A 60,948-nucleotide genomic window follows, 5' to 3' on the forward strand; every position below is an offset into this window, starting at 1 on the left:
TCACCTTAACTGCTAGATAGATGGGTTCGTTGGTGGGACCGCCAATTTCGGTGGGACTTTAATATTTAACTCCAGATAATGAATTTAACTGGAAGCTAGCCAGATTTGGAGGAGGAAATTGTGGAAAGATTGACAGAAGTCATAACTAAGGCAATTTTCGACCAAAAGAGAAGGAGAAAGATGTTAGGGGACCATTTTTGGAGTATTCTGGACTCATTGGAGAAGGTTTCAGAAGCATTTGAGCATTGTAAACACATCTTTTTACACTTTTGAGCATAATAGAGAGGCCCAAGCCATTGGAAGCTGGACCAAGGAGATGTAGCCTAGGAGGGGTGAACTCCTTTATCATGTTCCTGTTGTAATGTGTTTTTTATGATGTTCTATACATGTTTATGTTGTTGTTCAGTCTCTTATTTGTGTTAAATTGCTTATAAAATTAACATAAAAACTCATCACTTCAGTTTGCAAAAATTCATGAATCCTTAAGCATAATGAAAGCATTTTGTTTCTAATCTGAGGAGGATCTTAAAACAACAATCTAATATTCTAAATCAGATCATGTAGTCATGGTATCATGACATATACATTCATTGTGTTGCACTCTAGACATGTATTTGTGTTGTGTTGTACGCCACTTGTAGGTGCATGTATTGTGTTGCACACCAGATGTAGGAGTATGTATTGTGTTGTGTTGTACATCGGGTATAGGTGTATGAGTTGTGTTGTATACCGAGTGTATGTGTATGCAATTTGTGCTGTCACACATTGTGTGTAGATGAATGTCTTCTGATGTACATTATGCACATATACCTACGTACACTGGGTGTAGGTGTATGTGTTGTATGTCAATTATAGGCGCATGTGTTGCATCGTGTTGTATGTCAATTATAGGCGCATGTGTTGCATGGTATTGTATGTCGTGTGTGGTTGTATGTGTGTGATGCACACTATTGTATGTGGACTTGGTGGAGGAGCAGACACTGGGTGTTTGCTGGGTGTGGCAACTAATCCGATGTGCGTACAAAAGAACAAAGGAAGAAGTAAGGATCGATGAAGGATAAGTATCAGTATTGTATTCCAATTTTGCTATGCATATGATTTATGATTTTGGTCTATGATGATTACATGTGATCTATGATTCTGGTTTATGATGGTTACGTGTGATTTATGATTTTGATCTATGATGGTTATGTTTTGAGCTAACCTAATGTGATGTGTTTATACATGATGATTTGGTCAAATATACTAGTTTGAATTGTTGTGACATGAATTGAACAGAATTGCAAATGTATCGTATTGACGAGCCACCAATGAGGTGTGATTTGAAGTTATTTCAATTTATTTTGAATCTAATGGAAATTATGTGCTTGGAACAGGAATGCATGAACATGCTTGATTGAGTGGCCAAAATCGACTGCAAGAATTAGCAGCAGCAACAAAAGAATTGAAACAAGCAGTAGTATGTTGATAAAGCCTTCAGGAGCAGGGCCATTATGGGACACTGGTGCCCAATAGTGTCCATTGATTGCCATGATCATGCTATGACTGGTATGATGGCTTTGAGGCAGGGATATGCCTTGGTTTTTGTATCTTCCGATGCGAGGAATCCTTGCCAAGGGATGGACTGCTCGGGATGGGGGTGCCAACGAAACTTGGAAGGTGAGTGACTACACGGAAGGGGTGGCCGGAGTGCCTGAGGCACTATGTAGAAGAGAAGGGAAGGTCGGGGATTGATTTGTTTTGGTCATTAGTATTGCCAGATGGAATAAGATGCACATTGGGAGTGCGCCCTAGAACAATGAGCCGGTAACTGTTCACTGAGAGGACAAGTGGCGCGGGATTATAGCACTGGACATTGGATGCATATTTGACTTTGCAGTGGATTATGGACTTCCTGGGAAGGTGGTGAATCCTGGTATTACTTTGAGGGTAGAGGTGTGAGCCTCTGGATTCCCTTATTGCGGATGCAGGCATCGTATCTTTTATTTGCTAGTTGAGCAAATGTTTTTATGCATAAATTATTGTAAATATTGTATCGACCTAGATTTATAAAGCTCCATAGACAGTATGGTTATTTGTTGGTTAAAGGAAATGTGTATGTGTATATGTGGTTATTGTAAATACCATAATGAGTTGTGTTATAAAGCTCCAGTAAACGGTATGTTTGTTATGTTTTAGCAGGTGGTCATTGTAAATACTGCAACGAGTTATGTTATAATGCTCCATGAGCAATATGTTTTGTTTTCAGTAGTCTTGTTGGTTATAGGTGCCATTGAACACCGAGGACAGTGTTCCCCCAAGGGGGGAGGGTTCTGTAACAGTCGTGGTGAAAATTCCATGTAAAAATATATAATACCACGGTGATGGGACGCTTATTTCAAGCTGAATAGTGGGGGAAATATCCTAGTGGGTGTTGATTCAGTTTATTATGGCTAAGGAAATTAGAAAAGGAAATGGCTAAGGCTTTGGAAAGGCACGAGGCATTTATTGGCATTTTATTTATGAAAATAATGGAAATTATGAGAAAAAAAAGGTGAAAGGTCACATGTTTCATGTGATGAGGAAAATGAAGGAAAATAATGGAAAATGAAGAAAATAAAGGCCTAATTAATATAAAGGCTTATGAGGATCAGTGGGCAAGACTTGATCAGTTTAGTTTTGGAGCTCTCTCATTATTCATTCTCTCTCCCGTACTCTTGGATACTTAGAGTTTTCTTGGAGCACTCTTGGAGGATGTGGCATACTTGGATTCTTGGAGATGGGAAGGCAAAGGAAGAGCAGGAAAGCGCAAGAGGGCATCGAGATCAACAACTACAATAGTTTTGCTTGCTGGTATCGAGTTGTAATTATGTTATCCTCACTATTTTTGGCATGCATGACACATGCATGTGGTTTCTTGGTTATGATGTGTCACTCATATGGAGGATTGCCTGGATTAACAGTGGATTTGCCTAGCCTTTCCATTTCCTGGATAGCCATGGTGATTGTGGGTTTATTCTCATTACTTGTTTTTGGTTGGTTCTCATGTTCCCTTAGATTGGGTTGAGTTATTAGTTCCTGGAATCCTCGGTTGGACAGATGATCTCGTGGATAAAAGATATGCTCAATTTCAAAGTTTTCAGAATGGCTCGAAACTAGAATGACCATGTAGATCTTGTCATCCTAAATTCGTCTCAATTTGTTTCACGAAAAATGGACGTCGTATGCTCCTAGAAACGCGTTTTGATCATTTTAGGAAATAACTAAAATTCCAAAAAGGTAGTTTGCAGGGTTATCAAGTCAGTAATTTGTACGGCTGACTGGGCTTGATGACATGGCATGTTGATTGGACTCCATCAGCCAATGGTGGATCTACATGTGGCAGTTGACTGTGTGCATGATTGACGCAATTTGATTGGCTGCGAGTTGGTCATTTTTCATTGGTTATGAGGTGGACCAACCAGAGGGTGGCCCAACCAGAGGCTACCACGTGGAATTCTAGTGGCCAATAAAATTATGTTAAGGGTCAAAATTGCACCTCCGTAGGATTCGAACTTATGACCTCGTTCAAACTTAACAACGGCCTGCACCATCGCACCTTATGTGTTTCTTGAGAAATCAAGTAAGGCAGTTTTATATAAACTTTAGCAAATGGCGCATTTGGGGGAGGGTTGAGCTAAGGCCTAGCACCTGGCCACCGCTACGCCACAAAACTGTGGGCGAGGAGCCAAGGGCTAGGCCCTAGGCCAGCCCACATGAAAAGCCACGGCCCGCAACAATACAACCACATGCCCAGTCCGTGAGAACCATGAGAAAAGGATGGAGGGCCAGCCCTAAGGGGCCAACCCCGGGCCCATGTGCCCACAAGCTATGACCACGCACAAATGGAGGTAAGGGGTCAACACTTAAGAGCCATCAGCTGGGTCACATGACCGGTAATATGACTAGCGCATGAGAAAAGGTGCTAGTGGGAGGAGGCCAGCCTGAGCAGCCAGCCCACGGTCTTGTGTGGGCCCATGTGACCACCAGCGCATGCTTGAAGGGAGCCAGGAATTAGACCCCATAATTTCGGCACCTAAGATGCTCATATGCAACCACGTGACCGAATTTTTTGGGACTGGGGGCTTAAAGACACCCTTATCCATACTACAAATTTGCTCGTCGAGGGGGAATCGTGCCATGTTTAACGTGCAGTTTCCGCATTCAAGGCGCACGAGCCAAGTTTCGGCCGAATTGTGGGGAGATTAGCTACAGAATTGGGGAAAAGAGAGAAAGAGGCATAAATTTCTCAGTTTTTGGTCTTTTTGGGAGCAGAAAGAGGCTAGACAGGGGTTTTTGATAGCTCTGAAGCCATTGGAGCTGTTATTGAAGCCATTTGAGCATTGTAACTTGATGTAATCATTTTTTTATGAGCATAATGATATAGGCCCAAGCATTGGAAGTTGGACCAGGAGATGTAGCCCAGGAGGGGTGAACTCCTTCATCACTTGTTGTTTTGTGTTTACTGTTATGGTGGTATTGTCTGCAATATTCTGTAATTTCTAAAGTTTAAATTCATGTTTATGTGTTTATGAATTTGACATAAGAGCCTTAAAAACTCAAATTTAATCACTTGCAATTTATCACAAATCTCAAGCAGTTTGATAGACAGATCAAGTTTGGTATCAAAGCATAGGCTCTTTGTTGCTATGAGGATTTAATTGTTTGCAAGTGTTTCTAATGCTTACAAGGTTGAAGCTCAAGAGAGGAGAAGGAAAGCTTGTGGTTGCAAGTCCTCAAGTTGGAACAAGGACAAGGAGAGCACATTTGCCACAATCTCCACCACAAATTTCACCTCAAGTTGTACCTGAAGCTTCACTAAGCATGTCACATGAAGGAGGACCTGATAATATGTCATAGGATGAGAAGGCTTTTAGAAAATCATTCTTTGACATGACCCATATGGTGAAATTTCTCTATGAAGAGAGAAACACAAGATTACAGGGAGAGAGCTCCAAGCCTTCAAAAGGAGAGGGTTCTTCAGGAGGAAAAGGAGGAGATGAGGACAAGCCTCCAAAAGGGAATGGTGACAAACCACATTTGACACCACCATTCTCTTCACCTCCATCCTCACCACCATCTTCACCATCTTCATCTTCCACAACAACCCCTTCACAAACACCTCCACATTCTCCAAAGGGACATGGTAAAACTCCATTTTTGAAACTTGACATAAAGTTTGATTTTCCTATGTATGATGCAGACGTAAATGATGAAATACTAGATAATTGGGTACGTTAGCTTGAAGTGTATTGCAGGATACAAAGGATCAAGGATGATGACACCAAGATTCAGCTTGCCTCATTAAGGTTGGAAAGTGTAGCTCTTATTTGGTGGGAAGCCAAAACACAAGAGGACATGAAAAAACATGGTAAGGTCTTAACCTCTTGGAATAATTTTGTTGTTGCATTGAGAAGACAATTTTATCCTTTAGCATACATGTAAAAATCTATAATGGATTGGCAAAATTTTAGGCAAGGAAAAGGACAAAGTGTACAAAACTATACTCAAGAGTTTAGGAGAAGAGCACTAATATTGGGTGTAGATTTGACATCTCAAGAAACTTTGTTAAAATATATTGGAGGTTTACATAGTTACCTAAGACACACTATTCTCATGTTTAATCCCACAAATTTAGATGAAGTTTGTGTACAAGCCACACATCTAGAAGCAAGAGGGAAACATGTTTCAGATGAGAAAAGTGAGGATTCCTTTTAATCTATAGAAATGGGAAAAGGTAAGTTTAAGGGAAAAGGGAATAAGAATGCTTATATCAAAAGGGAAAAAGAAAAACTCACATAGAAACATTGCTTGAAATATGGCCATGACGAAGACCATTGTTGGAAACTTCATCCAGAGATGAGACCCAACAAACTTAAAAACAAAGAGAAGGAGAAAACAACTGCAATTATAGAACATGACTTAGGTTCTAATTCAGGAGATGAAACCAAGATTACAACAATGGGTTTGAAAGGTAAGAACATAGCAAGCACTAGTTCTTCAAGTTGTTCCAATGATACTCAAGATGATGAAACAAGAATTGAACTTTTCCACATTAGAGTTGTTTCAAAGCATACCAAAATTGACACACTATTTGATAGTGGTTCTCAAGCAAATTTGATTTCTGAAGACTTAGTCAAGAAGTTAAATCTAGAAACCATTCCACATTCAAGACCTTATCCTTTAGGCTGGATATGTAAGAATGCAAATTTGCAGGTGACAAGGAAGTGCATCCTTAGATTTGCAATCACTGCAAACTTTCTTGATGAAGTTGAACTTGATGTAGTTCCACTTGAGATTTCTGGTATTGTTTTGGGAAGCCCATATCTTTATGATAGGAGAGAAATATTTCATCACCATGAGAATAAGTATCACTTATTCAAGAATGGGATTGAGTACATAGTTAGAGTGCATCGTAAGAAGATGAGTTTGTCTCTTATGCATGCTAAACAAATGAAGAGAATTGTGAATGCAAGTCAAAATTTTGCTTTGTTAATGTTCAAACATCAAGATGTTGTGAATGAGGCCTTTCAAGGAAATGCATCAAATGAAAAATTTGATTTCATTAAAGTTGCTAATGGTTGTAATAAGTTGTTTCAGGGTTCTAACATGTTGCCTCCTAAAAGAGGTAAACAAGATGAGGAAGAATTGCAACATCAGACATCATTATTGAATAGTAATGGGAACAAGATGTTAGTGCTAAAAAGTGAAAATGCCAAAGAGAAAGCACCAAAGCAATTTGAAAAAGAGGGCATTGGTTCCACAAGTTCTTCATGGGGGTTTCAAAATGGTGCATGGCGATGGTGAACACACTTAGTCAAGAGTCAACCCAAGCACAAGGCAAGACAAGCTAAACATCGTCATGTCGATAGTGTTCAAGGTGAGAAGAATTTCAAGTTGTTTAAGTTTCCTTTGATTGACGACCGAGGAGGGAATATGTTTGTTCCTTCAAGGACAGTTTGTTGTTCTGCAAATTCTGGGAAATTGCAGCAAGATGGTATCTACAACAGCAAGACAGGGTCTCCAGAATCAAGGAAAAAGATCAGTTTTCATGAAAAGCTCAAATTGTTGAATTCAGGCAAATTCCAGTGGGTTGAGACTGGAAGGGTGAGGGGGTTGTACCCTCATCTAATTGTTCAGTAATAAAGAGATTTTGGGGTCCAAAAGCTTCCAGTGGGGAGGAGTGATCCAGTGGATCAAAAATATGCTCAAATTTCAAATTTGTCGGAATGTATTTAAACTTGAATGACCGCGTAGAGCTCGTCATTCTGAATCCAACGCAATTTGTTTCGCGAAAAACGGACACCGTATGCTCCCATAAACGCGTTCTAATCATTTTGGGAAACAACTAAAATTTCAAAAAGGGGTTGCCCAATCAACAGTCCATACAAATGACTGGGCCTCATGACATGGCATGCTAACTAGACTCCATCATCCAATGGTGGATCTACATGTGGCAGCTGACTGTGTGCATGGTTGGCGCAGTTTGATTGGCTGGTTATGAGGTGGACCAACCAGAGGTTGCCACATGGCATCCTAGTGGGAACTAAAATTATGTTAAGGGTCAAAATTGCACTTTCACAGGATTCAAACTTATGACCTTGTTCGAACTTAACAACGGCTTGCACCATCGCACCACATGTGTTTCTTGAGAAATCAAGTAAAACAATTTTATATAAACTTTGGTCAAATGGCACATTTGGGGGAGGGTTAGGCTAAGGCCTAACCCCTGGCCACCCCTGTGCCATAGAACCACAGGTGGGGAGCTAAGGGCTAGGCCCTAGGCTACCCCACGTGAAAATCCATGGCCAGCAGCGATACAACCACATGCCCAGTCCGCGAGAACTGTGAGCAAAGGATGGAGGGCCTACCCTGGGCCCATGTGCCCACAAGCTATGACCGCACACAAATGGAGGTAAGGGGCCATCCCCAAAGCGCCAGCCCCCGGGTCACATGACCCATAATATGACTAGCGCAGGAGAAAAGGTGGTAGCGGAAGGGGGCCAACCCACGGTCCTGTGCAGGCCAATTTGACCACCAGCACGTGCTTGAAGGGAGCCAAGAATTAGGCCCCAGAATTTCGGCACCCAAGACGGTCATATGCAGCCAAGTGACCGAATTTTTTGGGACTGGGGGCTTAAAGGTGCCCTTATCCATCCTACAAATTCGCTCGTTAAGCAAGAATCGTGCCAAGTTTAATAGGTGGTTTCTGCGTTCAGGGTGCATGAGCCAAGTTTCAACCGAATTGTGGGGAGATTAGCTACAGAATTGGGGAAAAGAGAGAAAGCGGCATAACATTCTCAGTTTTTTGTCTTTTTGGGAGCATAAAGAGGCTAGATAAGGGTTTTTGATAGCTCTTAAGCCATTAGAGTTGTTATTGAAGTCATTTGAGCATTGTAAATTGATGTGATCATTTTTTTATCATAATGATATAGGCCCAAGCATTGGAAGCTGGACCAAGAGACGTAGCCCAGGAGGGTGAACTCCTTCATCACTTATTTTGTATTTACTGTTATGGTCGTATTGTCTGCAATATTATGCAATTTCTGAAGTTTAAATTCATGTTTATGTGTTTATGAATTTGACATGAGAGCCTTAAAAACTCAAACTTAATCACTTGCAATTTATCACAAACCTCAAGCAATTTAATATACAAATCAACAAACACTCTGGAAGCCCTATAGCAGCTTGGGTTTTGTTACTAATCCTGGAGGCCTTGGTTGGACAAATGCTCTGGAAGCCCTTGGTGGGTTGAGTTACTAGTCCTGGAAGCCAGGTCGGAACAAACACTCTAGAGCCCTAAAAGGTTGGGATAAAGACCGATCAGATGATGGTTTTGTGATGTTCAACTGTGAGGTGGAATCACTGTTTGATGGGTTGGCGTGGATGGCCTCTGGAAGCCCTGGATCATCTTTTATTTATGTTTTCTATGAGATCCCCCATTCATGCCTGGAATATGGCACAGGGGTGAATGGCTGAAGAGAGATTTGGCTCAGTGATTCTACGGTCAGGTGGAACGTGGAAGTCCCATCTCGGGTTTGGATTCTTCATCATTAATGAAAGGTTATTTCTCCTTGTATCTCTATGAGCATTGTGATGGGTTATATGTGGTTTATATGGTTGTGATTTTATTGGTATTTCTGTCCCTATTATGCTGGTTATTTACTTGTTTTATGACAATGGTTATGAGTGGCTCTCAGCATGTTTTTACTTGTACATGAATGGATAATGTGTTTATGACCTAATAGACGATAATGAAACAAATGACATGAGGTAACAATGGTTCATATTGATTCTTAGATAAGTATGAGATCCCTACACTTAATTTTGTTGTTTACACCTGTAGGTTACATGTCGATGATATGTTTGACGAAATGCCTATCATGGCTAGTAGGGGTCTGGTTAAGGTCTTTTGGGGCTTATTGCTTTTGCTTCATTGTCTCCTTGTACTTTTCTTGGTTTCAAGCTATCATTCCATTCTAGGTAGTGGCCTGGGATCTAAGCCTGCAAAACTGGCTTAAATCCCGGGGTCACTGGCACAAAACTGGCAATTCTAGTCCACAGTCGCTGACAATTAGGACTGTGAGAGTGACTTTGGGTTTCTGGTCACTCCCTTTCCCATAGCATGAGAGAGACTGTGGCTAAGAGGTCTAGAAAAATAATGTGATCCAGGGACATGTTGTCACAATGACTAACTTGTCTCCTGAGGGTTGTATTGATGATGTTGGATGACTGTGTGTGATGTTTCGTCGATTCCATTTCCTTGAGGTTACCTAGGAGTTTGAATCATATCTTCGTGGCCTCTCGTTGCAAGTTTACCCCGGCTAGCTAGTTGTTTGGGTAGATGTGGGAGGAGGATGTTACATAAACCATCACTAATGCCAATATTTAGGTAATCTTTAATTTCCAACTTTTTTGAACGAAGAACAATCAATATGAAGAGCATCCTCCATGTTTTTTCTTGGTGGTTGTTGTTGGATTTCAAGTATCAAATGTTATCTCTCTCCACATGCCTCCAATGAGGGGAGCCACCCATACAGCAAGGCCCCATTCTACCTTTGCCCAGGGATTCTGCATTCATGGTGGTAGAAAACAAAATCTTTGTAGTTGAATTCAATGAATTTTATTTTTAAAAGATAACTTCCTCAAAGAAGTTCATCCTCAGTCTTACATAGATGACCTTTGCACCTTACAGGGATTTTCACCCTCCCAGGAAACGACCTTTCCAACCTTGTAGGGACTTTCACCCTCCCATATCCTAATTCTTCCAGTATGCAATGTGGTATATTAATTTGGAATGTGATGTTGTATGGTCGTCAGGCATCAACATCTATGATATACCCGTAGATACGAAATGCCACACGATGGTTAGGATATGCGATCCCAACAACAAGTGGCATCCATGAACATAAATCCCTTGAACGAGGAGTCTACATGATATGTTAAACTATCATCAGGTGGCAACCATTAACATAATCCTTGAGGAGTTCACACAAGTCAACATTTTTATTATAATTAGTTTATAACATAAATATCTAGCCATTATATCTATAAATATTTGCAGAGAGTGTGTTTAATTTATAGGTGGTTGACTTTTGTTAAAATATATGTCTACAAATCATTTAGTTCAGCAACAATACCATTTAAATTTTGTTGCGACAACAATACCATTTAAATATTATTGCAAATTCAAAACAATGGTACAAAGAAATTAATTTATATTTATTTATTTTGTCCCAAATAAGATGTATACGAAATAAACAAATGAAACAAGTTTTAACTCTCATTTTCTCCCTTCTCCCAATTGGTGATTTTGTTGTGATTTCAAAACATGTGGTACAAAGAAAACTATATTGGGTGAGTAAATTTATATTTTTTTATGCTTGTCCAAATAAGATGTGCATGCAATAAACAAATGAAACAAATTTTGACTCTCATTTTTTCCCTTCCCCTAATTGGACTTGCTATTTTTTATAAAGTTTTTTATTATGTATTATTTTTTTAAAATCTAAATAAGTAAAATAAAACTTAAATGAAAAGTCATAAGCACTATATGCAAAAAGAGGAAGGAATTTTATTAGTTAACCCTTAAAAAACAATTTGGTAGAAATGAATTTGATCCTTTTAGCATGGTAAATGAGATTTATTATTGTAAACAAATTGAGAACGTAATATATTGAAATAAGGAAATTGAGAACATATTGAATTAAAAGAACGAAAAGCATGTGGATGTTCTTGGAAAGGTGCTTCATGAAAAGCCTTTCGAACTATTCTTGCCAGTTTTCACGTTAGATATAAATTATATGTGACAAAAATGAAATGTTTGTTATCGATGTACTGAAACTGAACCCTACTATCTGCTATAACATAATAGAAATTGCTTAATAGGTGCAATCATGGGTTGCTTCTTTAAGAAATTCACCCATTAGATAAAGTATCGAGATAGAGCATTGAGAACTTATGTTTATAAAAGCTTTTAATGACACACTCCTATAACTAGTTAAGGATTTCAAACCTCGCAAACAATGTCGCTGCTTGCAACTCTTGTTAATGAAAGTGGTTTAATATGCCTTTAGTCACCTCTTAGACCCTATTAACTTCCACCACTTTGTAAATTTGCTTACTAAAGTAAATAAAAAACTAAAAGACTCTTTACTTATATTATAATTCCTTTACTAATTCGATGGATAGCGATGTTGAGTTTCTTTGTCACAAACCTAGTCTGGATATTGCGCCTCTTATTATCCATTTGACAATGAAATCCCAAAATTTCCCTTCCATTAGCCTAAACTATGTGAAGAATATTACCCTTAGGAAGAAACGAAGGGGGCGAATAAAGACGATCCCTCTGGGGGAACAATTCCCCTCTGATCGATCTTTAAATTTTTTGGAATGTTTGGAACTTCATGATGGATCTTTCATTCAAGAATTTGATTCATGGGCCTTTATAGATATACAACATGTCAATAATAATCCTCCATGAAGATCATGTCCCTTAAAACTTGGAGACTAGTGAATGCCCGTAAATGGAATTCCCTTAAAAAAAATATTGTGTTTGACACACCATTGGTAATTTTGATCCAGGAGACTATGGTTTTGGGGGCTAAAGCTCGGTCATATTTCTTGAAATTGTGTTCGGGGTGGAAAATTGTCTCGTTCGACACTCGCTGCCTCTCAGGGGGACTGATCTCTATGCGAGATTCTCCAATTGTTGACTTTTAGCTTTCATTTTTTTACAAGAATCTTAGTAACAAGGTTCTTAAGGGGATCTATGGTCATATTTCATATTCTAAATGTTTATGCTCCTTATGATTCCAGAAAGGATTTTTAAAACAAATTGGATGATAGTGGATAATTGAAGATTGGATCCTTAATTATCGTTGGGGATTTGAATTTTGCGGTCTTAGGGGATGAGGTTAGGGGATCTCATAGTAAATTGGATCCTATGTGGACTTTTTCAAGAAGCTTACTCAAAAGAATTTTTTGGTGAATATTCTCTCAAACCCGCTTTTACCTACTTGGACTAATGGGCATTCTGGTCTTGAGGGTATTGCAAAAAGATTGGATCAATATATGGTCCATGAGAACTTGGTGGAGCAATTTGGATTAATGCATTCATGGGTCTCCCTGGCAATATTATCTGATCATTATCCAATATTTCTGCGATGGAAGGGGGAATGTGTTTAGAAGGGTGTTCCTTTCAAATTTTGATAATTCTTGGTTAAGTGAACATGAATTTGTGCAAGTGGTTTGAGATACATGGTTTAGTATGGCATTTCCATATGAGACTTCTAGGATGGATGTTGTGTGTTTAAAATTAAAGAAATTAAAGAAGGTGGTGTGTAGATGGGAAAGAGATTAAAATAGGAAACATAAATTAGAACTTGTTGAAAATGAACAGGCTACGTCTTTGTTATCTGACCCAAAAGATCCTGATTTCTTCTTGACTGTTGAAAACCAAAATGTCATGGAGCTAGTTGCTCATAAAAGACATATTAAAATTGTAGGAGGAGAAATGGAAACTCAAGAACCATGCCATTTAGATCGTAGGTGGTGACAACAGCACAATTTATTTTCAGAATCTTGCTTTTTAGAGGAGGAGTTAAAATACTATTTGGGACCTGCTGGATGGCGAGGGTAGAGAAATTTATAAACTATAGGACCTCCACAAGGAGGTCTTCCAATATGTTTGGAGCCTTTTTCATGCAAGGAATGAGGTGGACATCAAAAAAAAACAGGGATCATTTAGGCATATCCTCAAATTTTATCTGTGGAAGATGATGGTTTTATAGGTGGGTCTATCACTATCAAAGAATTGACTTATGTTCTTCAATATTTTGCAAAGGACAAGGGTCACAGGCCATATGGGTGGAACGTGGAATTTTCCATATATTTTATGGATATCATGGAGTCAAATTTGCAATATTTAACTAATGAGTCGAGAACATTGCGTAAAATCTTTGGTGTTATAAATTCTACCTTCATTGCTTTAATTCCAAAGGTCTCAAAGGCGACTACTTTCCAAGATTACCGACCTATTTCTGTATGCAATATTGCTTACAAAATGGTCTGTAATATTATTGCAACTTGTATAAAAGATAAGCTCTCATATTATATCACCCCTAAAAAAAATTGGTTTTTTAAAACAATGGCAAATACACGATGTTGTGGCCATCACAAAAGAATGAATGCATTCCATAAAGGTCTGAAAGAAGGAGGCACTATTATTAAAACTGGATTTGCATAAAGTATATGACTATGCGGACTAGGATTTTCTTTGGATGATATTGCACAAAATTGGGCTTTGGTGGGAGTCGTTGATTGGATTATGGATTGCATCACATTTGTTAGCTACACAATGTTGATAAACAATGTACCTTTGAAATTCCTCAAGGTATCACTAGGGTTGTGTCAAGGATGCTCACTATCCCCCCTATTATTCCTTCTAGTGATTGATGGATTGACCATGAAATTTGCAAGGGCAAAAATTGGGATCATTTGTGGGTGTAAAGGTCACACAAAATATATTTGTTACTCATCTCATGTTTGTGGATGATGTTCTCCTTTTTGGGAAGGTATCAATTGTATAATGGATGCACCTTTATCAGATTATCTCTCAATTCGGTGATGCTTCTAGGCTTTATATGAACAAATCAAAATATTTACTTATTCAAGCATCTTCTAATTCAACCCCTGTTTCAGAGATAACTAGTGTATTTTCTGTTGATGGGTCTCTGATGGGCAGTGGTTTCAAAAACCTCAATTTCAATATTAAACCAAACAAATATGGTATTCAAGGTTGGCAATGGTTGACTAATAAATTTGAATGCAGATTGACTTTTTAGGTGCTCAAATGGCTGTCTCTTAGGGATAGATTGATTTTAGCTCAATCGGTCTTGAGAAATATCCCTGTTTAATGGATGCATTTATACTTGCTACCCAAACATATCATTTTTAATATCAATTCCATTATATCAAATTTTATTTGGTTTGGATCAAAAGTTTCAAACGAGGTTCATCTTGTTCAATTGGAGGATATTTCCTTACAGAGAGAGGAGGGTGGTTAGGGATTAAAGAATATTAAGAAATTTGGGTGGGATTTGATTGTTAAGAGTTTTTGGTGTGCTATATTTGGATCTGAACATTAGCATCATATTAACAAGGAAAAATATCTTAAAAATCAATCTCTACAGGAATGGATCAAGTTTGGGGCTAAGGCTCCTTGTAAGGTCTCATATATCTCGAATTGTTTCATGGAATTCAAACATTGGATGTTTGGTAATCTATGATGGGAAATTGGATTGGGGTGTTGTTGTCGAAACTGGATTGGACCCAATTAAGGGTTTTTTAGGTTTGCCTTTTGCTATTATCATGTTCCTTTGCAACAAGGGTATATATTAACTAAACCAAATTTAAAATTGCTTGTGGTCATATTTATCTATATCTAACTTAGATAATCTCACGGGATTTGGGCCCATTAATTCGAGAATTTGCAGAGGCTTGGGCCAACTATGTGGTTAATTTATATATGGTGGACGTCACATTGATGGATAAGGCTCATTCTTTTGAATGGGATGGAAAATCATTTTAGGGTATGATCTTTGTTGAGGAGATCTACAAGTATATTTCTCTTGCTCAAAAGGGTGTGATGGATAGATGGTGGCACAAGAAAATTTGGTGATGGAATATGCCTATGAAACTCAAATGTTTCAGATGGTTGGTATGGGAAAATAAGATTCTAACATCGGAAAATATGTTGAGGGGCTTGTAAACCCTAGAATATGTATTACATGTTGGGGGGATAATGAAAATGTCATACATTTATTTCTTAAATACCCTTATGTCGTGGCCATTTGGATACATGTACTACAAAGATTCAACATTAATGTGGTTTGGGATTGTTGGGTGTCGGAGTTGTAATTCAAAAAACTCCTTCAACACTTAATTGCCAACTCGGGGATACGTAAACTTAGAGGGGTGGCACAGGAAATGCGAAGACTAATGGTATGAAATTTCATCAAATCCACTTTTGTCTCTCCTAACTACGCTTGCAGAATAAAAAAGAATGAAAAGCAAATAACACCGCGAGAGTTCTAGTGCCATAATCATTCAAAAGGAAATACTTGCAAAAGCTCAATGAAGGGAATTCAAATCAGCATAACCAATCTTGTTCAAGGAAAGGAAAGAAAGCAAACATCTGAGACCGAGTATTAGTGCAGTTATGAGATAGAAAAAATAATCAAACTTTTAGGTACATTTGTCTCTATTACAAATTTTCCTTCCTGGACTGAATCTCCATTCCTGCACCGCAACAATGTTCCTGCACTGGAACAGAGTTCCTGTACTGGAACGATATTCCTATACTAAAATGAAGTCCCAGTACCAAAAGTAGATTCGGTTCCTGCACTGAGTAACTTTACCTAATACTAGGATTCTGGGTTCCTGTACTAGGGTGCACTGTTCCTGTACCAGGGTATCAATTCTTATACCGAGACAAATATTCTTGTACTAGAGAACCAATATTCCTGTACCAAGCTTCCAAACCACTTGCATGAAATGTAAAGGGTGTTAACTATGAATTGATTGCAAAGTAAATCAGAGCAGAGAATAAATCACACATAATCACAAGACTCCTCTATTATTCATTCAAAAGCAAAAGTATTTCAAGAATCAAAGGAAATCTCTATTGCAACAGAAAGCTTCTTCATGTAAGCATGAACATCTAATCTAAGAATCATAACATCCCTTCTCTTTTAGACGACTGTCACCATATAAACCAGATCTGTGCCTTTCTCAAATGGAGGTTTTAGTTCAAAGGGTCCCACAATGGATTCTAGTCCTCAACTCGGCTATTCCCACAGGGAAGTAGACACAGTTAAAGATCCTTGCAAGGTGAACAGGGTTTCATTCAAACTCAGGGAAATATAACTAATGAATCAATCCTAAGTCAAAGGTTGCCGAGAATACTTGCAAAATTGTACTCGGAAATCAAACACACTTGCGTAAAGGAAATAAATCGCCTTGAAGGAATAACCACTCTTGTCGAAACAACTTACACTTTGCAGGATTAAAACACACTTGAAACACACCTTTGCTGAAATGAGTTCACAATATGCATCAAAGGAACTAAATACGACAGTAATATTAAATAAATGAACACACCCACACTACCAAACCTTGAATCCGAGTAGCACGCAATTCATAAAGACAACATAGATATGTTAGCTTAATAAACTGAAATACTTCTTGCTCTAAACCTACATATAGATAGAGGGAGAACGAGTTGGTTTGGCTAGGCCCTAGCCAACCAGCTCGTTTCCCTTTTACGAGAGCTGGAAAATCAAATACTCAGATAACTCATCACATAAAATATTGAGATTGGAATAAATCAACTGGCATAGCCCCTTGTATTAATTCAACAATTGCAAATATACATCGTGGATTAAGGGATCTAGCCCATAATTATTGCGACACAAAATTACAATGCAAGAAAAAATTCTACAGAGTATCGCCCCTGTTCTAACCTAAAAACCCTATTAAATATACATCACTTAGCTCATGGTCATTAACATAAATTAACAAGACTACAAATTTAGGCTCTTGACTGCTGACAGAGGCTAAAATTGGACGAAACCCCAACCTCCATACTCTGTGTTTTCCTCAACGCTCCAACTCTAGTCTAGCATGCAACTTATCTTTAACAAGGAATGTGCGTGGATTTTTGACTGGAATAATCTTTGGCGGTGAACTATGATAACGTTGCCAGTTGTCCCACGAGTACAGGAATGGTGTTTGGTACAAGAATGTTCCTGCACCCATTATCTTCTATAACGATTAATACTTTCACTCTATTGTGCCTCCTTAGGAAAGAAAATATATAAGTTGCAAAGACAAAAATAAACCATTTTAACCTTTTTAGATAATAATTAAGTTCATATAACCCACAATGTCAAAAGTCATGAAGGAGTACAGGAATAGGTGCAAGGGTTAGGTTCCATGGGTAAAACAGAGGGCTTGGATGGCGTAATAGGGTGAAATTGAGGTTAAAAGTAGAACAATTTTGGTGACCAACATCCTCCCATCCCCATCTCGTTGTGTGTCCTCACACAACCTTACCTTTTGCAAAAAAAAACATGGAAGACTCACCTTAGTCTTGATTTTGAATGCTAATCCCTGTCTTCATTGTCTTTGTCTTTCCACTGCGGGCCTTCCTGAGTCGTTTCATTACCTTCCCAAGGTGAATGCAGCACTTCGATGGTCAAAACCTCCATATGTTTTCCTTTCCTGTACCTCTTTCATCAACTCAGTATTCCTGCCTTGCATCATCGTGTTGTGGTCCTCCATAGTCCGATTTAATATTTGAAGCCTAAAAATTCATTGTTTCAATTCTTCAATCTGATTGTGCATATAAAAAGCAGGATTTTCCTCCTTGTCTTATTCTTGTGTTTGAACTCCTTCAACAACTTATTCATGACAAGTACCAATGTCATAAAGGGTTGTCTCACAATGTATTTCCAGACTCTGAGGAATAGTACCATCAGTCTGGTATACCGTAAGCTTCTTTTCTGCACTTGCATCCTGTACTTTAAACATTTTCCTTTTCTTCACTTTCTTAATCACAGTTGCCAGAGGAATATTTTCTTCTTTCTCCACATGTTCTTTACTGAACACTGAATGAATTGCGATGCCTGCTAGGAGAGAGAGATTGTTTTCAACTGGTGAATTAGACGAGGGTTTATCTACATGAGAGTCTGTAGAGGGGGTACATTCCTCTGAATCATCAATGTTTATCAAGGAGGTTGATATAGCAGGGTCTCCTTTTGAGGGGGCACATCCTTTTCTCAAAGAGCTCCTGGTCAATCTCTTTGAAGGGCCAAGGGTTTCAATTATAGGTTTATGCTCCTCCTTACATGCCGTCTTCTTGGACTGGGGCTTCTTGACCTTGGTCTTTAGAGCTTTACCTGTCTTCGGGATTGGTAACTTCTTATTTTGGCCGGACTTCTTCTTAATAGCCTTGCCATTTTTCTCTGATTGCTCCACCATGCCTTCTCTTTGAAATGATTCCAAAAACTCCTTCCATGTCATTCCCTTTTCTTCTAATTCTCTCTTAATTAAAATTGCAATCATACCATAGTGGCATAGTTTAAACCCTATTTAATGTTCTTGACTCTTCTGGACACTTTTTGACATTTTCTAGAGACTCTTCAGCGAAAAATAAGGGAAGTTGATTAACTTACTCGACTCAAAGTGAAGTAGTAGGCAGATGTGGTACAGGAAGGTCAGTGAATACCTCCCTTCACAGGTGAGGAATTTCTGCAAAATATACAATAGGTGTTTCCACTTTTCCATCATGGATTTCCTCTACAAACTGGTTTTCCAATCTATCTTCTGGTTCTCGTCAAGCAAAAACAGTTGCTTGGATCCATTCTCAATTTCCCCCTTCTTGAACCATTGTTGTCATGTGGCTACTAGCCCCATAGCTTAGGAGATGGACTGTTCAGTGACTTGAAATTCCAAGGACCCGACTCTAGCAGTGTTTCCATCAAAGGTGCGAGCAAATTCAAGTGTGACAGCTGAGTCATACCTATCAAATTTAAGTAGAAAGGAGAGGAATCCTGACTCCTGCAACAAGGGTAAACTGTCCTTGTACTCAACTATTCGCTCCAACTCCTTCATGGACCACAACTCTATACGAACAGGTGCCATAACGACTCAAAAACTACACTGGTTTCCTACAATTCTGAAGAATCCGAAAAAAAATATAAAATAAAAAATAAATAAATAAAATAAAATAAAATAAATAAATAAATAATAAATAAATAAATAAATAATAAAAATAAAAAATAAAAAATAAAATAAAATAAAAATTAAATAAATAAAAAAACAAGTAAATAAGTAAATAAATAAAAATAACAAAAATTAAAAAAAATTAAAAAATAAATAAATAAAATTAAAAATAAACAAATAAAATAAATAAATAATAAATATATATATAATAAATAAATAAATAAAAATAAAAATAAAAATAAAATAAAATTGGGATATGTCTTGGGGAATTCACAATTACCGAATTCACTGCATGCTCCTATATCAACAATCTCAATGGTCATGCCTTTATTTATGAAAAAATTGGTCTTGGAAAGGTTGCAGATACGGGCATGATTCCGAGGTAAGTGGAGCAATGATGACTGGTAAGGGCGGCAATTATTGGGAGGATTGAAAATCAAAACAAAACAAGGTATGATATGGTATTGGCTCAATCGTTAATAATTGACAGGGGTTAACATTTAATTATGGAGAGGTTTCACACATATCTCGATCACATCATGACTTTGCATGGGGTATATATAACACTTAAATTAAGATAAGGTTTAATGTCTATAATGCCTTTGTACTTTAAAAATGTCATTCCTATTAAGCAATGATAAAATAAAAGTCTAATCAAATATACAACTTCTGATTGCATGTCATAATTCAAAGTGATGCATCCATTTTATGCTCGTGACAAGGTTCCTGTGCTGAACAAAATCCCTGTTCCTGGACCATCTTCTCGGTGTTGAGCATGAATTCCTACACCAAGGGCATGCATTCCTGTACTGCAACACATATTCATGTACCAAGGAGTCTTGTGGTTCCTGCACTAAAATACTCGTTCCTGTACTAAGGAATATCGTTGTTCCTGTACTAAGGAATATCATTATTCCTATACCAAGGAATATCGTTGTTCCTGTACTGAAATACATGTTCCTGCACTCAGGAGTGCACTACAACGCGTATTCCTGTACCAAGGAATATTGTGGTTCCTGCACTGAAATACTCGTTCCTGCACTCAAAAGTGTTGCAACTTACTTAAAAAAGGTCTCTTACAAAAATATAATATACAGGCTGGATCTGAAAGATTTACAAAATTTCAGAGGAGTTTTATTCACCAGTTCCTGGTGTTATCGTGCTCTTCTTGATCTGATCCATAAATTCTTTGATGGCTCATCAGATCCTGCAATCAAACTCATGAAGGAAGAGAGAAGCGGGACAGGGATAATTTTTTTTTTAGAATGGGAAGGAAATCATGAGGGAATCCAAGAGTGAGACCAACCAAGAGGGACATAGGGAAAAGGGATAGGGAAAAATTTATTTTTGAAGAAAGGGATGGTTAAACTCAATAAAACAAAAAAAAGAACTTTTAGAGGAAAATTACGAAAGAGAACAAGAATAAAGGAAAATTTCACCTCTAATTCCGCCAAATAGTGCCAAACAAAAATAACTACAGTGGGAATTGAGTGTTGCTTGGACAAGATTTTCCATGTCGACTGTCCCAAACTTGGATAAGGGCTTGGTTTTGCTAATCATTTTGTTGCACCAAAACTTTCAAAAAAACCTACCTCTTCTCAATGATAGTTAACATTTATGAAGTTCAAGCGATATTTCCATTTTATTAGAGATTGATCTTCCTACCAGCATGCTGGTTTTCAAGTTGATCCTTACGTGACATGTCAGTAAACTGATTTGCACAACCACGGGCAAAATGTTTTGTTTTTTTTTTGTCATCATTTTTTCTTTTATTTACTAGAAAAGGAAAAATCAGACTTGCAATAGGTTGGCATGGCCACCTACCATCCTTAGTTCAGACTACTGTTGTACTTGCTGCATAAAATCTTCCTTTGTGAGGGGCTGAAAATATACTTTAAGTCTATGCCCGTTCACAAGGAATACTAATTCTCGCCCATCAATAGTTTTGATTTCTACAACCCCATTTTCAAAAACTTTAATCACTTCATAAGGCCCCATCCAGCGTGTATGGAATTTTCCTTTAAAATGTTTAAATCTAGAGTCATAAAGGAGTACCCAATCACCTGGTTGGAACTGCTTCTTCTTGATCCACTTGTCGTGCCACTTCCTGCGTTGTTGTTGTACTAACACATTATGTTGAACAACATCCCTTCTAAACTCATCCAACTCATTTAACTGCAATAGACGTTGTTGTTGTGCTTCTGAGAGATCTAGCCCCAATTGGACTGTAGTTTGAAAAGTTTTTATTTGGAAATCGATCGATAAAAGGAATTGTTTTCCGTATACCAACTCATATGGTGTATGCCTTGTACTATTCCTCCAGGTGGTTCGATAAGCCCATAAGGCTTCAGGTAACCTGCTGGCCCAATCCTTTCTATGCAGATTTACTGTTTTGGTAAGGATAGCTTCGATCACCTTGTTAGTAGATTCCACCTGGCCATTTGCTTGCGGGTGGTACGATGTAGATTTCCTGTGCCAAATTTTATATTGATCCATAACACCCTGAACCAGATTAGAAATAAACTGTGGTCCATTATCAGTAACAATCTCTCTAGGAACACCAAATCTAGTGAAAATTTCATTAAAAAAAAATTCAACAACAACTTTTTCAGTAGCGAAAGAAACAACTTTAGCCTCTACCCATTTTGTAACAAAATCTGTACAAACCAAGATATGCTTTTTATTTAAAGATGTTGGATTTATTGGTCCTACAAAATCAATAGCCCATTTTTCAAAGGGCTCAATCATAACTTGAGGAAATAAAGACATTTCATTGGCTTGGACAGGCTGGCCCATTCGCTAACAACTATCACATCGCTTGACGTATTATTTGACATCCTTAAAAAAGGAAGGCCAAAAGTAGTCAGCTCGTAAGATCTTATATGCAGTTCTGTTGTCAGCGAAATGGCCCCCACAAGGTTCATCATGGGTAGGTTTTAGAATGTCAAACACTTCTTCATCTCTTACACATCTACGAATGATAAGATCTGGTCCGGTGTAAAAGAGGTCCCTTTAGATATAGGAATATGAATCACTTTTTAGATGATATTCTGTTTTTCACAAGTCGAAAAGTGAGGTGGTGTCTTTCCTGTGACTAAATAATTGGTTATGTCGGCAAACCATGGGGAGTTTGTTGACATAACAAAAAGATGTTCGTCAGGGAAATCATCATCAACAGGAATTACTTCACTAGGATTATTCAATCTAGAAATATAATCAGCTACAACATTAGATTCTCTTGGTCTATCAATAAAAGTAACATTGAATTCATGTAACAAAAGTAACCACCTAGTCACTCTACCACTAGTCAATGGTTTATTCATTAAGTGTTTTATAGCGGAATGTTCAATATGTACAAATACTTTGTATCTTGTAATATAGTGTCTGAATTTATTTATAGCAAAAATCACAGCTAAAAACTCCTTCTCAGTTACTGTGTAGTTTAGTTCAGCAGGTGATAAGTTTTTACTGATGAAGTAAATAACATAGGACTGTTGGTTCTCTTCCTGTCCTAAAGTTGTGCCAATGGCAGTATCTGAGGTATCAAAGGAAATATGGAATGGAAGGGACCAGTTAGGTCCTCTCAAAACTGGTGCCTGTACTAACTTTTCCTTTAATGTTTCAAAAGACTGTTGGCAAGTTGTGGACCAAGAGAACTCACTATCCTTAGCTAACAATTGGAAAAGGGGGGGTAACTATCTTAGAAAAATTCTCAATGCATCTTCAGTAATAGCCTGCATGCCCCAGGAATCCTCTCACTTCCCTTTGTGTTTTGGGTTCAGGAAGATGCAAAATAACTTCTATTTTAGCTGGGTCTACCTGGATACCTTTGTCAGAAATCAAATGACCAAGAACCACTCCGTCTTTGCACATTAATCTACATTTTTTATCACTCAAAGCAAGGTGAGCTTCTTGGCACAGAAAAAACATTTTTTTCTAAATTTTTGAGGGCTTCTTGGAATGAATCACAAAATATTGAAAAATCGTCCATGTAAATTTCTACACACTCGAGGTCAGCAAAAATAGCCATAACTGCCCTTTGAAAGGTAGCTGGGGCATTACACAGCCCAAAAGGAAGCACTCGATAGGCAAATGTCCCCCATGGGCATGTGAAGGTGGTTTTGTATTGATCCTCACATGCAATTTGAATTACGTTATATCCACTAAAGCCATATAAAAATGAAAAATACTTTTTACCGGCAAGGTTATCTAGCACCTAATCAATAAAAGGAAGGGGAAAATAGTCTTTGAGAGTGGCTTTATTCAATTCTCTATAATTGATACAAACATGCCATCTCCCATCTTTTTTCGGGACTATCACCAATGGCGAAACCTATTGGTTATCAAATATAGGATAAATGAAATCAACGTCTAAGAGTTTTTGTAATTCTTCCTTCACAACTTCTCTTAGTGTAGGGTTCATGCATCTTTGGGGTTGTCGAATAGGTCAGGCTCCCTCCTAAATTTAAATATGATGAGTGCAAGTTTGAAGAGGTATGCCTTTCATGTTATCTTAACTCCTTGCAAAGGCATCCAGATGATCTCGCAATAGACTAACAAGTTTCTCTTGTTGGGATGGATTCAGGTCTGAGCTAACATGTAAGGATTTGCTAGGACTAATCTCAATAAGAATGGTCTCGGGCTCAAGAGTACAGGGAGGTGTTGCTAGAGTCTATGATGAAGAAGGTTGAGAACTGTAACTCTCTTGAAAATCTAGACTAAAGATTTGACGAAGCATGTCAAAATTTGGCATTGTATCTAGATTATTCAAGAAGTCCCATATCTCCCCCTCCTGGGTTGACTTGGTATGATGGTGGATCAAAGAAACATATCGAGTCTCCTCATCACTACTGTCATAATCTAGCCATAAGGTATCTCGGAGCTCCTAAATAGATCTAGCAAGTGGATACAAGGTGACTTTCTTCCTAGCATCTCCATGGGAAATATACATATCACCAGAGCGACATCCAATATAAGCATCGATTGTGGCAAGCCATGGTCATCCCAAAATCAAGGGATGTCCACCAACAAGATTTTTTGGCTGAAGCACAATAAAATCTGTGGGGTATTCCCAAGAATCAATTGAAACAACCACATCATCCAACACACCTTCTAGCTTGATTTTAGATCTGTCTGCAAGTTCAAGTACACTATGGTAGGATGAATATGGGTCAACCCAAGTTGATCCATGGTTTGCCTGGTCATAACATTAATGTCCGCCCCCAAGTCTATTAACACATTGGGGACAAGGATATCACCTATATGGATAGAAACAACCGAGTTTCCAGGATCAATATATTTCTCCATTTGTGCACATTTTGTCATCAACTCGATTGCTCTTACAACAAACTAATTTATTTGAGGTTCTACTCTTTTCCTTCTTGGCTTCTTAAGACAAAGTTCCCTAATAATTTTTGTACATATGGGGATCTCTTTAATAGCCTGAAGAAAAGGGGACTTTATGCAAAGATTCCTAAGCTCGAAAGCCAGACTAGGCTCGGGAGTGGGGTCATTTTTCTCCATAACTAGTCTCTCTAGATTGGGAGGCTATTTTGAAGAAAGATGGTAACTCCGAATGTGTGGGAATTGGTCGAATGGTGACATCTTCTTTCGAATGATCGGGAGTTTCCTCCTCATTTTTCTCATCGATAATCACCGTGGACTGTGTTGATGTTTTGTAATTTTTAGGTTGAGGGAGTAAACACATTGGACAACATCAAAACCACTTTGGACGCTGGGATCTAGCCTTGCTAGCTTCAGAGAGGGATCTCCCTATTTAATGTAGCTTTGTTTTAGTGTAAGTTTTAGGCTATCTATGATTGTAATTGTTTGTTTTGTTTGATTAGTTTGGTTGATTTGAGTGTTATAATTCCATTGGGCTATGGATTTTATAAATTAAACTGGAGTTTTGCATCAATTTTTAGAGGAGTTCTCATAGGGCAACAGGTTGCACTAACTGGATCTTTTCATAAATTAAATGGATGGTGAAATAGCAGAAGTGTAAGGTTCAGTAGAAATCAAGGAGCAATTAAGAATTCCTTGATCTGGCTTCAGTGGAAAACATTAAAATTAACAACAGCCAAAATAGGGCGCTCTAGATAACGAATCCTATTTATCACAGTTTCTATTGATTAATTCATAAATTTAGAATATCAAAGAAAGGAAAAACAATGTTTAAACAAATGGACATAAGAGACACATCACCATTTAGTACACCACATGAATCCTGTGAAAGGTCCTTGTATTATTCACGCTCCAGTGCTTTGAAAATTACAATATGCAGAAGGAAATGATATTCAGAAATCAACATCTCTTACTTCAAATGATGAAGTATTTATACAAATTCTTAAACTAAAAGATCTTGAAAAAATATCAAACTTTGTTACAAATATCTCCAAATGTATTACACAAATAGAACTGAAATATAGGACATTCAAAACTAATGAATCTACTTGGCACTATCTTTGTGGATTTCTGGTGACAAAGAAGAGCAATTCGAATTTGATTGCAACTCTTTTGATGAGGTGGCATCCAAGTCACTAACTATCTTTGAGCTTTTTCCTCCCGAAATTCTGAAAAATAGGGTCCTGTAATACCTTTGTATATCCCAAACCATAATATCTATTAGAAAACTGAGAGAGGTTTTTGTAGATTAGCATCCGAGGAACAAAAACCTCCTCCATTTTACCAAAATTCATTTCTGATTGTCCACAATATGCTCTGTAAAAAGGTGACTAAAACAAGACAGTGCACAGTCGGAAAAATAGACTAAAATGATGAGAGTGTATCTCTCAATCCCTGACACCTATGTGAAAATGAGATAGGATTTTGTATCTTGGAATCTTATGAACCAAAACTCCTTCCATTTACCAAGATTCATCTCTTATTATCCAAAATATTCTCTGCAAAAAGGTGACTTAAACAGGAAATTTCTTGGAAATACTAATTCAAAGAATCATTAGCATATCCCAAACCATAACAATTATTAGAAAAATGAGAGAGGTTTTTGTACAAGAGGATGTTAGAAACAAAAACCTCTTTCATTATTTGAAAATACATTCTCAGTTGTTTGTAAACCACGTTTGAAAGTATAGTGTTGTATAGGGAAAAAACGTAGTTTTACTTGGCCATGAAACAAACATATGACGTGGAGGCGGGAGGTGACATGGAGGTGGGGGATGATGTGGAGACATGAAGTGGAGGTGAGTGGGGATAGAAGTTCAAGTGGTAGGCAGTGAGTGGCGTGGGAGTGACAGCGAGGTCGAAAGTTAATTACGTAATGGACATGGCCAGGTGTCGGGATAGGAGTGGAAGGGAGCACGCGGGAAGAGCTAGCGGGAAAGGGGGAGAAGGTTGGCGGATTCCGAAGGGGGTATAAGGTGGTAAGTGGTATCATATGGGGGGGGGGATGTGAAATGTTTGGGAGTGGACGCTTAAGGGATGGGGCCCGGTGGGAGAAACTACTTTTCGGACCCCCCTCGGGCGGTAAAGACAAAATGGAGAGGGGGGGGGCAAAAGTGAATGAGGGTCGTGGATTGTGTGGGTCAGATGATCCCGACGTTCTGACAACAACGTGGTTTAACTGTATACAACAAAAAAACTTCATCCATATGCGCCTTATTACACTTTGCCTTCGAACTTAGGATAAAAATGAAGTATGAAATATATGAAAACACTTTATCCATTTGTGGCCTTTCTGCTTTGTTTTGTGGTGCAGACTTCAACTTGCTCTTGCCTTTGATCCATGAATTGGATTTGAGTGTATGATATATTGTTGGAAATATGCTTTTGAGCTCTTTCTGATGAAAATACCTGCAGTCTGATATGATCCAAACATTTACATGAAAAAATATCCTTAAATCTTGGTACTTTGTGTCTCTTTGGAAATAATTTACAAGAGGAAATATTATTTACAACATCTCAATCATAACAATGATTAGCTATAATCAAGCAATCCTATAAAAATTATAGGACCCTAACAAATTGTTTATGTTTTTTTGGTTTTACTACTCTTCCCAATCTCAATCGAAGCTCATGGATCCCAACAGACAAGGTCTGATAGATGGGAGAAGGGAGCAATCCAATGGAATGAATCAATTGTACCACCTTATTATTAGGATTCAGTACCAAATGAGCAGGTAGTTGAGGTGGTCAAAAGGGCGGTGGTAAAGGTAATGATGCCATTGGTTTACTTTGCTGAGGTAAGGAGGGTAAAGATGGTTGTGACATGGGATAAGGTGTATATGTAGTAGGATGTGATTGCATAGGTGCTAGATAGTAATAGTGAGAGTGATTTGACCCCCTCCATCCTTGTTGCCAAGGTTGAGGAGGTTGTCCATACTGAAAGTGATTCCCATGCCGATAAGGTTGAGAGTGATTTGCATTATGATAGGAATATGGTGATGCATTATAACCATATAAATGTGGTGGAGGTTCAGGAACCATGCCTGTACCTACCTGAGTCCAATTCCTCCGTGCTCCCATGGCATGCAATGGCTCAGGTTCGGATTGTTATACTTTGAATGCTACTTTCAATCCTAGTATAGAAGGACACTCCTTGGTAGCATGTTTTCTTGTACAAATCACACATTTATTAGTACTTTTAACATCAACATGACATTCTCTTAAAATATGTTTTTTCCTACACTTTGGACAATAAATAGACAACGACTCTTGTTCTTTTACTAATTTTTGTTGAAATTTCAAAGAGCCTATTTGTTTGCTAATTGTATTCATAATTTCAATTTTCATGTTGTTCATTTTATTTTCCAAACCAATGATCATAACATCTGTAGATCCAAGTTTACTATTTCTACTTCTGCCTCCTCTACTAGACCTAGATTGATTCCATGAGAACTTCCTGCACAAGTCACAAATTTGATCAAAATCCTTTTGCGTAATATCCCTTGTCCCAACAAATTCAAATTATGTCTAGAATCTTCACTAATCCCATGTAAGAACAAAGTTCTAATAGTAATTATGTCAAATTTATGTTTTGACCTTTGGAGGATATATAGAAGCCTCTCTAAATAGTCTTCCAAGGTCTCATCATCACCTTGCACAATAGTGAAGATCTCATCCTGCATTTCTCTAGTTTTACAATATTCCTGATATTTGGTCAAAAAGACTCTCTTCATTTGGTCCCAATAATTTATAGTACCTCCTAATCCCTTGAACCAACGTAAGGCCGAATCCTTGAGAGTTGCAGGAAATAATTTTAATTTATGGGCATCTGTAGAGTAATCATAGCTTCTGCATAATATATCAAATTCAAATAGAAAAGAATCTGGATCCTCATGTATCTTACCATGGAAATGAGGGAGAGCTCATGGCAGAATATTCTTCATTTGTGTAGTTATTTTTGAATTCACGATTGGAAACTCAAAGGTCAATTGTTCCTCATTTAGCTGATTCTCGCCAGTCCCTTCAACGTGGTCCTTGTTTTCCTCCATTTTCGTACCTCCAATCAAACCAATCCCAACATAATCAGAAGGTTGACTATGGTTTAAGTTAGTATTTTGATCACCACTAGTTTCCTTCTTCCCCTTTTTCGGTTGTGTCACACGCGAACTACTGTTTCCAGAATCTAAGTGGATAGTTCCTGCGTGGTGAGTCTGTGTCTGTTTGGACTTTCTGCCTGCAAAAGAAGGCCCAAAATGAGAAAAATCTTTGGATTTATCAATGTTTCTTTGGCCCTTATTGGGCTTCGGAACCCTACCATTTTTAGGCATTCATCTTAAAATAATTAACCAAAAGAACAACATAAATTTTAAAAATTACACGAAAGAAAAATCTCAAATCAAATGTTGCGGAATAAAAAAATACCAACACTAAGAAATCCTTCAAGCAATAGAAGCACACTGCAAAAAAAATAATAGTAGACTTACCCCTACTGCACAAAAAATCAGAAAGTTCTTACCAAATCTTAAACGCCTCCCCGACAACAACGCCAAAATGTTGGGTGCCGAAGTTGTAATTCAACAAACTCCTTCAACACTTAATTGTCAACCCGGGGCTATGTAAGCTTAGAGGTGTAGCACAGGAAATTCCAAGACTAATGGTATGAAATTTCGCCAAATCCACTTCTATCTCTCCTAACTACGCTTGCAGAATCAAAAATAATGAAAAGCAAATAACACCACGAGAGTTCTGGTGTCGAAATCATTCAAAAGGAAATACTTGCAAAATCTTAATGAAGGGAATTCAAATCAGCATAACCAATCCTGGTCAATGAAAGGAAGGAAAGCAAACATCTGAGACTGAGTATCAGTGTAGTTATGAGACAGAAAAATAATCAAACTTTTAGGTACATTTGTCTCTATTACAAATTTTCCTTCCTGGACTGAATTTGCGTTCCTGCACCGCAACAACGTTCCTGCACTGGAACAAAGTTCCTGTACTGGAATGATATTCCTGTACTAAAACAAAGTTCCAGTACCAGAAGTATATTCAGTTCCTGCACTGAGTAACTTTACTTAATACTAGGATTCTCGGTTCCTGTACCAGGGTGCACTATTCTTGTACTAGGGTATTGATTCATGTACCAAGACAAATATTCATGTACTAGAGAACAAGTATTCCTGTACCAAGATCCCAAACCACTTGCATGAAATGTAAAGGGTGTTAACTATGAATTGATTGCAAAGTAAATCAGAGCAGAGAATAAATTACTCCTCTATTATTCATTCAAAAGCAAAAGTATTTCAGGAATTAAAGGAAATCTCTATTGCAACAAAAAGCGTCTTCATGTAAGCATGAACATCTAATCTAAGAATCAGTGCATCCCTTCTCTTTTATACAACTGTCACCATATAAACCGGATTTGTGCCTTTCTCAAATGGAGGTTTTAGTTCAAAGGGTCCCACAATGGATTCTAGTCCTCAACTCGGCTATTCTTGCAGGGAAGTAGACATAGTTAAAGATCCTTGCAAGGTGAACAAGGTTTCATTCAGACTCAGGGAAATATAACTAATGAATCAATCCTAAGTCAAACTTGCTTGCTGAGAATACTTGCAAACTTGTACTCAGAAATGAAACACACTTGCGTAAAGGAAATAAATCGCCTTGTAGGAATAAACACTCTTGTCAAAACAACTCACACTTTGCAGGATTAAAACACATTTGAAACACACTTTGTAGAAAAGAGTTCACGAAATGCATCAAAGGAAAGAAATACGACAATAGTCTTAAATAGATGAGCATACCCACACTATCAAACCTCGGATCCGAGTAGCACGCAATTCATGAAGACAACATAGATTTGTTAGCTTAATAAAATGAAATACTTCTTGCTCTGAACTTGCATAATATATATATATATATATATATATATATATTATAGCCTTATAGGCAGAGGGAGAACGAGATGGGTTGGTTGGGCCCTAGCCAATCAACTCGTTTCCTTTTTTATGAGAGCTAGAAAATCAAATACTCAGATAACTCATCACATAAAATATTAAGACAGGAATAAATCAATTGGCATAGCCCCTTGTATTAATTCAACAGTTGTAAAAATACATCGTGGATTCTCAATCCAACCCAGAATTATGGCGACATAAAATTACAGCGCAAGCAAAAATTCTACAGAGGATCGTCCCTGTTCTAACCTAGAAATCCTATTAAATATACATTGCTCGGCTCATGGCTGTTAACAGAAATTAACAAGACTACACCTTTAGGCTCTCGACTGTTAGCAGAGGCTAAAACTGGTCAAAACCCCAGCCTCCATATTCCTGGTTTTCCTCAACGCTCCAACCCTAGTCTAGAGTGAAACTGATCTTTGACAAGGAATGTGCGCGGATTGCTAACTAGAATGATCTTTGGTGGTGAACTATGATAACACTGCCAGCTGTCCCACGAGTACAAGAATGGTGTTTGGTACAAGAATGTTCCTGCACCCATCATCTTCTATAACAATTAATACTTTCACTCTATCGTGCCTCTTTAGGAAAGAAAATATATAAGTTGCAAAGACAAAATAAATCATTTTAACCTTTTTAAATAATAATTAAGTTCATATAATCCACAATGTTAAAAGTCGTGAAGGAGTACATGAATAGGTACAAGGGTTAGGTTCCACGGGTAAATCAGAGAGCTTGGATGGCATAATAGGGTGAAATTGAGGTTAAAAGTAGAACAATTTTAGTGACCAACAGGGATTATAAATCTATTGAAGAATGCCTACTGGTTTGGAAGACAGAATATAAGGAAGTTAGAGCACTTCATTTTTTTATTTTTTTTATTTTTTTTTGGGGGCATATGGAGGTGTAGGAATGCCTTCATTTTTTAAAATATTCCTTATGACATAAATTGCAATAACATTTCTGCATACTTCAATGAATTTAAACCTGTAGCACAAAAGGGATTCCAACGATGCATTCATCCCAAAAATTGTTGGGACAATTATCTTGTTGGTTTTCTTGACCAGGTTGCACATCAAAATATATGTGGGAGTGGGGCATATATTGTCATAAGTCCATAGCTTTATTATCTTTTTAGTTGGAATAACAGTAAAGGGCCAAACACCTAGGTTGATATCATTGCACTATGGGGCCTATTATTTTTTGCTAGATGGCTATCTATTGAGACATTGAATGTCTTCGGGGATTCCAAAGCTGGCATAGATTAGGTTAACAACACATCCTCCTTCAAACCTCCTTTCTTGATCAACTGGATGCACATAATCATAATGCTAACAAGACTTTTCAATAAGGTGACTTTTTCCCATATATACAAGGAATAAAATAGTACAATTGATGCACTATCCTAGAAGGGACATACATATCGCTTTGGGGAGATTAATTTCTCTACATTCTGTTTGGGCAGACTTCAAAGGACTCGCAAGATCTGATTTACTTGAGATCCTTATTTACACTGTTGATAGTTTCCTTCCATGTACAAAGCAAATCATATACTTATGCTTTTATAATGATTTTGTATATGCTAACCTTTTTTGATATAGCCATATTTTGGGACAGATTTCAAAATTCTGGTAATGTTGTAATATTTTTTAAAATAGTCATGGGTTTGCTTATATGATGTTGAAATATCAATCATATGTAACCAATTTTTCATTAATACAAAAATCAATCGATTTTGCTTTCTTGCAAAAAAAGAAAAAACAAAGAAACAAAAACCCTTAAGTGGTATTGCAAATTGTTTATTGTGATACATAGCTTCAATATTCATGTTATAATATATAAATATAATGCTTTATAGACTATACTGTTGTTTATATTATTAAAAATAATAAAGATGTTGTGTGTGTGTTTTTTTTAAACGGTAGTTGGAGAATCAGTAATTTCGAAGGATTAATTTGGACAAGACCTAGGATCAAATCACATCACTTATTACTATTCATCTCAATTTCAAGATATTCAAATATTCCTAGCCTTATCTTTTGGGGCTTATAAGATTTTTTCTCAACAAGAATGTTCAACTTGTACACTTTATATTTTTTATTTTTTAAATGAAGCACATAGAGATTTATATTAAAAAACTCTGGATTACAATGCTAGAACCTTTACATATTCCAATCTTCCTTGTGGGTTTGAGGTTGAGCATAGAGGCTCAACCCAAACCCTCAAATGAGTTCCCCATGACACAAATATTTTAGTCCCTTTCCAACTAAATATTTTCCAAAAAACCTCCAAAATATAGGCACATTTACATTCCATTTTTCACTATATTTTTATTTTGATATAGAATGACTTCTTGTTTTTCTTAGAGAAAAACATTTTCCTTTCTTCCCAACTTGAATCCAACCCACATTTTCTGCAAGTTCTGGTGGGTTGATCTTCAACAACTACGCAATATTTTTCTTGAAATCTTCCTCATCCACCTAATCTACCCAAGAAGTTTCCTTTTCAATAAGATTCCTTGTGGTTTCCAGAGGCTAACCATTTTCCATGAGGGATTGCTGCTTTTAGACTAACATTGCATCTAGGGAATCCTTACTGGCAACCGAAGGATCCACGTTGGCAAGTGAATTTTCCTTCTTAGATTCTGTTGCCGCGACTGCAGTTTCTTTGACTGAATTTGCTTCCTTCTTGTCTTCTGGTTCTTTCTTGCCCTAAAGCTCTTCTTCTTTGAATACTGTATAGTGGTCACTTTGTGCATCTTCCCACCATTTGAGCCTTCTGATTTTTTTTTCGATCTTTGCTATTCTGAGAACACTTGGGACAATTTTTAATTACATACGGCATTTCATAACATGCTTTACACCTAAATGAGATATTCTCATAATCGAGCTGTTGGACCCACACATAGTATGGATTCATCAAATCAATCTCCACGGGAAAACCCATCCTGAAGTCCATCTCCACACAAATATGGGCATAAGTAGTCTTGATTTTTTTTTCAAGACAACTATGATAGAATTTTCCTAGCACGTTCCCAATGGAGGAAAGCGATGCGTGATTCTCGAAATGCAAGGGAAGGTTCGATAGTCTTACCTAGACTGGGGCTGTAGAAATTGATGCCATTATGAGATCAAAAGTGGGAGACCACGACTACATGCAGAGGCCAACGCTCCCCCAAAATCATGACCCAACTTCATAGATAGCCTTTTTGTCTTCAATCTTTTCAAAAACCAAAGTGAAAAAATCCCATGCCATAAGGTACATATTCAACTCGTCCGTCAAAAGGGGCTTCCATGTCTCATAGATACATTTATGTAGATTGACCAGCGATGACCAAAACCCATTAAACTTGCAAACCAAATCATTCTTTGAAAAATATTTTTCACAGTCTAAAGCTTCCTCATCCACAGGAACATTAAGGGAAGAATTTTCTTGCACCACCAGAAGACCATAACCAAACTTCAACATAGAGCTATACAAAATCAAAGAAGAGCTAGCTTGACCAACAACATACTTACAAAAGAAAACATCTTATTCACCAAATCACAAAAGTTCACCATTAAACAATTTATAGAAAATCCATGCAAACAAAGCAAAAATTGAGTGACTAAGGTAAAATACCCTAACAACCGCAAATGTTACCAGAACTCCTTCCATTACAACAATATGCAAATATAAAACTTGTACCCTCATTATCTTTTAACAAAATATTATATATCTATAAAAATAATTTTATTGTAATTCTTTTTTAAAACTAAATTAATTTTAATTACGCCGTAAGGCATTCCCCTCTGAAATCAACTCCCTCAAATGCCTTTCTGTCATAATCTTAGCCGTTAGATCACTTGTTAGACGATTGAACGAGAATCTGCCGTCCAATTTAATTAAAAAAACTTTAAAAAACATTAAGTTTGAGATGGGTGGCTGTGACGGAGGGAGAGTGAATCGACAATTTTTTTTTTTTTTTTGTGGCGGCGATTTATTTGAAACGTGGCCCTGTGCCTTCATTTTCATCTCTGCGTTTGCCCCCATTCGGTCGACTGCGCCTTCGTTTGCCTCATTTGTACGATCACGAAATTATCATGTGGCTTTTGGCTATGCATATCCTGGCTGCTTGCTTAAACGGAGATCAGTTTGCACCCCCTTCCTAAAGATCTCTTTATCAACGCTCAGTTTGCATCCCCATACATACAGCGACAACTTTGAAGAATTCTTTGCTCTGCTGCACAGTGCAACATATCGTTTCCACCGAAAGGAGGAGCCGCGGGTCTAATCTGCAAGAGCCCGCTGCAAAATGCATCGAGTCGGGAAAGGCCAAAGATGCAAAAGTCGTTAAGTCTCAGGTGTTGTGGCAGCCTTCATTCGAGTGGGAAGACTTTTTACCCCAATAGAACCTGCAACCTCGCCTTGAAGACCGACGACTGGGACCTGAAGGGGAGAGAGAGTGAGCAGGAGCGAGTCTCGCCGGAGGCGATTCTGGATAGCGGTCGAAGCTTGGATCTAAATTTTCCATCAATGGGGTTAATGCCCCTATGATTACATTAATTTTACTTTGTTTGTGAAGAAGTGAAAAGGTAGATTTCAGAGATAACAGTGTGTAATCTTTCAAAAACTATATCATTAAATATTTAATAATAAAATCAATTTTCGTTTTAATGTTCTCTTAAGAATTAACCAAATTAATTTGCTTACATCGATTTAGTTTTGTTAACCTGTGTTATTAACCATCTAATTTTTTTCGTTAAAAATAGATTCAATCTGGCAGAATGCTGATATTTTCACCTATAAATGCGCCGATAAATTAAATGATCGTGTAGAGATTTATCAAAATTTCAAGCCTACCGTAGGGAGCTGAGCAGTCTAATGATTAATCAAATTGCTTGATTTTTTATCAAACACAACTGGAATCTGAGGAACATATTCTGCAATTTTTAGAATCGCCTTATTTTTGGCCAATACAATTGGAATATGTTCCATATATATTCTCAAACTGTAACTTTGAGAATTTGGGTGGCGTCACAGACGAAAGAAAAAAAAAAAGAAGAAGGAAGAAGCTTGAATCACAATATTGGGAATTTGGAGAATTCAGGTGCTCTGACAGAGAAAAAACAGGTGCTCTGAGAGAGAAAAAAACCCAAAAAAGCGCTTGAATCATAAGATTGGGTGTCAATGAGTTGGCGAAATTGCAATGGTGCTTAAATCATAATATCAGATTGTGATGAGTTGATAAAATTGCAATTTTACTTATTTTGAAGAATTATGTGGACTCCGACACGATGAAAAATACTGACTTATTTGGGCCATATCTGTCTTCACGGGTAGGTACCATCACACATCTATCCTAAATTTAATTTAGGATAGTGATAATATTGTCGAAATCTTAAATCTTAAAATACTAAACTCATAACGAATAGAGAACTAAGAGAATTGTGTAACATTTTTGTGGTTTTAAATTTTAAAATTCGAAACTCATATTTTGTAGGAATTTTTTTTATTTATTTATATATAACTTTCTAGACGTCATATGGGTGTATCGTTAATATTTATAAAATATTATAATAATAAAGTTGGATGTATTATCAGATTTTATATAAATAAAAATTTGTAATATATTTAACAGTTATTTCTATTTTATATATAATATTTCTATTTTATATATAATATTTAAATTAGAGAATTAGATATGTTGAGATAACAATAAGTTAAGTTTTTGTTTTTTAATTTGTTTTTAAAAGTTTTGAAAACTTATTCTGAAATATATAATAACAATAATATGATGTTGTTATTATTATCTAATTTTAAAGTTATGATATGAGTTTTTTTAATGTATAAAATAAGATATTTTCTCGAAACAAAAAAATATATATATTCTTTCTTTCTTTTTTTGAATTTATAAGTTTTTTAAAAATTATTTAATTTTATTATTAAATACAAATAAAATTTGATTAAATAATAATGATATAAAAAAAGTTTTAATAAATGATAGTAATCGTTATAATGAGATTAATATTGATTCATTATATTTCAGTAAGGAAATTAATTACGAAATATATTTATTTATTTTTTGTATTAAGTTTTTTAAAAGATTGCTTATGATATGAAATATTGGACCATGGTCAACCATGATCAACCATGGTCCAATGTCCCACTGTGACAAATATTGTCTTAATATGAAAATCAAGCATGTTCAACCATGGTCGAACGTTGCATTGTCACAAATATTGTCTCGACATTAAAATCAATCATGGTTAACCATGGTCAACCATTGTCCAATGTCACCTTGTGAAAATGGTTGTCTCAATATGTAAATCAACCATGGTCAACCATGTACCAATGTCGCATTATGACAAATATTGTCTCAATATGAAAATCAACCATGGTCAATCATGGTCAACCATGGTGAATAACCATGGTCACATTGTGTCAATGATTATTTCTTGGACCAACGTCACATTGTGATAACCCTGGTGATCCATGGTCAAGCATGGTCCAATGTTGCATTGTGACAAAGATTGTCTCAATATGAAAATCAACCATGGTCAACCATTGTCCAACATCACATTGTGACAAAAGTTTTCTTTATATGAAAATCAGTCATGTTCAACCATAGTCCAACGTTGCATTCTGAAAAAGATTGTGTCAATTTGAAAATCAACCATGGTCAACCATGTTTATTTTAGAGTTTATAATATTTATCTCGGGGTTTATATACCTTGGGTTTATAATCCCTTGGGTGTTTAGTATTAATCCCTTGGGTTTATTTTTTTTGTAAGCTTTGGTAGGACCCTCTCATTTTCGAGTTTTTACATGTCCGTTATTCACCCCATTTCCGGGGAGGGTAGCACAAGAATTGAACCCAAGATCTCTGATTCGGTGAGACTTCATTTCCATTGCCATTGCCACTTGAGCTACCCCATGCAGACAATCCCTTGGGTTTATTATTCCTTTAGGTTTATAATATTTATCTTAGGGTTTATATACCTTGGATTTATAATATTAATCCCTTAGGTTTATAATACCTTAGGGTTTTAGAATTAATCCTTTGGCTTTATAATGTGGGTTTATCAATCTAACAGTTCATATACTTAGGGTATAATATTATTCATAAGGCTTATAATATTAATCCCTGGGTTTAATATAAATCACTTGGGTTTATAATCATGGTCAACCTTGCGCAACCATGATCCAATGTCACATTGTAACAAAGATTGTGTCAATATCTAAATCAACCATGGTTAAATGTCGGATTATGACAAATATTGTCTCAATATGAAAATTAACCATGTTAAAACATGGTCAACCATGTATTTTTTAGGGTTTATAGTATTTATCTTAGGGTTTATCTAATATTAATCATTTGGGTTTTTCCATTGGGTTTAATATTACTCCCTTGGGTTTATTAATCTAAGGGTTCATTTCATAGGGTGTAATATTATTCATAGGGATTATAATATAATTCCTTGGGTTTAATATAAATCCCTTGGGTTTATAATCATACTCAACCATGGAACCATGGTCCAACATCACATTTTGACAAAGATTTTCTCAATATGAAAATAAACCATGGTCCAACATTACAATGTGACAAATATTATGTCGATATAAAAATAAATCATGTTGAACCATGATCAACCATGATCCAATATCGCTTTGTGACAAATATTGTCTCAATATGAAAATGAACCATGGTCAACCAAGGTTAATCATGTTTATTTTAGGGTTTATAATATTTATCTACGGTTCATATACCTTGCGTTTATAATATTAATCCCTTCGGTTTATACTATAAATCCCTTGTGTTTATCAATTCAAGTGTTCATGTCCCTGGGTTTATTGATCCCTTCTTCTAACGTTTCATTGTGACAACCATGGTCAACCATGGTTCATATTTGTAGGGTATAATATTATTCATAAAATTTATAATATTAATCCTAAGGTTTAATATAAATCCCTTGGGTTTATAATTATGGTCAATCATGCACAACCACAGTCCAATGTCACATTGTGACAAAGATTGTTTCAATATGAAAATCACCATGGTCAACGATGGTCCAATGTCGCATTATGACAAGGATTGCATCAATATGTAAAACAACCATGTACCAATGTGGCATTATGACAAAGATTGTCTCAATATGAAAATCAACCATCGAAAACCATGGCCAATCATGTTCAACCATGGTGAGTTATCATGGTCACATTGTGATAAAGATTGTTTCTTGGTCCAACGTCACATTGTGACAACCATGGTGATCCATGGTCAAGCATGGTCTAACATCGCATTGTGACAAAGATTGTCTCAATTTCCATGTATGACCATGTTTGATTTTATAAAACATGGTCAATCATGGTCAACCTTGGTCAACCATGTTTTATAAATGCAAACATGGTCATCCATATTTTATAAATTCAAACATGGTCATCCATGGTCAATCATGGTCAACCATTGTCGAACGTCGCATTGTCACAAAGACCGTGTTGACATGAAAATCAACCATGGTTAAGCATCGTTAACCATGGTCCAACGTCACATTGTGATAAGGATTGTCTCAATATGAAAATCAACCATGGTCAACAATGTTTATTTGAGTGTTTATCATATTTATCCTAGGGTTTATATACCTTGGGTTTAATATTATTCCCTTGCGTTCATAATCCCTTGGGATTTTAGTATTAATCCCTTGGGTTTATAATATCAATCCCTTAGGTTTATTATTTAACATCAATCATGGTCATCCATGATCAATCATAGCCACCCATGGTCGACAATGGTCGAATGTCACATTGTGACAGTGATTATCTCAAAAACAAAATCAACCTTGGTCAACCATGGTCCAACATCGCATTGTGACAAACATTGTCTCGATATGAAAATCAATCATGGTCAAGCATGGTCAACTATGGTCCGACAACGCATTGTGACAAGGATTGTCTCAATATGGAAATCAACCATGGTTAACCATGTTTATTTTAGGGTTTATAATATTTATCTTAAGGTTCATATACCTTGGGTTTTTAATTTTTATCCCTTCGATTTATTATTCCCTCGGGTTTATAATATCAATCATGGTCCAACGTCATATTGTGACGAATATTATCGCAATATGAGAATCAACCATGGTCCAATGTCACATTGTGACAAGGAATGTCTCAATATGGAATTCAACCATCTTTATTTTAGGGTTTGTAATCTTTATCTTAGGGTTTATATACCTTGGGTTTATTATTCCATTGGGTTTATAATATCAATTTCTTAGGTTTATTAATCTAAGGATTCATATTCCTAGGGTTTAATATTATTCCCTTAGGTTTATAATCCCTTGGATTTTTAGTATAAATCCCTAGGGTTTATTATTCCCTTGGGTTTATAATATCAATCATGGTCAACTGTGTTTATTTTATTGTTTATAATATTTATCATAGGGTTTATATACATTGGGTTTATAATATTGGTCCCTTGGGTTTAATATTATTCAACCATGGTCGAATGTCACATTGTCACAAATACTATGTTGATATGAAAATCAACCATCGTTAAGCATCGTCAACCATGGTCTAATGTCGCATTATGACAAGGATTGTCTCAATATGAAAATCAACCATGGTCCAATGTCGCATTATGTCAAGGATTGTCTCAATATGAAAATCAACCATGGTCAACAATGTTTATATGAGTGTTTATAATATTTATCTTAGGGTTTATATACCCTGGGTTTATAATATTAGTCCCTTGGGTTTAACATTATTCCCTTGCATTCATAATCCCTTGGGGTTATAGTATTAATCCCTTGGGTTTATTATTCCCTTAGGTTTATAACATCAATCATGGTCAACCATGATTAATCGTAGCCAACCATGGTCAACCATGATCAATCATAGCCAACCATGGTTGAATGTCACATTGTGACAGTGATTGTCTCAATATGAAAATCAACCATGGTCAACCATGGTCCAACATCACATTGTGACAAACATTGTATTGATATGAAAATCAATCATGGTCAAGCATGGTCAAATGTGATCCAACATCGCATTGTGACAAGGATTGTCTCAATATGAAAATCAACCATGGTTAGCCACGTTTATTTTAGGGTTTATAATATTTATCTTAATTTTTATATACCTTGGGTCTATAATTTTTATCCTTTGGGTTTATAATCTCAATCCCTTGGGTTTTTATTATTAATCCCTATGGTTTATTATTCCCTTGGGTTTATAACATCAATCATGGTCAACCATGGTCCAACATCACATTGTGAAGAATATTGTCTCAATATGAGAATCAACCATGGTCAATCATGGTCCAATGTCGCATTGTGACAAATATTCTCTTCGTTTGAAAATCAATGATGGTCAAGCATGCTCAACCACGGTCCAACGTCACATTGTGACAAGGATTGTCTCAATATGAAAATCAACCATGGTCAACCATGTTTATTTTAGCGTTTATAATATTTAGTGTTTATTTTAGTGGTCAACCATGGTAAACCTTTTTCAACCATGGTTATCCATGGTCAATCATGGCCAACCATGGTCGAACATTGCATTGTCACAAAGATTGTGGTGATATGAAAATCAACCATGGTTAAGCATGGTCAACCATGGTCGAAAAAAATTGTTCATTTTCCTTGCGAAGCAAGGCGAAGTAGTATTTAAGGCACCCAAAGCTTAATTTCTTGATTCCTCAATAACTCTCAACAAATTTTCTTCCAAAAATTCATATAACCCTAGAAAAAATTTAGAAGTCCACCCATTCAAAGTAGGACTCTGATATTTTAAAGAATGCAACACTGGTCTTATTTCTGTTATGTTATTCTTGCTTCTAATTCATCATTTTCACTATATTAAATCTGGGAGTAATGTTAATGACATCATTTGTAATTTCCCAAGTTCTAAACCTTGTACTGTCCTGCTCTGTTATCTCGCACATGGTTTTTGAACATGTGAGGAAAATTGTCAGCCAAAGTTTTGTTTTTTATTATCTGGGTTTGTAGACCTTCTTCAAACAATAGTAGGATATGTTTTCCTGAAACTGAGGGATATGCAATAACATTCAAATCAAATTAGTTGGTATTAAGTTGAACAAACAATCAATGTCCAGAGAGATAGATATATCATATTGTGAGATCACTGCAATACTGGTCCAAAAGCTCTCCATCTGAAACCTTTTGGACTAAGGCTTCCATCCATCCTTCACGATCTGCTAGATATTGTTCAGTAGTTTGAGCACATTCCTCTGCTAAGCAGACCTTAATCCTCTGCAAAACTATCGCTGCACCTTGATAGTCCATAGTAATATCCTTCTTGTTGTTAGACTCAGAACATGGATTTTGGTCCTTAGGAATATGTTGTATCTCCGATTCGTCGTCAAAAATGGGTTCACACTAAAAATTCATCCAATATTTCTTAAGATTTTTGTGTCGAACATCTAACCTTCTATCCACATCAACTTCAATGGTGTTCTCATACCCATAAATACTTGGTTGAGTCTCCAAAAACTTTCTAAGAATAGAATCCTCATCTTCCAGGATGGTTATTCAGCTTCTCTTCATCCCCATCTTCAATTACAAGGGTATTAGCTTATGGAGCATCCCCTGAGATATATCATATTGTGAGGCTAATTGGTCTATGAAAAGGGGGATAGTTGATGCCCTCCTTTACCCCTTAATCATCTGGAGGCAGAACCATTAATCAAGATTAAAAAAGATTTTGAAGAAATACCGTACATGATCCAATTAACTGTTGAAATCCTTATCCAAGTTATATTAATATGTTCAAATTCATCCCAATGGTTGGCAATTTTTTTTACCCTTATAGTATGCAATCCTTCTTATGCAACTCTCATTGTCTTTTGGATTTCTTTGTTATGAAAGAAAACCAAACTGTTGTTTTGATATTATCTTGAAGATGGACCTTTTTAGTCTATTAGCTAGAATGTCTATTATAATTTTTGTATCCTGAATGACTATTAGAAATGTGGATCTCTAATTCTCAAAAAAAAGTTGTTCATTTTCCTTTCGAAGCAAGGCAAAGTAGTATTTAAGGCACCCAAAGCTTAATTTCTTGATTCCTCAATAACTCTCAGCAACTTTTCTTCCAAAATGTCATAGAACCCTAGAAAAAATTCAGAAGTCCACCCATTCAAAGAAGGACTGATATTTTAAAGAATGCAACACTGGTGTTACTTCTGTTATGTTATTATTGCTTCTAATTCCTCATTTTTGCTATATTAAATCTGGGAGTAAATGCTTAACACATTCATTTATAATTTCCCAAGTTCTAAACCTTGCACTGTCCTGCTCTGTTATCTCGCACATGGTTTTTGAACATGTGAGCAAAATTGCCAGCCAACTCTCCATCTTAAACCTCTTGGACTAAGGCTTCCATCCATCCTTCACGATCTGCTAGATATTGTTCAACAGTTTCAGCACATTCCTCTACTAACAAAAGCTTAATCCTCTGCTAACCAGAGCTTAATCCTCTGCAAAACTACCCCTGCACCGTGATAATCCATAGTAACATCCTTCTTGCTATTAGACTCAGAACATGGATTTTGGTCCTTAGGAATATGTTGTATCTCTGATTCATCGTCAAAAATGTGTTCACACTAAAAATTCATCCAGTATTCATTAAGAATTTTATGTCCAACATCTAACCTTCTATCCACATCAACTTCAATGGTGTTGTCATACCCATAAATACTTGGTTGAGTCTCCAAAAAATTTCTAAGAACATAATCCTCATCTTCCAGGATGGTCATTCAGCTTCTCTTCATCCCCGTCTTCAATTACAAGGGTATTAACTTATGGAGCATCCCATGAGATGTATCATATTGTGAGGCTAATTGGTCTATGAAAAGGGGGATAGTTGATGCCCTCTTTTACCCATTAATCATCTGGAGGCAGAACCATTAATCATGATTAAAAAAGATGTTGAAGAAATGTTGTACATGATCTAATTAACTGTTGAAATCCCTATCCAAGTTATAACAATATGTCCAAATTCATAAAAATGGTTGGAAATTTTTTTTACCCTTGTAGTATGTGTTAGTTTCAGTCTTTCCAGCCTTCCTCCAGTGATCAAATATGCTCTTACAAAGTGGTCTCAGAGTGTCAAGGTCAAATTTTGTCATTTCAAAGAGTCTTCAAGCAAAATTTGGTCACTAGGCATTAGGTCTAGGGTTTGCTTTCACTCCTTCTAAAGTTGTCCAAATGTCGGTCCATGTCATCATTCTGCTGAGTCTATCATCATTCATAGGGTTTTCATTATCATGTCAGTGTCTAATGAGTCATTTTACACCTTGTTCATGCTTCAGTTGCGCCTAGGCAAGGTCATTTCCCTCTCCTAGGGTTTTGAAAGCTAATTTCTCTTGGATGGTCAAATCATTAGCAAAACTTGTATCCAGATGTTCATACACCTTCCCCTATCTTTCATGTACCTTATCAAACACTTCCCATCTCTGAGATCCCCCAAATTCCTCATTTTCGCGCAAACCCTAGTTTCTTGCTACAACTTGGCAATTTTCTAGGTTGGGCCTGTGTTTTGCCCTTTTGGACCCCTTCCCCTCACTCAATATCTAAGATTCCACTTTCCCCTACTTCCTAACATCCCTCCCTACTCCCCAAAATTTCCCCAAGAATTTACAAGCCCCTCATCCCCTTCATTTCGCTTCATTTCCACAAAATTCCTTGTTTCACACATTGGGATAAGTTTCACTCAAAAGATGTTTAAAAGCAATCAAAGATGAATTTTGAAAAACTGAGAGAGGTTTTTGTCCAAAACATGCCAAAGAAGAAAAACCTCCTTCACTTTTTACACAGGTGTCATGGTTTTAGAGAAATGTCAAAAATACCGTTGCCTCAGGAGAATCGAATGCACCTCTGAAGTGACCTTGGGAAAATCAAGTTTTCTCCTAGCTTGGTTGGCCAAATGACTTTCTTGATGAGTCAAATGATAACTAGACACAAATATATTTCCAATGAGATATCATGAGCTCAATTTGAAGTTGAGGAAGGCATTCAAAAGTTGACTGCAACAGCACTCTGCCTTGAGGCAGCCTCATTTGGCACATTTTGACCAGTCTTGGGAGATTTGATTTTTGATAGGGAAAATGAACTCCAAATTGAAAAATTCTAGATGCGTTGGAAATTAGACTCAAATAACTTTCCAACGAGCTATCCTGCGCCCAATTTCGACACTGGGAAGGCATCCAAAAGTCTCCTGCAAAATGCACTATGTAGCTGGGTGCGCGCTACGCATCAGCACGATTTTTCCTGTGTTAATTTGTTTGTGCACTATGCACCAGAGGCACACTACGCATTGGGCAAGGCACGCTACGCATTGGGTTTTTCGCCCAGAAACTTGCCAGCAAGCATTCAAATCCTTTCTTAACTCAAGCAAACTACAGTGATTCAACACCAGAAATAGAGGTGCCAAGGAGGTATCACAAGGGTGGCAAAGGTGGTCGGCATGTCAGGGAGGAGCCCACTTCTTTGGCTCATTTGCAAGCTTGTCCACTTGCAATGAACTGTTTTCAGTACCAATCATGTTTTGAATATTGTGAGCGGATCTCACAAATCCAACATCACCGAGAACTAGTTCGCTTATTTGTCCTACATTTGCAGAATGGTCATGTAAACCTTGCTGGAGTGGATTTCACCTTGTCACCTGAGATTATTGCTCAGGCCACCGGGATACCAAATGTAGGGGAGGAGTGGAATAAGCGCCAGCAGTTAGACAGATTTCACTATGAGCCATATATCAAACTCGGGTGTATGAGGCACTTAACTGCTGTTTTTCCTTTCAGATTCCTAAGGGATGAATATGCACCGTTGATGGGACTTATTATTCGGTATTTCACTTGTGAGGGCAGATTTTCACGTCTATATTCGTACCATATCCATTTGTTGATGCATTTCACAAGGGTAAGAATGATGAACATTCCATTTTTCATGTGTCGCAACATAGAGAGGATGGTGCCTATAGTACAAAGGAAGAGCCCAGCACAGTAGCATAAGAGCATCTATCATTATGCACTGATTAAGATCATAGTGATGCATCAATTTGCACAGTAGGGTATTGCTTGGGAGGATTTCATTTCTCGCGACTTTTTCACGGTGCCACAACCACCTCCCGAGATTGTCCATGATGAGGGAGGGCCTTCACATCAGTTTGACATTCCTGAGCCCGAGCATGTCAGCGCTCCTTCATATGTTACATATCAGAGAGGCCACAGGGCCTTATTTGCATCTGCACGACGAGTATTATCTCCACCTAGGGTGGAAGGGGTCTCGCCTTCTTCATCGGCACAGCGAGTATTATCTCCACATCAGGTGGAAAGGGTCTCGCCTTCTGCAGCACAGGTACAGGTACAGGTACAGGACAGAGCCAAGCAACCCATATTTGATGAGGGACCTTCAGGAGATCCTGACACGAATATTATTGATCTTGATATCAGTTTTCCTAGCTCGGAGCTAAAGGAGATCATTCAGCAACAAAAGGCTGAGAATCGCTTGTTGCAATAGAAGTTGGAAATGGCCAATTGGACAATCAACTACTTGGAGCAGCGCAACAAGCAGCTAGAAGATGAACACACTCTTTATGAGTTGCGGCGAATCCGAGAAGACCGAAACTTGGCCCGCAAGAGACCCGGTGATTTGACACCTATTGAGCGAGAGTCTATGCTTATCCGGGTGAACACTCATTTAGAGAAATTGTTAGCCAAGGCAAACAGAGACAAAGATATGCTCCACCATATGAAGAATCATTACTGGGCCCGCATGCATGTTTGCAAAGCGAGAATGAAGGTTCTTAAAGGGTGATTGAGCAAGGCATTAAAACGGCGAAAAAGGCCCGATCCACTCCAAATTTTGGCCGAAGTCTCCTTGAAGGAGCATGGTACTTGATGATACACCCCCAGCTCAAAATTCAGAAAATTTGGAGAACTTTTGGTCAATTTTGAAAATTTTGTGTTAAAAACAGGTTTTTGCCCTCAACGCGTAGCACGCCGCGCGCTATCCTGAAGATGGGGAGGTCCAATTCACAAAAGGTCTGAATTTTTGGATTTGTCATGATAAAATACACCTGCTCAGCCACTGCCAAGACATTTCATCAAGTTTTGGGCCCCCAAAAGGTCAAAAAACATGCAAAAAATGACCTTACTGCCCCTTTTTGGACACACAGGAAGCAGTCTTGGGAGAATGCATTTTTGGAGGGGCAAATGGGCACCAAATTGAAAAATTCCACTTGGGTTGGAAAGTAGACATCCAGACCTTTCCAACAAGCCCACCTAAGCTCAATTTGGATGCCGGGAAGTGCCCCAAAAGTGAGCTGAAAGGCGCGCTACGCGTAGGGTTTTGGCGCGCTACGCATCAGGGTATTTTCTAAGTTTTTCATCTTCAGCACAGGAAAACGCAGCTATTTGACCAGTTTTGACTTTTGGTGGGATTTTTCACCCTCTTTGATGCAATTAATGTATTTTCATGTTGACATGACACTTATTTACCTATTCTAGAAGATTCATTCATAAAATAGCAAACATTTAATGAATGAATTGGTTTCCTAGCTTATAGAGGCAAGTTGTTTTGACTGCCTAGATTATAGTGCTTTGTTTAGAATTGGTTGAAACAGCTCCTAGGATGATGAGCTCGACCCCTAGAGGCAAGGGAATGTGTTAGCTTGCCTATATTATGTATTTTCTTAGTCATTTTCATGGTTAGACTCTTTGAGAAGAGGCTTTGAGACTTTATTGTACATTTTACTTCAGCATTTTGGCAAAGGGAAGACCAGGGATTTGCAGCACTATTTGGAATTCTTGTGGCTTTATGTCTTGATGGTGTGCTTCTTTCAGTACTTGTAAGTTTGTTATGTGTATCATTTTCCCTCTCTCATCTTCTGCAATTGAACAAATGAAGTGTTAAGGTAGAATCCATAAATTTGCTATGCTTTGCCTTTAAATTTGTTTAATTTTCCATGTTTTCATCAGTTTAAGGAGAACCCTTGCGCTTGCTTGCTCTCCTTAGCTCCTCACCTGTCTGATCCATTCACCCCATCACTTTAAAAGCATCAAAACAATTGCCTACCTTGCTCCAATCAGACCTCTGCAGAAACTGTGTCTCATCCCCGCACCCAAAATCGCTTTTCCCTTTGATTCAACAAAAATCCCAAAAAATCACCTTTAAACCTCTGCACTTAATACCTAGCCTAATAGTCATCAATTCAGTCATCTCGGCCCCTTTGATTACCTTTTTCCGAGATAGACCCAGAGAGAGCCCTCTCCTGTCCTCGTAGGGCTAGCTACAAGGCTGAGCGTGGTTTGATGTGGCCTCGAGTTTTGCCTTCCTCAGCCTGAGGCAAATTCGAACGCTAACATAGTGGCGACCATACTGGGGAAGAAAATGGTTTACTTGTTGATGTCATTTGTTTTATAAGCTACAGACGGAGCCTGAAGTTATGCCAAGTAGCCTTCGAAACGCTTTTGCTTTGCATTAGCGGAAGTAGATAAACGCTGCTTCAGTCAATCTCCGGTCTAGCTTGTAAACGTGACATCTAACTTGTTAAGTACCCTAGTACATGTATCAAGTTCAGATCTGATTGTTGATGGTGGACAACGATCAGACACTGGCAAGGCTGAAATCATTCACCTGGCGACTCTAAATCAGTTTCGAGATCAGATCCAAAGACTCCACTGGAGGATGATCCCGACCAGCAAAAACATGAAGGGACAACATGGACAGATCAGGTATTCAAGTTGGAATTTCATCCAAGACATTTTGTTCTTTGTCATAAATTATTTCTTCTCTTTTCCCAAGAATGTCAAGAAGGTTTTGCAAAGTATATTGTATTTGAGAAGAGAGCCTCGGCCTACATTTGATTCTTTCCCTTTGAAGATTGTGAATACCAAAGATTTGCATGCCTTTGAGCTTGATCAAGATCCTTTTTCCGAATTTTGTGATGATCATCTTCAAATTGATGAATCTCAAGAGACCAAGACTGATTCTATACCCGCTGTACATACCCCTACACCTGGTAAAATTCCAGATCGGTATAAACCTCTTGTTTTACCTTCTATTCTCCATGCTTTCCCCAAAAACTATGATCTATACTTGCCGAGGTTTGATGGTGAAAGTAAGAATGTCAACGCTGAGCAACATGTGCAGAATGTTGAGAATTTTCTAGATCTTTTTGAAGTTGATGAAGAAAATGTCAGTATAAGGCTTTTTGCTCTTTCTTTGCAAGGCAAAGTGAAGAGTTGGTTCAAAACCCTGCCTGATGTGAGCATCTCAGATTTCCAGCAGTTCGTCAAATTTTTTCTCGACAGGTGGATGATCGGGCAAAACCTTTTCTTGATTATAGAAGAGTATAACCAGCTGAAGAGATTACTAGGGGAGACAGTACAACAATTTTCGGCCAGATTTAATCAAGTTTATTATTCAATGCCAGTTGAGATAAGGCCTACTCCTAGAACTGCTCTCTTGCACTATCCGGGTGCCTTTGATCCGGAGATGGAGTTTCAGCTGAGAGAAAGGAATATTGCAACACTTCACGAGATGCAAAACAGTGCAGTAAATGTAGAGGCTCATCTGCTGATCCGAAGGGCAAGGTTGAAGGAAGAAGAAATGAAAAACATAGATCCAGAAAAATCGACATCTCTAGAGGTAAAGCTTGACATTTTGGTCAGTACAGTAGAAGAGATGATGCAGAAGCTCACCACAAGAAATGATTATGATGTTCAAGTCCATGGCTCACTGATTGAAGAAGAACAAGTTGCTGATCCAAAACATTTTGTTTCTTATCCTAGTTGTCATAGATCTGATAATGATTGTTTTGTAGATCACCTTGGCGAAGAAAGCACTGTTGATATGACCTGCATGCTTGATGATATGCTTTATACCGATGATTTGCCTCAGTTTGATCAGTATGATGATGATTATGTTCTCCAAACAGAAGCTAATCTTGTAGACAAATCAACAGCTAGTTTGTGGGAGGAGGAAGTTCACTTACAGCAGCTCGAATACAGTGATCAAGCGATGCATATCAGCTATGACATTGACGAGGAAAGTGCAGAAAAGTGGGAAGTAAGTGAAGGATCTTTGCCTTTTTGTTTTGATTCGTTTCAGTTCATCAGAGATAACTACCATGCAATCAGAAATCAAATGTCAACAAGTCTTGATTTGAATCATCTTGAGAGCAATGAAAATTTTGTTCAAGACTTCTCATATTTAGATTTGCAACCCCCGAAAGCCATTGATTGTCAAGTTGCAGCTGAAGACTTGGAAGTGGACACACATGATTTAATGATTCAAGGTGACTCCGTACCATTCTGTTTTGAATCATTTCAGTTTTTGAAGGGTAGATTGCATAGTAAATCTTCAAATGAACAGCCTATAACAAATCAGCAATCTCTCAGTGTTAATGTTGAGGATGAGACAGATAACAAAATTCTTGAGCAGCTTGTAGCATCAGATTTGCAGCCACCAAATGAAATTGAAGGGCAGATTACATATGAAGTTGTGGAAGATGAAATACATGATTTGATGATGCAGGAAGATTCTATACCCTTTTGTTTCGAAGCATTTAAGTTTATAAGGCAAAATCTTCATAAAATCTCTCAAGAAAAAGATGAACAGCTAGAAGGATGTCATACATTTTTAATGGATACATTACAGCAGTCGTTTCAAGTTTTTCATGATCCAATAGCGGATGTTTTGGATGAGGTTTGCAGTCAAAGTCTTTCTCCATTGACTACATGTGAGCTTGAAACATGTGCTGATATGAATTTGATCCGACAGTCGGTTTCTTTCTCATTTTCAGCAGAGGTCTCGTCACAAGGCTCAGATCAAAGTTTGCATTCATGGTATGAGGAAACAAGAAGTAATCCATTAGATGAGCTAGGTTCCAGTGTGCTTGAATTTCAAGATCCTTATGCAGTGTTTTTGGAGGCGGATAGAGAATCCATATCATTCAATGGATCTGTTTCTAAGTTGTCATGGGAGTTGCCTTTCAATAGCTCTCTCTTGTTATTCATAAGTGAGCACTTTGCAGAGAATTCGAACAGTAGATGGGACACTTACTTGGTTGCATTGGTTGTTTCATTTCACTTGATCAGGTGATGAATGAAACTGTTAGAGTAGGTTTTGATGAATAAGCTCCACTTTGAGCATCATTTCCAGTTTGTCAGTTGTGTTTAAGTATTGAGTCAGTTTTTAGTTGAGTGAGAGTCAATTTGTGTCATCCGAGTCATCAGTTTTCAGTCATGCATTTTAGTTTGAGTTTTTGACTCCATTGCCCAATGGACGAAGGCACTGGTCTGCTCTCCCAAAGATCTGCCGTTCTTGGCACCTCCAAGGAGCTACCATCCCCATTGGAGCCAATGTTAGTGTCAGTCTTTCCAGCCTTCCTCCAGTGATCAAATATGCTCTTACAAAGTGGTCTCAGAGTGTCAAGGTCAAATTTTGTCATTTCAAAGAGTCTTCAAGCAAAATTTGGTCACTAGGCATTAGGTCTAGGGTTTGCTTTCACTCCTTCTAAAGTTGTCCAAATGTCAGTCCATGTCATCATTCTGCTGAGTCTATCATCATTCATAGGGTTGTCATTATCATGTCAGTGTCTAATGAGTCATTTTACACCTTGTTCATGCTTCAGTTGCGCCTAGGCAAGGTCATTTCCCTCTCCTAGGGTTTTGAAAGCTAATTTCTCTTGGATGGTCAAATCATTAGCAAAACTTGTATCCAGATGTTCATACACCTTGCCCTATCTTTCATGTACCTTATAAAACACTTCCCATATCTGAGATCCCCCAAATTCCTCATTTTCGCACAAACCCTAGTTTCTTGCTACAACTTGGCAATTTTCTAGGTTGGCCCTGTGTTTTGCCCTTTTGGACCCCTTCCCCTCACTCAATATCTGAGATTCCACTTTCCCCTGCTTTCTAACATCCCTCCCTACTCCCCAAAATTTCCCCAAGAATTTACAAGCCCCTCATCCCCTTCATTTCGCTTCATTTCCACAAAATTCCTTGTTTCACACATTGGGATAAGTTTCACTCAAAAGATGTTTCAGAGCAATCAAAGATGAATTTTAAAAAACTGAGAGAGGTTTTTGTCCCAAACATGCCAAAGAAGAAAAACCTCCTTCACTTTTTACACAGGTGTCATGGTTTTAGAGAAATGTCAAAAATACCGTTGCCTCAGGAGAATCGAATGCACCTCTGAAGTGACCTTGGGAAAATCAAGTTTTCTCCTAGCTTGGTTGGCCAAATGACTTTCTTGATGAGTCAAATGATAACTAGACACAAATATCTTTCCAATGAGATATCATGAGCTCAATTTGGAGTTGAGGAAGGCATTCAAAAGTTGACTGCAACAACACTCTGCCTTGAGGCAGCCTCATTTGGCACATTTTGACCAGTCTTGGGAGATTTGATTTTTGATAGGGAAAATGAACTCCAAATTGAAAAATTCTAGTTGGGTTGGAAAGTAGACTCAAATACCTTTCCAACGAGCTATCCTGCGCTTGATTTCGACACCGGGAAGGCATCCAAAAGTCTCCTGCAAAATTCACTATGTAGCTGGGTGCGCGCTACGCACCCAGGGCGCGCTACGCATCAGCACGATTTTTCCTGTGTTAATTTGTTTGTGCGCTACGCACCAGAGGCACGCTACGCGTTGGGCAAGGTGCACTACGCGTCGGGTTTTTCGCCCAGAAACTTGCCAGCAAGCATTTAAATCCTTTCTTAACTCAAGCAAACTACAGTGATTCAACACCAGAAATAGAGGTGCCAAGGAGGTATCACAAGGGTGGCAAAGGTGGTCGGCATGTCAGGGAGGAGCCCACTTCTTTGGCTCATTTGCAAGCTTGTCCACTTGCAATGAACTGTTTTCAGTACCAATCATGTTTTGAATATTGTGAGCGGATCTCACAAATCCAACATCACCGAGAACTAGTTCGCTTATTTGTCCTACATTTGCAGAATGGTCATGTAAACCTTGCTGGAGTGGATTTCACCTTGTCACCTGAGATTATTGCTCAGGCCACCGGGATACCAAATGTAGGGGAGGAGTGGAATAAGCGCCAGCAGTTAGACAGATTTCACTATGAGCCATATATCAAACCCGGGTGTATGAGGCACTTAACTACTGTTTTTCCTTGCAGATTCCTAAGGGATGAATATGCACCGTTGATGAGACTTATTATTCGGTATTTCACTTGTGAGGGCAGATTTTCACGTCTATATTCGTACCATATCCGTTTGTTGATGCATTTCACAAGGGTACGAACATTTTTCATGTGTCGCAACATAGAGAGGATGGTGCCTATAGTACAAAGGAAGAGCCCAACACAGCAGCATAAGAGCATCTATCATTATGCACTGATTAAGATCATAGTGATGCATCAATTGGCACAGCAGGGTATTGCTTGGGAGGATTTCATTTCTCGCGACTTTTTCACGGTGCCACAACCACCTCCCGAGATTGTCCATGATGAGGGAGGGCCTTCACATCAGTTTGACATTCCTAAGCCCGAGCATGTCAACCCTCCTTCATATGTTACATATCAGAGAGGGCACAGGGCCTTATTTGCATCTGCACGACGAGTATTATCTCCACCTGGGGTGGAAGGGGTCTCGCCTTCTTCATCGGCACAGCGAGTATTATCTCCACATCAGGTGGAAAGGGTCTCACCTTCTGCAGCACAGGTACAGGTACAGGTACAGGATAGAGGCAAGCAACCCATATTTGATGAGGGACCTTCAGGAGATCCGGACACGGATATTATTGATCTTGATATCAGTTCTCCTAGCTCGGAGCTAAAGGAGATCATTCAGCAACAAAAGGCTGAGAATCGCTTGTTGCAACAGAAGTTGGAAATGGCCAATTGGACAATCAACTACTTGGAGCAGCGCAACAAGCAGCTAGAAGATGAACACACTCTTTATGAGTTGCGGCGAATCCGAGAAGACCGAAACTTGGCCTGCAAGAGACCCGGTGATTTGACACCTATTGAGCGAGAGTCTATGCTTATCCGGGTGAACACTCATTTAGAGAAATTTTTAGCCAAGGAAAACAGAGACAAAGATATGCTCCACCATATGAAGAATCATTACTGGGCCCGCATGCATGTTTGCAAAGCGAGAATGAAGGTTCTTAAAGGGCGATTGAGCAAGGCATTAAAACGGCGAAAAAGGCCCGATCCACTCCAAATTTTGGCCGAAGCCTCCTTGAAGGAGCATGGTACTTGATGATACATCCCCAGCTCAAAATTCAGAAAATTTGGAGAACTTTTGGTCAATTTTGAAATTTTTGTGTTAAAAACAGGTTTTTGCCCTCAATGCGTAGTGCGCCGCGCGCTACCCTAAAGATGGGGAGGTCCAATTCACAAAAGGTCTGCATTTTTGGATTTGTCATGATGAAATACACCTGCTCAGCCACTGCCAAGACATTTCATCAAGTTTTGGGCCCCCAAAAGGTCAAAAAACATGCAAAAAATGACCTTACTGCCCCTTTTTGGACACACAGGAAGAAGTCTTGGGAGAATGCATTTTTGGAGGGGCAAATGGGCACCAAATTGAAAAATTCCACTTGGGTTGGAAAGTAGACATCCAGACCTTTCCAACAAGCCCACCTGAGCTCAATTTGGATGCCGGGAAGTGCCCCAAAAGTGAGCTGAAAGGCGCGCTACGCGTAGGGTTTTGGCGCGCTATGCATCAGGGTATTTTCTAAGTTTTTCATCTTCAGCACAAGAAAACGCAGCTATTTGACCAGTTTTGACTTTTGATGGGATTTTTCACCCTCTTTGATGTAATTAATGTATTTTCCTGTTGACATGACACTTATTTACCTATTCTAGAAGATTCATTCATAAAATAGCAAACATTTAATGAATGAATTGGTTTCCTAGCTTATAGAGGCAAGTTGTTTTGACTGCCTAGATTATAGTGCTTTGTTTAGAATTGGTTGAAACAGCTCCTAGGATGATGAGCTCGACCCCTAGAGGCAAGGGAATGTGTTAGCTTGCCTATATTATGTATTTTCTTAGTCATTTTCATGGTTGGACTCTTTGGGAAGAGGCTTTGAGACTTTATTGTACATTTTACTTCAGCATTTTGGCAAAGGGAAGACCAGGGATTTGCAACACTATTTGGAATTCTTGTGGCTTTATGTCTTGATGGTGTGCTTCTTTCAGTACTTGTAAGTTTGTTATGTGTATCATTTTCCCTCTCTCATCTTCTGCAATTGAACAAATGAAGTGTTAAGGTAGAATCCATAAATTTGCTATGCTCTGCCTTTAAATTTGTTTAATTTTCCATGTTTTCATCAGTTTAAGGAGAACCCTTGCGCTTGCTTGCTCTCCTTAGCTCCTCACCTGTCTGATCTATTCACCCCATCACTTTAAAAGCATCAAAACAATTGCCTACCTTGCTCCAATCAGACCTCTGCAGAAACTGTGTCTTATCCCCGCACCCAAAATTGCCTTTTCCTTTGATTCAACAAAAACCCCAAAAAATCACCTTTAAACCTCTGCACTTAATACCTAGCCTAAAATTAGTCATCAATTCAGTCATCTCGAGCTTCTTTGATTACCTTTTGCCGAGATAGACCCGGAGAGAGCCCTCTCCTGTCCTCGTAGGGCTAGCTACGAGGCTGAGCGTGGTTTGATGTGGCCTCGAGTTTTGCCTTCCTCAGCCTGAGGCAAATTCGAACGCTAACAGTATGTAATCCTTCTTATGCTGCTGTCAGCCATTAATCATGATTAAAAAAGATGCTGAAGAAATCTCGTACATGATCCAATTAACTGTTGAAATCCTTAACCTAGTTATAACAATATGTCCAAATTCATCACAACGGTTGGCAATCTTTTTTACCCTTATAGTATGCAATCCTTCTTATGCTGCTCTCATTGCCTTTTGGATTTCTTTGTTATGAAAGAAAACCAAACTATTCTTTTGATATTATCTTGAAAATGGACCTTTTTAGTCTATTAGCTAGAATTTTTATTATAATTTTGTATCTTGAATGACTATTAGAAATGTGAATCTCTAATTCTCAAAAAAAGATTGTTCATTTTCCTTTCGAAGCAAGGCGAAGTAGTATTTAAGGCACCCAAAGCTTAATTTCTTGATTCCTCAATAACTCTCAGCAGATTTTCTTCCAAAAAGTCATAGAACCCTAGAAAAAATTCAGAAGTCCACCCATTCAAAGCAGGACTTTGATCTTTTAAAGAATGCAACACTGGTGTTACTTCTGTTATGTTATTCTTGCTTCTAATTCCTCATTTTCAGTATATTAAATCTGGGAGTAAATGCTTAACACATACAAAATCAAGTAAGGTTGCATGAACTGCTTTCTTACTGAGTGTCTCTTTGATGTCTTTTTAACATGCTGTTAGATCTGAAAAGGAATATGTGATAAACCATAAAGTTTTACCAATGCTATATATCATTTTTGAAACAATCTGAGACTCAATGTATTGTCCTACAATTTCATTTTCTAATGAAGTTACGAAAGATATCAAACACAATATAGGGATCCACATACAAGTTACCATTAGCAGAAGGAACCTTACTTTTGTGAACAAAATGTGCCAAGAGATACTCTACATTGATTACCAGCAACTTGTCATGTTCCCTCACATCTATGAAGTGCTCAACATAGAACATGCCTTGGGGGTTTAACTAAGTGGCCTGCACAGAGTTCCTGTAAATGTGAAAGTAGAAAAGAATGATGTGTTGGTCAATTTTGCTTTTGTCTCTAAACACAGATTATGGTAGATGAGTCCATAGAAGTTATTAAAAGCATCACTAACTTGGTGAGAATCTGTTTTAAGTCCACTTTGACTTTCATGGTGATTCCCTATGGTTGTGGTAAAGTTTAAATTGGAGAAACTGGTTATTCTGTGAAAATCAGGTTAAAATAGCATGGTGTAGAATCTAGATATGCTACATGAATGTATCAAAAAATATGCATAAGCTGAGCACTCTCAGAAATGTAAATCTCATATATGCTTAGACAGTGCTAAGATTGTTGCAGAAGTGGATCACTGGAACCAAAGAAATTGAGAAATTTCCCAATAATTTGAACCATGAGAATGGTTTTAAATTGATTGAGGTTTGGAAACCGTTGATTAAACTTCTTACAAATAACACACCACTTAATATTCAGGAGATATTCATCAAAGGGTGATCCTGGTTCAGTTCTGTTGATAAATCAGTGTTTATGAAAATACTATTTAGTATTGGTCTTTCCATGTGAGATCACCCTTTGATGAATATCTCCTGAATATGGATTAATCTAATACAACCTGAAACATTGAGATAAACAAAAATTGACACAGGGTTTTTCCATAAAATCTCTTTGTATTTAGTGATGACCTGTGAAAGCATAATTAATATAAACAAGATTTGTTAATAGATCACTCAAATTTGGACAGATGAAGACTTAGGCAGGGAAGCTTTGATGTCACTAATAACTTATGCAAAAAGGGGAAAATGCAGAATTCTATTGAATGTTTTTATGTAACTGATATCTTTCTTATTCAAAAAAAGACTAACCGCTCTCTTTCCATTGGCCTTGCAGTATGTTTCCAAGATCAACTCATGAAACATTTTCGCAAAAGCTTTATCAAACGTTTAAGAATCACAAACGCTTCAGCAAACCAAAACTTTCTCGTACAGATTTCACTATTGGTCATTATGCTGGTGATGTGAGAAACTGATTCCTTTAGATGTTTAATTACAATCCCTGTATTTTGATGCACAGTGGCCACAATATCTTGAAAATGCTCATCTTCTTTGATATGTGTTTGGCAGGTTACATATCAGACCGATTTGTTCATTGACAAGAATAAAGATTATGTTGTTGCAGAACATCAAGCTCTGTTAAATGCTTCAAACTGTTCTTTTGTTGCGGGTCTCTTTCCTCCTCTCCCTGAGGAGTCTTCTAAGTCATCTAAATTCTCCTCTATTGGCACTCGCTTTAAGGTATGCTTTTATAGTGTTGTATTTAATGCGTGATTAAACATTATTCCTTCTACTGACACTGCAGTCACATTTGTTAAGCTTTTGTTCTCACCTTATCTTTAGTTTCTGCTGGAATATTTTTTGCGTGATACTCATCTTGTATTCTCGGTTATTGTGTTATTTAGTTCCTAAGAATGGTTTAGTTTGATTTGCTATCATGTGTCAAATCTTGGATTTATTATGGACACTGATACGTATATTATACAGTAAATAGTAAAATGTGCACCCGTCCTATTGGTTTCCTTTTAAAAATATTATATGGTGCATGGCACGTCCCTTGTGGAGTCCATGGGCTTACACAACGCAACCCTTGTAGGCCTGTAGGCACATAGATCAGCCCAAGGACACACAACTAACCTGAATTATATAATGACTTATAGATAGACAGTAGACACTAATGCAGGCTCTTGTCAAACAATTCACATGAGATGATGCTCTATGTTATATGTTTATGTTTGTTTTTCTCTCCTTGTGACCTATCTGGCTTGCAGTCCTGTGATGTTCAAGTCATGTGAATATATATGCATCAAGCCATCTAGGCCCTTATGGTGAACCTGCAAGAAGGAAATGTGGGTCCACACAGATTCATCCATATGTGTGTGCGTGTGCACATATATGCAATTTGACCCCCTTGAAAAAAATAGTGGGCCATTCTGTATGACCCCAGTGGGTCCACCAGATGGGCACTAATGACATGATCCCTGCAGACCTGCAACGTGAAGATAATTCTAGGAGATACAAATTATCTCAGATATATAATGGCTTACATTAAGGACTCTATTGTTTCAATTATACGACACATCCTTAGTAGGGTACATTTTTTAAATTGTCATGTAATGTCATCTCAATATCTGATATATTCATGTTATTGACTTGTGCTTTTGGTTACTTTTTGTGCAGCAACAACTGCAATCTCTTCTGGAAACACTGAGCTCAACAGAGCCTCATTACATAAGATGCGTTAAACCAAACAGTTTACTGAAGCCAGGCATTTTTGAGAATCACAATGTCTTGCAACAACTACGTTGTGGAGTGAGGATCGATTAATATTTGTTTAATTTTTTTGAAGCTCTAAATGTTCTGATAGTGGAAGAGCAGGAATATTTACATGGACAATGTATAAGATTTTTAGTTTTAATTAAGGTTGATTCAGAGAAATATAGAATTTCCTTTTAACAAAGTCATCTATTTTGTAGGGTGTTATGGAGGCAATTAGAATCAGCTGTGCTGGGTATCCAACAAGACGAACATTTGATGAATTTCTTGATTGTTTTGGTATTCTTGCTCCAGGTGTGCTTGATGGGAGGTAAGTAAATCATTCAATATATGATGGGTTAATGCTTGATTCAGATTATCAGCTTAAAATACCAAAATCTGGTTTTGGCAGTTTTCTTGTTGTAGCTATGATGAGAAGACTGCAAACAAAAAGTTGCTGGACAAAATGGGTCTTGAAGGTTATCAGGTATGTTATGTTGTGTGGCTGCACTTGTTAGGTATGTGCCACATCTTACAGCAGAATCATAATTTCTGTGGCTGGTCCCGCAGGACCTTTTATGCACAAATGGTTAAGCTAAACTAAAGTACTTAAAATTTTAATTGCCTTCACACAACCATTGTTAAGGTTTTTGTTAATCAGTAGTACATAAGTAAATTGTAGTAATCCGCTTGTTTCTTAATTCAACTTTTGAGGCATTTAAGGCTTTTTGTTACATGAATAGCCCGTCGGGAAACTTTTTTCAAATCCATAAGAGCCTCAAGTTTTAAAGCTATTATTTTACTGGTCATTGTAGCCTATTGATCAAAATCTTTTTGACAATGCAATTATGTAACGAATAGGACAACACAATCAGTACTCGACACTTTTTACTTTTTAACCTTCTATATGTTGCAATTTTGAATTGTATGACCTAAAACATTATTGATAAAAATAGAAGGGATTATGAAATGCATCCTTCATGTTGGTTTGTGAAAATCTTGTTTTGCCATATTTGAAAAGAAAAATCACCCTCTCTGACATTTTATATGTCAATATCCAAGCTTAGTGGGAATCCATGATAGACTACAGCTGTAAAGAAATAGCTCATACAAATTGATTTTCAGCTGGTGATTCTAAAGGATGAATTGTAAATACCACTTATGAAGGTGCCTACTGTATATCTTGGCCTAAAGAATGTGTAGCACTGGAAATCTAGGTAATGTAGTCCACCACATCACATATAACTACTTTTTTGTTTAATGCATTTCTATGAACGCAAGGTGGATGATAAATAGTCTAAGAAAAGGAGGTCTTTATGCCCCATTGTTAAATGCCTATTCTACTACAAATGACAAGTACGTAACCCAAAAATATTGAAATCAAATGTAAATCCTTTTCTGTTTATTGCTTTTCATTTCCCTTTACATTTAACAGATTCATGGAGTCACATTAATGCCTATGAATCTGTTAGTTGGAATCCATGATAGACTACAGCTGTAAAGAAATAGCTCATACAAATTGATTTTCAGCTGGTGACTCTAAAGGACGAATTGTAAATACAACCTATGAAGGTGCCAACTGTATATCTTGGCCTGAAGAATGTGTAGCACTGGAAATCTAACCCATAAAGATTGAAATCAAATGTAAATCCTTTTCTGTTTATTGCTTTTCATTTCCCTTTACATTTAACAGATTCATGGAGTCACATTAATGCCTATGAATCTGTTAGTGGGAATCCATGATAGACTACAGCTGTAAAGAAATAGCTTATACAAATTGATTTTCAGCTGGTGATTCTAAAGGACGAATTGTAAATACCACTTATGAAGGTGCCTACTATATATCTTGGCCTGAAGAATGTGTAGCACTGGAAATCTAGGTAATGTAGTCCACCACATCACATATAACTACTTTTTTGTTTAATGCATTTCTATGAACGCAAGGTGGATGATAAATAGTCTAAGAAAGGGAGGTCTTTATGCCCCATTGTTAAATGCCTATTCTACAGACTACTACAAATGACAAGTACGTAACCCAAAAAGATTGAAATCAAATGTAAATCCTTTTCTGTTTATTGCTTTTCATTTCCCTTTACATTTAACAGATTCATGGAGTCACCGTAATGCCTATGAATGAACAAAAAAGTTGACCAATGAGATTATATCATCAATACATGATGAGTAGATTCATACTTTCTATGAAAAGACCTTAGAGCTACGAATCTGACAAACATTCTAAATCTCTCAAAACTTGGATTATATTCTTTTCTCTTCTACTGTCTGCCTAGAATA

General features: G+C 37.5%; 1 protein-coding gene across 1 annotated transcript; it reads left to right on the forward strand.

Moving 5' to 3' along the window:
- The first annotated feature begins 19,676 nt into the window (after positions 1-19,676).
- Positions 19,677-60,157, forward strand: LOC149229702 (myosin-8-like). The gene is made up of 7 exons (XM_089381109.1): positions 19,677-19,687; positions 57,239-57,365; positions 57,472-57,642; positions 58,582-58,713; positions 58,878-58,987; positions 59,083-59,143; positions 60,092-60,157. The coding sequence occupies exons 1-7, from the start codon at positions 19,677-19,679 to the stop codon at positions 60,155-60,157; spliced, it is 678 nt and encodes a 225-aa protein (XP_089237235.1).
- The last annotated feature ends 791 nt before the right edge of the window (positions 60,158-60,948 follow it).

This window comes from Pinus tabuliformis, chromosome J, assembly GCF_031772625.1.
Source record: "Pinus tabuliformis cultivar Carrire ecotype Pingquan chromosome J, CPIR1, whole genome shotgun sequence".
Taxonomy (NCBI): Eukaryota; Viridiplantae; Streptophyta; class Pinopsida; order Pinales; family Pinaceae; genus Pinus; species Pinus tabuliformis.

Bases quoted from the DNA above. Each gene is read 5' to 3' on its own strand.
- LOC149229702 (XM_089381109.1), top strand. The intron at 57,366-57,471 runs GTGAGAAACTGA...TGTGTTTGGCAG, and splicing joins TTGGTCATTATGCTGGTGAT to GTTACATATCAGACCGATTT. The intron at 59,144-60,091 runs GTATGTTATGTT...TACATTTAACAG, and splicing joins TGGGTCTTGAAGGTTATCAG to ATTCATGGAGTCACATTAAT.